This window comes from Drosophila miranda (assembly GCF_003369915.1).
Source record: "Drosophila miranda strain MSH22 chromosome Y unlocalized genomic scaffold, D.miranda_PacBio2.1 Contig_Y3_pilon, whole genome shotgun sequence".
In the NCBI taxonomy this organism is placed as follows: domain Eukaryota; kingdom Metazoa; phylum Arthropoda; class Insecta; order Diptera; family Drosophilidae; genus Drosophila; species Drosophila miranda.
The window spans coordinates 7,871,010-7,933,574 of record NW_022881625.1 but is presented as its reverse complement, the minus strand read 5'-3'; the positions used below and the strand labels follow the sequence as shown (position 1 = coordinate 7,933,574).

Sequence of the window (62,565 nt, the reverse complement as noted above, 5' to 3'; positions counted from 1 at the left end):
CTTCTTATGACAGAGACAGACGTGGCAGATAGTTCCGCCAAGACATTATCCAATAATCTTTATCAACAGCCACAGCCAGCGCTGTAGCATCCGCGCCGCGTGCCTACCTCCACCTCCAGATCCAGGTTAAGTTTGTTGGAAACTTTAGTCTGCATGACAGTCGATCCGATATCCCTGTGCATTTGGATTTGTTTGCAGGTAACGACAAGGCTCAAGACATTTTACTAATTAAATATCAATGTACTTTTCCTTCCATTTGCCTAATTTACCGCTGTCAACAGCAAGACAAACAATAATGTAGTCCAAAAGAGTGTACACACTGGCCGCCCAGGGCTGTCACGCTACGATAAAATAAAAACAGCTGTGTCGTAAATGTGCGATTAAAAATTCAACGAAATATTTGTATCCCCGCGAAGCTTGGTTTTTGGAGATCAAAAAGGTCTTCCATATCCCGATGTCTCCGAAGATAGGGCTTATCCGAAGTCCCTTCAAAATGGAAGAGCGTAATCCGCTTTTACATTAAATCGGATTTAAATATAAACTCTATAGCGGCAGATATTCAAATTTATTTTCTTGGAAATCCTCACAGAAATTTAAATGATTAAATTCCAAGTGCTCTTAAAGATGGGAAACCGAACCAAACTGTCGTCTAGGGCCTGAAATTGTCCAACTCCTGATGGCACTTCAGGTGACGGCGTAAACGCCAAGCTCCGCCTGAGTGGGGCCAGGAGGGCATATGGAGTGGGGCCATAAAACAATTTTGTTGTAAATTTACGATACCCCCGGCCATGTATGACAGAAGATACATAAATACTCGAACATATAAAGGCACGGGGCAGGAGGCAGTCGACATTTTCTTTCCACCAATAAATTAGCAAAGGATGGAGGGTAGGAAACGAAACGAGCTCCATTGCTCCACCATTCTTTTGGAGGAATAAATTATTTTATTGAATGAACAGATTGCATTTTAAATTTATTATACTTCCATAGTATTGATTTTGGGGCACATGAATTTCTCTTTACATGATAGAAAATTTAGGTGTTGGAGATTGACGTAAGGCTAATCCCGGTTTTTCACACTGGGCTTAACTTTGTATTATAATTGGACATGCCATCGTATTTATGTATATATTAAGCCTATGTTTTGTGTTTGTATGGGGGTTTCTTTCATTGTCCTCCTCACAGGACAAGTGTCTTTTAATCAAATTACAATTGGGGTTAATTTAATAAACTCTCACTTTCTACCTTTCACAGGATCTGTTCTATCTTTCATGTGTGTCCTGTGGCTGTTTTAAATGTGGCTGGCGCTGTGCCTCTTGCAAATAATTCACTTTCTTTTGCCTCTTGTAAAGAGTGTGCGGTGTGTGTGATTATGGGTTACGTGTTCGAGTGTCTGTATGCTACGGGTGTGGATGAACATTATTGGATTGCATTGAAAGAACTGGTAGCTTAGAAATAATGTATCGTCACTGGCGTTACGTTGCCTAAACGTAACGCCCAAGAGAACTAGTCCTCTGATCTACTATAATTGTTGAATACACGTTCCTTAATCAGACGCACCAACTGTGCATAATTTTGTAAATTTTTTTTTTGTGAGATATTTCTTTAAACTTTTTTTTCTTGAGTTTTGCCATTTTTAAAGTCTATCAAACAAAATTTAGAACTGAACTGCGTAAAAGAAACAATTTAGAAGAACTGAAAAAGCCGAAATGGAAACGAGTAGAAAAACGATGTTTCTTTTTTTGAACACCAAACGCTGGCACGGCCCTGTTCGATGCGATTCGGCTCTGATTGGTTCCGCTTCAGCTTGAGATCGGTCTGATTTGGCCAACTGATTTGGGGAAGCAGGAAAGCGCACCCGATTTGCAATAACAACTATTAATACACGCATATATACGTCATGATATATATGAAGGCAATGGTAAACGAAAGACAACTAGTATTCCCTGGGGGTTGGTGGTGTGGTTGTGTTGCGCCCATGTCGAGCAATCGGAACCCAGATAGGACTGGGCTGAGTTCCTTCGCTAAGGTGTGTGTGTGTGGTGTGGTGTGGTGCTGGTTTTTGTACGAACATATTTGCTTTCTAACTTATTTCCCAAATTGATTTTGATATTCCTAAATTCCGGGATCCTAACTGAATCCCTCTCTCCACGTCAAGGTCCCTCAAGTGTGCTGCTGTAGGTGTCTATGTATGTGTTCCAGGTGAAATGTGTTGACATGTGTGAGTGTGTGCGTGTGGGATGGGCTACCACTGCACCGTTTCTATCTCCGGACTTCGAACGCCGCTCAGTAGACAATGAGCAGGTTGTTCTCATTGAAGCCGGCGGAGTGTCCGGCGTTGCGTACAATGAAACAGGATCCATCGAAGTGCATGCGCTTCTCATTGCGACTGCAAAGGACAGAACAGAACGGAAGTTAGCAGAGCAGGATGACGGGCGAGGGGAGGGGAGGTTGAGAGCATCGGTTTGACACTCACCGAACAAACAGATGCGAGGTCTTGCCCAGAGAGGCAGTGCAATGGATGCCAGGTGTGGTCAAAGTGGCCGATCCATTGCCGGGACTGGTGCGAATCAAGCACTTGTTGTCCACACGAGTGACCTTCACCAGGCCATCGGCTGCCTGGGTGATGCGAAATCCGTTTATGTCATAGATCTCAGTGCCATCCTCGGTACAGGTGTAAGCTGAATTGGCAATCACGTCATGGGCTTCAGCCATATAAGAGGGACCATGGCGCGAGTCGCTGTGAGAAGTTCGGGAATTAAATCGAAATTAGCCAAATAAGAAGCGATGCAATTGGCCGGGGGGACTCACTCATAGAACACTGCCAGGGTGTAGTCCTTGGTCAGATCGGTGAAAGTGTCGGTTGTGGTGCGCGTCCCGGCTGTGTCCACCAGGTAGATGAGAGCGCACGCCCCGCTGGTGAAGCTCACACCCTTGTACCACATCTTGGCATAGCGACTGTAATGGGAAGATAATTCAAAGGATTCAAAAGATGCCACGTTGGGGTAAGGGCCATTCCCACTCACACACAGTTATTGCCCTTCATGCCGTCGTAGGTGACTATTTCGACTTTAGCGCCGCTCTGCAAGATGCGTCCATTGGGGTGGATCAAAGCCGAGTTGCTGCAGTTGCGTGATAGAGCAACTGCCACCATGCTGCATTGATTGAGCACGCGCACCGCCTTGTCCAGAGTCATGTCAATGCTGCCCCATGCAAAGAAAGGTATTAACATTAGGGGTCGGTCTTAAAGAAGAGCCAAGTGGCTGGGGGCGTCCACACTCACCGCACGCCATCGCGGAGGCGCAACTGGATGGTGCCGTTCGTCATGGCAATGGGTGTGTGGTTCTCGAGCTCGAAGTTGCGTGTGCTGCTCACGCGTGCCAAGGCGTATGGTGGAGGGGGCATTGGAGACGGCAACTGTTGGGAATTCTGAGATTGAGCATAGAATCGGCTAGATTTACAGATATGCAGGAGCCCCTTAAGAGGCAGTAGTTCTGCTCGTTGTCGAAGCCATAGGTGGGCGTGACATTGTAGCGCCCTGTGAGTGCCTTGCCGTTGTGCGCCATTTTGCCAGCGTCTATTTCCTGCATATTCCCTGGCCCGTACTGGGGAGGGTTGGAAATGTGTATGCCCGGCAGTTGGACGTATGTACGGGCCGACTGACTGCCGACGGGGTAATTGGCGCACTCCTTGGAAATGCCGCTGGTGATGGTGTTGGTGCCAACGGTGGCGCTGCTAGCGAGACTGGAGCTGCTGCCGCGATCCATGTGGCCCACGGAGTCCGTGCCGGAGGACAGCGAGATGTTGCTCATGCGTTGGGACAGCTGCCCCCAGTCATGCCGACACGCAAGCTTGCTTGCTAAGGGAGGGGGGATGAGAAGGCGAGAGGTAGTAGCGGAAGTTAGATCCGGAAGGAAATGAAGAGGTGAGGAAGTGAAAGTGCCAGAAAATAATTGAATACCGGCAGGAGAGAAAACGACAGATACGAGAGAAAGTGTCAGCAGCGCAGAAATCGAATGACTTTGCAACTGTTGCTAACATTCTGTCGACATTCTGTTAACGCATGCATATACATACATACATACATATATGTATTTACCTACGTGTGTGCGTTTTTCCCAATTTGCATTTGATTTTTATAGAAATTAACCAAACTATTTTGAATAGTATTAGAAGAGAAGAGAAGAGGGGGAATTGAGAAGGAAAATTCGAATATTAAAGTCGGAAAGTAAGAGAGCAATGGTGGAAAAGAGCGAGACGGAAAATAAGAAGGTCTGAAATAACAGGAGAGGGCAATGAGGTGATGTGGCAATTGTAGTGTACCAGAGTTTAAATATATATATATGTAAACAGATATATAGGCCCTCGGTATCAGCAGATGACCATGACTGACTTAAGGACGGCGTACAAATAGGGTTGGTCGTGTGCACTCTTGCTAGGCTCGGGTCTAGCTCGCCGGATGGTCGGGTTCTTCCTCGCCTAATTGTACTATCGTACTCCACTACATTTAATTAGTGCACTTTACGGGAACTATAAGTGATTATATAAAACAAAGGAAACTGAAATACTGATAGCGCCGACACGCCAAAAAAAAAAGCCCTACTGAACCATTTCTATTTAGAGAGAACCTAGGTGTTGATTGTCCCTCTCTTCTGTACCCTCCCTACCATGACATTGCGTTCGAGTTCTTGCATTGTCCCTTGATCAATCCTTTACTAAGGTTTACCACATTTTATAAGATCCTGGCACGGATACTCGACAGGCCATTTTTATGATTTTAAAGATTCATTTCAATCCAAAAAGATTCATATTTTAATATAATGTGAGACTTCAATTTCAATATTCATTACGTTGCAGTTGTAGACACACAACAATTGACTTAGCTTCTAATTTGTGGGTAATATTTCCTTAATCCTAATTATCATATAAGTTTAGTTATAAATTCATTATTTTAAAGCATGAAAAACATTAGGGTATAGATATATATATATATATAAACGAGAGAATAAGAATCGAAATCGTAAACAAAAGCTAGATCAGACTGGGGTGCATTATACACACTGAGCAGACGGGTTTGAATCATTATACACTGTATGCATATCTACACTTTCAAGTTAATAGGCTCTTTTGACCAAACTACTTTTTGCTGTACATAATTACTCACTCCGGCGTTATTGTCTTACGCTGATCGTTGGGCCCAATGATGTCGTAGATGTTGACCGCAGCTGTTTAAAATATGGAAATCATAAATATATAATGCCTACAATACAATTACGCTACAAACACCGTCGCATAGTCATCAGTCAGTTGTTTTGGTTTTCATAATACAGACAGAAATTTAATTGTTATGCTCTATCGCGAAAATTGAACCAAAAGGTAGCAACGAAGACAATTTAGTGTGCATATGCACATATGTATGTAGGTATGTACGCGCGTAACATCAAAGAGGGGTGTTAATAAAGTTTCAGTTACATTACGTTAAACTGCTGATGCTTATGCGTTGGAACTTGATAATGAATTAAATGTAAATTGGACTAAACTCGATCCTGTGCTGCTGCTTTGTAGACTGTTGACCGCCTGAAGTTGGTTAGAGGTCAACAGGTGCGATGTATATGGTTCCGGGCCGTACTGACGAATCTTCCGCCAAGCTTGTATTTAGTTATTTATGTCTGAGCAGCACTAAATATTCTTGGCGATTAAGGCTGATCTGTTCCACTTGGATCTTTGGAGATTCCGACTTGGTGGCAATATAAGGTCCAGAAAAGATGAATTATGGATGGAGTTGGAGAAACCTCGACAACTGTTCGCCTAAGCCAGCTCCCAGGGTAGTCTTCTCGAGACTATACCGCGATGGGGCAGCTTAGGTACACCTCCCTGCAACATAGGTTATGTCAGCACGTGCACGGCACTAATATGAAAACATACCTCTTTTCCCAAATATATCTGCACTAAATTCTTGTCATTCACTGACCACTGAACTGTACGGCACTTGTAACTATATGCTCCCAGCATATATTTGTGGAAATATATATATTTTCCGGATAGCACTATATATATGTGTGTGCAATATGTATGTTGCTCGCACTCGGAAATTATCACGTCTTTACAGATCGATCAACTTTCTTATATTGTTCAAAGCAGTAATAGACGATGGACTGAGTAGCCAGTGCAGCAGAGCTTTTGAGCTTTTTACTAACTGTGCAATCGTATGATCCAGAGCATTCGCAGCAGCATAAAACGATCGTCTAATGCACAGCATAGCTTAACTGTGCAATCGTACGATTGCCGTCTATGCTTCCCACTGTCCGTCGCTTGTATGTGTTCGTGGGCGTTCGGACTTAAGAGCGGCTAAGGCTTTGATCCAACCTTAAGAGCGGCTAAAGCTTGATCGTTCGAAATATCACTAGGGGGTCTCACGAGACGAAAGAAGATAACCAATTCCCTATATTTTGTGCTGGCTACTACACCACAGATAATTATACAAGACCTGCTCGACGAATAATTATCTGAAGAACTTGATTAGGAGAGATTATTTCCTGATTTGAATGTCTTTCAGATGATACACGCCGAGATATTTCTTGTTCCCATCGACCAATTCGTAATAGTACGGACTTCGCTTTTTAATTACCTGAGCGGGAATGAACACAGGGGCTAGTTTAGAACTAAACTTTTTTATAGCACTACTTTGTGTGAAATTTCTAGCATATACCAAATCTCCAATCTTTAATTGTGTATCACGGCAGCGCAAATTGTATCTATGCGAATTTTCTTCGTGTGCCTTATTGACATTCGCTTTAGCCTGTTGCCGGATTAGCTGCAAGGAATCGGGGTTCTCCATTCTAGTATCGTCGTTAAACTAGACCTTTACGCAAGAGTGCGTAATCCTTCCCATTCAACATCATGTTTTGACCAAATGCTAGAAAATATGGAGAATACCCTGTACTCCTATGTAAGGTAGATCTCAATGAACCACTAATGGCATTTAGGTTACAGTCCCAATTGGAATGTTCGTTACCGATATAAGCTCGTATCGCAGCTATCACGGATCTGTTCAGTCGCTCGCTGGCATTCGCTTGCGGTGAATAAATAGCTGTGCATTTTTGTGTTATACCGAAGCTATTTAAAAATGCCTGAAAGTAGCTAGATTTAAATTGGGATCCATTGTCTGACAAGATGACTTCTGGCACCCCAAATGTATAAAAGAGAGACCCTTCCAGATATTCACAGATCTTAGGGGCTGTAAATTTCTTCAAGGGACACAGAAAATGGAACTTAGTATTGTGATCAACAACTATGAGCAATCCTATGTTTCCCTTTTTTGTGCGGGGGTATGGTCCTAAGAGATCTATGTATAATTTCTGAACGGCCTATCCGAAGTGAATGGTTTACCCATAGGAGGTCTAAGAATCATATTCGGACTCTTGGTCGTGCGACAAACGGTGCATTCAGATATGTACTTGCGCGTCTGGCTAACCATGCGCGGCCAGAATAAATATCTTTTAAGCTTCTCTATGGTTTTACTCATCCCACAATGTGCGGAGCTAGGGGCGTCATGAGCTTGATATAATACGTTCGTAATTAACCCTGACGGAACCCAAAGTTTCCATGATGCGTTCTCTTGAGACTCATCTCCCGAAGCGAATACTGTCCTTTTGAAAACTTGACCGTCTATCACTTTCAAGTCTGGGAACTTACTCTGATTCTGTTGAATACTTTCTATTAAACTCAGATACTCAGCTGATTTGAATTGATCTGAGTCTAGATCAACCATGGGGTTTATTTGCGTGAGCTCCTCTATAGCCGGTTCATCCTGACGCGATAGAGTGTCAGCGACAACATTCAGTGTCCCCTTTCTATGTAGGATATTAAATGTGAAACTACGCAATTTCATAGACCATCTGGCTAATCTACCCGATAAATCCTTTTGTTGCATTAACCATTTAAGTGCTGCGTGATCGGTTATGACTACGAAGTCCTGTCCCTCAATATAAGAGCGGAATTTTTTTATTCCCTTTATGACTGCTAAGCACTCTAGTTCGGTAACCGAATAATTACGTTGTGCCTTGGATAATTTTTCTGACATGTAAGCAATTGGCAATTCAACGCCGTCGCGTTCTTGAGCTAAAACACAACCGATTCCGTAAGTGCTAGCATCACAGAGCAAAATAAAAGGTTTTGAGAAGTCAGGAGTTATCAAAATGGGTGATGCGGTTAAACAGGACTTTAAGGTCTCAAACGACTGTTGAGCATCATCATTCCACTGTAAATCTTTTTTCTTCTTAAGCAACTCGGTTAAGGGAAAACTAACGGTAGCATAATTTTCAACGAAACGTCGGTACCAACCGGATAACCCCAAAAATCGACGCAGTTGCTTCACGGTAACTGGCACAGGGAACTTCGAGATGGCCTTGATTTTGTCTGGATTTGTCTTTATCCGACCATTACCAATAATAAAACCCAAATACGTGATTTCTTTTATGCAAAAGTTTGATTTCCCTATGTTAATGGTTAGATTTGCTTTGCGTAGACACAACGCTATCTCCTGTAACAACAGTAAATGCGACTCGAAATCCTCTGATAAAACAAGTAGATCATCTAAATATACGAATACACGTGTCCGAAGATGAGCTGGAATAACTCGATCCATTAGTCTACAGAGAGTTTGAGCGGCATTGCAAAGACCAAATGGCATCATTTTATATTGATATAATGGTCGGTTAGGCACTGTAAATGCAGTATACTGTCGCGATTTCCACTTGAGAGGTTATTGGAAGGGTTGTGTTGTTGGTTTCAGTTTCTGTTAGTGAGCGATCTAACCTGGATCGTTGAGTTGCTCTCGTATTCATACCCCTTCTAATAAACTTTTGGCCCTTTTTAGGTCGATTAGACGTTCCGTCTATTGTGCTAAAAGATTCGTTAGCACTAGTTGGTCGTGTTCCTTCGGCGTTAAGCTCGGCTAACAACGGGTTGTTAGAGAATGTTAGTGCCAGAGCAGAACAATCTAATGAACAGGTGGGACATTTTGGGTTTGTCCTAATCTGTTCCAAAATACAAAGTTTATGGAATTTGTGTCTACACGGGGTGTTGGCTATAATCTCACTAGTTCCCAATACTTCGTTGCAAATTCCACAAAATGGTTCTGCTTCCTGCAACGCAGTTGTTATGTCATCTGTACTTCGCCTTACAGCCATTGTATATCAGACAATATTTAAGGAATTAAAGAAAAAAAAATATAATAAAAAAGAATTATATAAGAAGGTATTAATTGTAATAATAATGTCTGTCTTTCCCACATGCCAGAATACTTCGAAATATCTATTTGGTTTCAGTAGGCTTTTCTATTTTCGTTAATATGGACTAATTATCAGTTAATGACCTCGTGCACTGAATCATTGGACAATTATCGCGATTTGGCAATATAAAATTGTAAATCCGAATAACTCAAGATGCCTAAAGTGAAAAAGCAGGTTTGCTTTGGTCGATCAATCCAAAATAACTGAATTGGAACCGCTAAATCCTAAAACAATTCCTGTTTATTCTGATCACTGTATGATATTGCATAACTGTCTCTGATACTCACAATTCGATACTGTAGGTCTGTTTTGGTCAACCAATCCGAAATAAAATGAATTGCAGTTGCTAAATCCGAAAACCGAGTCAAAGTATAAATTTTGAAATCTTTAACCTTTGTGCAATATTTTGCAAAAGAAAATGTGTCGTTGAAATTTTGATGTATTACCGGTTGAGCTTGGAGAACCAGGCAAGATTTGCTTGTCTTATTAAAATAAACGGCCTATATAGTAAGACACTATAAATCCAAATTTTAATATCGGCTCTGAATTGGTTTTAGATTCTAAGGCAAGTTGCCTGGCCCCACGTTGGGCGCCATAAATGTGTAGTGTACCAGAGTTTAAATATATATATATGTAAACAGATATATAGGCCCTCGGTATCAGCAGATGACCATGACTGACTTAAGGACGGCGTACAAATAGGGTTGGTCGTGTGCACTCTTGCTAGGCTCGGGTCTAGCTCGCCGGATGGTCGGGGTTCTTCCTCGCCTAATTGTACTATCGTACTCCACTACATTTAATTAGTGCACTTTACGGAAACTATAAGTGATTATATAAAACAAAGGAAACTGAAATACTGATAGCGCCGACACGCCAAAAAAAAAGCCCTACTGAACCATTTCTATTTAGAGAGAACCTAGGTGTTGATTGTCCCTCTCTTCTGTACCCTCCCTACCATGACATTGCGTTCGAGTTCTTGCATTGTCCCTTGATCAATCCTTTACTAAGGTTTACCACATTTTATAAGATCCTGGCACGGATACTCGACAGGCCATTTTTATGATTTTAAAGATTCATTTCAATCCAAAAAGATTCATATCTTAATATAATGTGAGACTTCAATTTCAATATTCATTACGTTGCAGTTGTAGAAACACAACAATTGACTTAGCTTCTAATTTGTGGGTAATATTTCCTTAATCCTAATTATCATATAAGTTTAGTTATAAATTCATTATTTTAAAGCATGAAAAACATTAGGGTATAGATATATATATATATATAAACGAGAGAATAAGAATCGAAATCGTAAACAAAAGCTAGATCAGACTGGGGTGCATTATACACACTGAGCAGACGGGTTTGAATCATTATACACTGTATGCATATCTACACTTTCAAGTTAATAGGCTCTTTTGACCAAACTACTTTTTGCTGTACATAATTACTCACTCCGGCGTTATTGTCTTACGCTGATCGTTGGGCCCAATGATGTCGTAGATGTTGACCGCAGCTGTTTAAAATATGGAAATCATAAATATATAATGCATACAATACAATTACGCTACAAACACCGTCGCATAGTCATCAGTCAGTTGTTTTGGTTTTCATAATACAGACAGAAATTTAATTGTTATGCTCTATCGCGAAAATTGAACCAAAAGGTAGCAACGAAGACAATTTAGTGTGCATATGCACATATGTATGTAGGTATGTACGCGCGTAACATCAAAGAGGGGTGTTAATAAAGTTTCAGTTACATTACGTTAAACTGCTGATGTTTATGCGTTGGAACTTGATAATGAATTAAATGTAAATTGGACTAAACTCGATCCTGTGCTGCTGCTTTGTAGACTGTTGACCGCCTGAAGTTGGTTAGAGGTCAACAGGTGCGATGTATATGGTTCCGGGCCGTACTGACGAATCTTCCGCCAAGCTTGTATTTAGTTATTTATGTCTGAGCAGCACTAAATATTCTTGGCGATTAAGGCTGATCTGTTCCACTTGGATCTTTGGAGATTCCGACTTGGTGGCAATATAAGGTCCAGAAAAGATGAATTATGGATGGAGTTGGAGAAACCTCGACAACTGTTCGCCTAAGCCAGCTCCCAGGGTAGTCTTCTCGAGACTATACCGCGATGGGGCAGCTTAGGTACACCTCCCTGCAACATAGGATATGTCAGCACGTGCACGGCACTAATATGAAAACATACCTCTTTTCCCAAATATATCTGCACTAAATTCTTGTCATTCACTGACCACTGAACTGTACGGCACTTGTAACTATATGCTTCCAGCATATATTTGTGGAAATATATATATTTTCCGGATAGCACTATATATATGTGTGTGCAATATGTATGTTGCTCGCACTCGGGAATTATCACGTCTTTACAGATCGATCAACTTTCTTATATTGTTCAAAGCAGTAATAGACGATGGACTGAGTAGCCAGTGCAGCAGAGCTTTTGAGCTTTTTACTAACTGTGCAATCGTATGATCCAGAACATTCGCAGCAGCATAAAACGATCGTCTAATGCACAGCATAGCTTAACTGTGCAATCGTACGATTGCCGTCTATGCTTCCCACTGTCCGTCGCTTGTATGTGTTCGTGGGCGTTCGGACTTAAGAGCGGCTAAGGCTTTGATCCAACCTTAAGAGCGGCTAAAGCTTGATCGTTCGAAATATCACTAGGGGGTCTCACGAGACGAAAGAAGATAACCAATTCCCTATATTTTGTGCTGGCTACTACACAATGCTGCTGTTGCCGAGCTGTTAAGACTGCGGCGGCTGTTAACTCGCTGTTGATACCCAGCTAGCGCGATGATGCGGCAGTTTTGTAAAACAAAATGTCTGAAAATTGAAGAAACTTTCACGTTATTGCTTGGAATTTCACTTACCGGCGATGGGTTGTTGGTGTAGACGGAGCGCTGGCGCACCCCGTTGGGCGGCTTGGTGGGCGAGCGCAAGATGTTGATTTTGTCGTTCATCTGAGCACGCGACAAGAAGTCCTCGGCATTGAAGAGCCCTTCGGGCTGCTTACTTGCGAGACCGGCTCCTGCTGGGAAGTCTCGCAGTCCGATGATTGGCACTGCGCCTCCTTGGTGCTGACCTTGGGCTCAACGGACTTCGGCTCGGTGACCAATTTGATTTGGCAACTTTTTTACCCGATACTCAAAATGAGTATTGGGGTATATTAGATTTGTGGTAAAAGTGGATGTGTGTAAAGTCCAGAAGGAATCGTTTCCGACCCCATAAAGTATTAATATTCTTGATCAGCATCAATAGCCGAGTCGATTGAGCCCTGTCTGTCTGTCCGTCTGTCCGTCCGTCCGTCCGTCCATCCGTCCGTCCGTCCGTCCATCCGTCCGTCCGTCCGTCCGTCCCCTTCAGCGCCTAGTGCAACGATGTTTTGGATCCAGACTTCTGTAATATGTCACTGCTACAAAAATATTTCAAAACTTCGCCCCGCCCACTTCAGCCCCCACAAAGGACGAAAATCTGTGGCATCCACATTTTTAAAGAAACGATAAAACCAAAAACGCAGAATCGTAGAAGATGACTATATGATCTAGGGTGTAAAATCTCAATCAGATCGTATAACTATTATAGCCAGAATCAAGAAAACAATTTCATTCTTTCTCGCTCTGTCTCTCTCTAACACACAGGTTTCATGGTCGGTTTTGCCAATTGCAAAATATGAGTTCAAGGATCTCAGAACCTATAAGATCCAGAGCAACCAAATTTGGTATCCACACTCCTGTGATATTGGACCTTGACCGTTTCGTGTCCAAATTTCGCCACACCCCCTTCCGCCCCCGCAAAGGACGAAAATCTGGGGCATCCACAAATCTCAGAGACTATTAAGGCTAGAGTAACCAAATTTGGTATCCGCACTTCTGTTAGATCTCACTATAAAACGTATATCTTAGAATTTCTCCCCACGCCTTTCCGCCCCTCAAAGGACGAAAATCTGTTGCATCCACAATATTGCAGATTCGAGAAAACTAAAAACGCAGAATCATAGATAATGACCATATCTATCAGATTGCTGAATCTGGATCAGATCGGATCATTTTTGTAGCCAAAAGCAAGAAATCAATTTGCAGTGGCCACGCAGCGCCCGACGTCACGCTCAGACTGATTTTCTGTCTCTCTCGCACGCACTCTTTGTCGTGTCGTTTAATATTAGCGGCGTCTGCCACAGGAGAGCCATACTGACTTAGTATCGGGTATAACTGTAGAGTTGCGGTCTCCGCAGCAACTCACAACGTTCCCCCTCGTTCTTTCTTTATTCATTACCGAACATAGATGCAACTGTTAACTCGTTTTATAGTTCTATTTACTCCGCCCTTAATACGTTAGTTCCAGATATCACTGTACCTGTATCGTCCAAGCCTCCCTGGTTCTCCAAGTATTTGTCATACTTAAAAAATAATAAATCCCGGCTCTATAAAAAGTACCAGAAGTCGGGCTCCACGTTGACCTTAGCTCTATACTCCTCCGCTCGCTCTCTGTTCCTTGCCGTCAATAGTCAGTGTTATAATCATTACCTTTCACAATGTAGTAGTAACTTTCGTAGTGATCCTAAAAAATTCTATTCGTTCGTTAACTCTAAGCGCAAGTCAAACGTTTTTCCTCCGTCCCTTCATTACCAGAACAAAACAGAAGCTTCTGCTGCTGGTATTGCAAATTTATTCGCTAACTTTTTCCAAACAACGTACTCGTCTCATATTTACAACGCATCCACTCCGTATCCGTACCAGCTACCTCAAGCTAACAGAATTTTTCTGCCCTTTTTCGAGGAAAGCGTTGTTCTGGAAGGTTTGTCATCTATGGACATATCGTTTTCTGCGGGTCCAGATAAGGTACCAAGTTGCATCTTAAAACACTGTGCCCAGTCCCTTTGCAAGCCCTTGACCTTTCTCTTCAACCTCTCCTTGGAACAGTCTTGTCTCCCAGTAATTTGGAATGAGTCCTACATCATTCCGCTTCACAAAAAAGGTTCAAGATCAAACATTGAAAACTATCGTGGTATCGCAAAGCTTTCCGCCATCCCGAAGCTTCTTGAGTTCCTGGTCACCCGGCAACTGCAACATCTTTGTTGCAGCTTGATATCTCCGTCGCAACACGGTTTTTTCAGACATCGTTCAACATCGACTAACCTTCTTGAGTTTTCTAACCTAATCCACCGTGGTTTTCAAATTGGTTTGCAGACGGATGTAGTTTTTACGGACTTCAGCAAGGCATTCGATTCTGTGAACCATGCTCTGCTTATTCAAAAGCTCTCTTTATTAGGGTTCCCAACGAATCTTCTAGATTGGATTTTGTCCTATCTCTCTAACCGTACTCAACGTGTTTTGTTTTCTAACGTGTTGTCAAATACTGTTAATGTTACTTCAGGTGTGCCACAGGGAAGTCATCTGGGCCCGCTTCTGTTTATTTTATTTGTGAACGACCTTCCTCAAGTTATAACATACTCTATTACAATAATGTATGCTGATGATGTCAAAATCTGTCTTTCTTACTCTGATTGGTATTTGCACACACGCCTTCAACTTGATCTAAGTGAACTACTATTGTGGTGTTCAACTAATCTTCTTTTTCTGAACCTTTCCAAATGCAAACTTATGAAATTTTACCGTCGCGCTCCTCATTTTGTCTCATATGTTCTAGGAAATCATGTCCTTGAGCGAATTTCGAGTTCAAATGACCTCGGAGTCCTTTTTGATCATAAGATGTGTTTCAACACCCATATAACTGCAACTGTAAGTAAAGCTAAGGGTGTTTTAGCGTTCATCAAGATTGACTTGGCCGTTCCATCTAGACCTACCCGTACTTTAAGGCCTATCCGTCTACCCATATGTAGGTCTAATAATGCTGATCATGAACCTTTTAGGGTTTTATGCCATAATTATAACTCCCTCTGTCAAACCCTATCCCCTGAATTGTCTCTTAAACTAATTGCATGCAATATTTATAATCATTTAAATTTAAATAACTTTTAACTTATCTTTTTCCGCCTTTAGTAACTAAGTACCATTATTAACAGATAAGTTGTTAATTTGATAAATAAAAAAATATAAAATGCTTCGTGTATGTTAGAGAGAGACAGGGCGAGAAAAAATGAAATTGTTTTCTTGATGCTGGCTATAATAATAATACGATCCAATTCAGATTCTGCAGTCTAAAAGATATAGTCATTCTCTACGATTCTGCGTTTTTGGTTTTCTCATATCTTTAAAATTGTGGATGCCACAGATTTTCGTCCTTTGTGGGGGCGGAAGTGGGCGGGGCGAAGTTTTGAAATATTTTTGTAGCAGTGACATATCACAGAAGTCTGGATCCAAAACATCGTTGCTCTAGCTCTTATAGTCTTTGAGCACTAGGCGCTAATAGGGACGGACAGACGGACAGACGGACGGACGGACGGACGGACGGACGGACAGACGGACAGACAGAAAGGGCTCAGTCGACTCGGCTATTGATGCTGATCAAGAATATATATACTTTATGGGGTCGGAAACGATTCCTTCTGGACGTTACACACATCCATTTTCACCACAAATCTAATATACCCTAATACTCATTTTGAGTATCGGGTATAAAAAGCTATAGAGAGAGTTTTCTAAGAATCCGTCGCTAGGTGATAGGTTTCTTAAAGCATTCTTTAGGAGGTCTCGCGAAACATAACTACATTTTAGAAGCAATACATTTCCACTGCCGGGAACAGCGGATGTGGGTGATGAATTTTTCCTGACTTCTTGCTCAATGAATTTATATCTGACGTTGCAGGTCAGGAAATGAAAAAATCCCTGCTCAAACTGCGTCTAATAGAACCAGTAGAAGAAGCAAAATTAGCCAAAGTCCTTCGAGCTTCCAGGTGAGCCCGAAATGTCATCCAGTTTGGGAGCGTTCCCGAGGGCAGCGCTGCAAGCGCATCCGCTGACGATTGCCACCCACATCCAACACGCTCCTTGATAGGGCCTCCTGCAAAGCAGGGTACGAGCGCTGCTCCTCTTGTATTGGCGACAGCTGTTGCCGTCCGGGCATCTGAGCATATCCCGCAGGCACCGCTTGCGAAAGCCCTGCTGACCCCCAACGCGTCTATGGTGAAGCAATCTTCTTCCTCGATGTTCAAGGCCGCGTCGAAGCTAAGGTAGTCATCGTTATTCATGCGAGCGGCGAACTCCACAAAGCTATGCCGCACGGCCCTCTCCTGTTCTATTTTAAGAGCCTCCGCCGAGGTGCACGGCATTTCCACATCATTTCCATCATCCGGCACATCGTGCACAGCGCGATACTTCACGTTCAACTCGTAGGCGATCGGGTCGTCGTACGGCGAGCGGGCAAAGTTGATCAGCTCGTGGATAAACTGATTTGTCTTGGGCCCAAAGAAGGTAAGCAAAGTGTTCTCGAAATCGGCGCTCTGCATGCTGACATGCGACAGCATGCCGTACAACGCCTCGAAAGCTTTCACCGTCTCCGCCTTGCATACGACCACAGCTGTATCGCGGATCGCCCACTCCATGATGCGGTGAATCGCACACGGATTTTCTGTTGGCAAAAGTTGATCAAGAAGGGTGTCATTGGTCGCCATGGCGGACACTTACCTAAGCGCCTGAGGGCTCCACTTGCGGAAGCTGCGCGTCTGCCGTGGTAGCAGCGAGTACAAAGAATTGGCATACACGTAGATGCGCCACGAGATCACTTGACGCGTAGACATATTCCTGGGGAAATTCTGCTATTTGCTAAACCGAACTTTGCTGAGTCGATTCTCGATCCGAAGTGAAAAAAATAAGACTATTTTCTGCTGATAATGCCAACTGCAGCTGCGCTTCCAATGCGCTTCTCGGCTTAAGTTCCACAAGACTCTGAATCACAGAAGGGTAAGATTTATTTATTTATCTAGCGCAAAACAGCACACAAACAGTTTCAGTCTTCGCTCAGAAAAAATTTTGCAAGTACTTGATTTATTTTTTTGACAAGAAAATGGTGACGGCGTGTTCTTTATTAATTCATTAGATGTGTACACCCTGAAAATACCAGACTCTGAATCACAGAAGGGTAAGATTTATTTATTTATCTAGCGCAAGACAGCACACAAACAGTTTCAGTCTTCGCTCAGAAAAAATTTTGCAAGTACTTGATTTATTTTTTTGACAAGAAAATGGTGACGGCGTGTTCTTTATTAATTCATTAGATGTGTACACCCTGAAAATACCAGATGTGGTGCAGGGTTGTCAAATAATCCTCCAAGAAAATGAGTACACAAATAAAATGTAACTCCTTTAAAGTGAGTTTTTTTTTTTTTGAATATGTAGTACCTGATATGATAGTAGATCTGATCTTAGCGGTTTCAAGTATACAGCAGGAACAGTGAACCCTGTACACAGTGCACACAAAATACCACGTTCTGGTTTTACTGTTCTGCCAAAAAAGTCACTTAACACCACAGCCTCGAAAAAATTGATTTGTATTCATTGATATATTACATTATTAATCCGATACGGACAGAAATAAACTGTGGAAAATCGCTGACGGGCTGGAGACTAGTTTACATTAATGCAGGCACATCTGGAGAAACTATAGGCCCTTGGTCAAACAACCCATTGTTCAAGAAATGTGAGTAATTTAACCCTTTGTAACGACACTTAATTCGAAACGTCACCCGTCAAAATGGGAATAAATGGAAAATAAATTCTTTTTGTTCGTTTTTTATACCCGATACTCAAAATGAGTATTGGGGTATATTAGATTTGTGGTAAAAGTGGATGTGTGTAACGTCCAGAAGGAATCGTTTCCGACCCCATAAAGTATATATATTCTTGATCAGCATCAATAGCCGAGTCGATTGAGCCCTGTCCGTCTGTCCGTCCCTATTAGCGCCTAGTGCTCAAAGACTATAAGAGCTAGAGCAACGATGTTTTGAATACAGACTTCTGTGATATTTAACTGCTACAAGAATATTTCAAAAATTCGCCACACCCCCTTCCGCCCCCGCAAAGGACGAAAATCTGGGGGTATCCACAAATCTCAGAGACTATTAACGCTAGAGTAACCAAATTTAGTATCCGCACTCCTGTTAGATCTCACTATAAAAATTATATCTCATATAATTATATCTTATATATCACCCCCTTCCGTCCCCACAAAGGACGAAAATCTGTTGCATCCACAATATTTCAGATTCGAGAAAACTAAAAACGCAGAATCATAGATAATGACCATATCTATCAGATTGCTGAATCTGGATCAGATCGGATCATTTTTGTAGCCAAAAGCAAGAAATCAATTTGCAGTGGCCACGCAGCGCCCGACGTCACGCTCAGACTGATTTTCTGTCTCTCTCGCACGCACTCTTTGTCGTGTCGTTTAATATTAGCGGCGTCTGCCGCAGGATAGCATTACTGACTTAGTATCGGGTATAACTGTAGAGTTGCGGTCTCCGCAGCAACTCACAACGTTCCCCCTCGTTTCTTCTCGCTCTTTCTTTTCGTCAAGTGAGTTCACAAAACCGGCGTTTGTGTGTGCGTGCGTGTGTTCGTGTGTGCGGCAAATGCGAAATTTTTCACTTTAAATATGTGTGAACTTACTTGAGAACACGCGCGTGCTAAATACAGTTTTAGAATATTTTGTTCGACACTTCTCACTACGACTCTGAGAGGAATTTTAATTTTTATATTTAATTTTCCACTTTACATGAGCTCCGCTCGCTGGCACAATTTTCGAAAGGATGACTGTTCGGATTTTCACACTGAAAGTCGTCGCCTGCTCAAACCGGAATTCAAAGTGAAAAGCAGAGCTGTCTCCCGATTATAATCGGAGCGATATTCAGGGCTGCATTTCAATGTTGTATGGATGTAGATCAGATACTAATTACTGTACATTTTCGTATTATTAATGGTACTCCGTGGCTTGAGTCTTGAGCTTCACAAAAAAATGGTTTACCAAATTACCAAATGGTTAAATGGTAAAAAGTTTAATTCGTACACTGCTCATTTTCACCTTGTTCGATCCTTTCGGATTCCTGTAAAGAAAATTTACCAAATACAATTCGTTCACAGATTTGCATTAAGGCGCCGCACTGACGCTGATCTATCCACAAGCCTGGAAAAAAGTATTGACCCGTCATCGTTTGGCCCAAAGTAACTTCATTCTGGTCATGGCTATTTGTGGAATACTTCTGGCAGTCTTAATTTAATTTGGATCTCTTCCATAAACTGCGTGCACTGCAACTCTCTCTTCCCTAACTCCTCTCAAATCTGATTTCCTATAGATTATTAATTGGTACTTTGTATCGTTGCCCAACTAGAAATGGATTTAAGTCAGTGTTGAGTTTTTATCCCCAATCGGCCGACTAATTATTTCGAATTAAATAAAACTCGGCGCAGAAATAAAATTACGATATGTTCTTTAATGCGTGACATCCAAATTGCAAGTGTGGCTTGCCTGCCCTTTACATTGCCGCTCCGATCGCTAAGCGCAGCTTCGCTCGGCCGACGTCGGCAGGCAGACGCAAAGCGGAGATAGCGAAGAGCGAGCTGGCAGAGAGCGTTTAGCAGGGCAAGCAAGAGCAAAGCTTTAACAAACAAATGAGTGACATAGACATAAGTAACAAACAAAATAAGCGGCTGAGGCCAAGAATTAGGTGCTATTTGGCAAGCAGCTAATCGGCTGGGTTCTGCTCCGAACATTCACCCCCCGTTGGAAGGCAAAGGCTTTCAACAGATCCATCCTGAAGGGGCAGAACCGCTATTGTTCCAACGGCCCTCTTGAAGATGCTTGCTTGGGCGCAGCTGGCGGCTACGCTGGGATGATCGTCGAACGCAGCAATCGGCGCTTCTTTACGAAGGCGGCTTGTCGTGATTACGTCTTGATCATCGGGAACCTCTGTAATTGCATAGAATGGCAGGAAATTTGGCAATGTAGAAACTGTTGAAAGTTGAATTTCATTTGGCGTGGATATGTAGGTTTTTAATATACGGAAAAGTTCGCGCTGCAGTTCCTGATTCTCCGATGGCAGTTTTTCCACTTGCACCTGGCACTCGAGCAGCTGCTTCCTGCATTGCTGCTCTAAATTTTGGTACTCCAGCGTTGTGGGTCGAAAATCGTCAATAGAGATGCACGAGGAATTTTCAAAAGCGGTTAAAGCTGCACGCTTATTCTCCGAGCTATCAATGCTTCCTCATACTATCCAACCAAGTTTTGTCTCCTGCAATGTTGGCAATTGGGCTGATAGTCGAATCTGTCCGACGCACATTAAATCGAAGAACAAACCAGAACCTTTGGGGCTTGGAGAAATTAGGATCAGCTAGTTTTAGATTATTCGGCATTGGCCAATCCTTTGCGTCTACGCCGAAGTAAGGCTGCATGTCCGTAATTGAGTTGGTGACAATTGCAGCGAAGGAAGCGCGATAGCTTGCGTCCTGGGATTGTACAACTATATGTACAGACTTGCTCGAAGGTAGAATGGAATCTCCGATTCCAGAGATGTGAACATAAGACGAGCGATGATCCAACTGCAACTGATCAGCAAGTCTAGATGTTACAAAGTTTGCCTGTGATGCAGAATCCAAAATGGCACGACATGGGATAAGTGCTCCATAACGATCTGTTACATGGACGAGGGCAGTAGGTAGCAACACGTTCTGGTTAGGCTGAGATTTCTGTATCGAGGGGGGAGGGCTAGAACACCCGCTTGCTAGAAGCACAGTCGCGGCCTCTTGCTGGATCGATTCCTCGGCCGGTGAAGAGGAAGATGAAGCACCAGTTCCCGATGACCTGTCCTGACCTGTCATAAACATTCGAAAAGTCCAGCCGGGCATCATGGGCTAACTGCAGGAAATCCAGCCTTTCAAGGCTCGTTTGAGCGGCATCGAAATCCGCATTCATTCGCTCGATCTGCTCTAAGCGAGCTTGAAGTTCTGCCTCATCTAACTCGGCAAGCTCTTCCTTGGTGAGAAAGCGATCCATGGCCTTTAGTTGGCGCGCGATGGACTCGGCCTTGTGCTTGTAGAAATCTACATCACTCGGCATTGCTGCGTTCGCGACATTATTTCCTATAGATTATTAATTGGTACTTTGTATCGTTGCCCAACTAGAAATGGATTTAAGTCAGTGTTGAGTTTTTATCCCCAATCGGCCGACTAATTATTTCGAATTAAATAAAACTCGGCGCAGAAATAAAATTACGATATGTTCTTTAATGCGTGACATCCAAATTGCAAGTGTGGCTTGCCTGCCCTTTACATTGCCGCTCCGATCGCTAAGCGCAGCTTCGCTCGGCCGACGTCGGTAGGCAGACGCAAAGCGGAGATAGCGAAGAGCGAGCTGGCAGAGAGCGTTTAGCAGGGCAAGCAAGCGCAAAGCTTTAACAAACAAATGAGTGACATAGACATAAGTAACAAACAAAATAAGCGGCTGAGGGCCAAGAATTAGGTGCTATTTGGCAAGCAGCTAATCGGCTGGGTTCTGCTCCGAACAACGACTCTGAGAGAAATTTTAATTTTTATATTTAATTTGCCACTTTACATGAGCTCCGCTCGCTGGCACAATTTTCGAAAGGATGACTGTTCGGATTTTCACACTGAAAGTCGTCGCCTGCTCAAACCGGAATTCAAAGTTAAAAGCAGAGCTGTCTCCCGATTATAATTGGAGCGATATTCAGGGCTGCATTTCAATGTAGTATGGAAGTAGATCAGATACTAATTACTGTACATTTTCGTATTATTAATGGTACTCCGTGGCTTGAGTCTTGAGCTTCACAAAAAAATGGTTTACCAAATTACCAAATGGTTAAATGGTAAAATGTTTAATTCGTACACTGCTCATTTTCACCTTGTTCGATCCTTTCGGATTCCTGTAAAGAAAATTTACCAAATACAATTCGTTCACAGATTTGCATTAAGGCGCCGCACTGACGCTGATCTATCCACAAGCCTGGAAAAAAGTATTGACCCGTCATCGTTTGGCCCAAAGTAACTTCATTCTGGTCATGGCTATTTGTGGAATACTTCTGGCAGTCTTAATTTAATTTGGATCTCTTCCATAAACTGCGTGCACTGCAACTCTCTCTTCCCTAACTCCTCTCAAATCTGATTTCCTATAGATTATTAATTGGTACTTTGTATCGTTGCCCAACTAGAAATGGATTTAAGTCAGCTTGAATGCATTTCCGTCGGCCTAATCCTATTTCACGCTTTTAGAGTAGGACAAATGAAGTTTGCCAGCATCAAAGTCAAGCAAAATCGAATTAAGCAATAGGCGCCGCTCCCAACAGCATCATGCCACAGATACATATGTGGGGTCGGTCCTTTGCTCGCACGAGTCCCAGTTAGGCTCTCACACTTGAATAAAGCCATTCCAGACATCAATATTTTGATCCTTCCCTGGTTGGGCTATTTGTACTTACCGCTGCTTCTGTATCCACGCTGTGGCTTCCGCACCCGCTCTCACTGCTCCACGCTTTCACACACTTTCCGTATGCATCTCTCTTTCTCTCTCTTTGTGTATCTCTAACCATGGAACAACTTTCTTCTTATGACAGAGACAGACGTGGCAGATAGTTCCGCCAAGACATTATCCAATAATCTTTATCAACAGCCACAGCCAGCGCTGTAGCATCCGCGCCGCGTGCCTACCTCCACCTCCAGATCCAGGTTAAGTTTGTTGGAAACTTTAGTCTGCATGACAGTCGATCCGATATCCCTGTGCATTTGGATTTGTTTGCAGGTAACGACAAAGCTCAAGACATTTTACTAATTAAATATCAATGTACTTTTCCTTCCATTTGCCTAATTTACCGCTGTCAACAGCAAGACAAACAATATTGTAGTCCAAAAGAGTGTACACACTGGCCGCCCAGGGCTGTCACGCTACGATAAAATAAAAACAGCTGTGTCGTAAATGTGCGATTAAAAGTTCAACGAAATATATGTATCCCCGCGAAGCTTGGTTTTTGGAGATCAAAAAGGTCTTCCATATCCCGATGTCTCCGAAGATAGGGCTTATCCGAAGTCCCTTCAAAATGGAAGAGCGTAATCCGCTTTTACATTAAATCGGATTTAAATATAAACTCTATAGCGGCAGATATTCAAATTTATTTTCTTGGAAATCCTCACAGAAATTTAAATGATTAAATTCCAAGTTCTCTTAAAGATGGGAAACCGAACCAAACTGTCGTCTAGGGCCTGAAATTGTCCAACTCCTGATGGCACTTCAGGTGACGGCGTAAACGCCAAGCTCCGCCTGAGTGGGGCCAGGAGGGCATATGGAGTGGGGCCATAAAACAATTTTGTTGTAAATTTACGATACCCCCGGCCATGTATGACAGAAGGTACATAAATACTCGAACACATAAAGGCACGGGGCAGGAGGCAGTCGACATTTTCTTTCCACCAAGAAATTAGCAAAGGATGGAGGGTAGGAAACGAAACGAGCTCCATTGCTCCACCATTCTTTTGGAGGAATAAATTATTTAATTGAATGAACAGATTGCATTTTAAATTTATTATACTTCCATAGTATTGATTTTGGGGCACATGAATTTCTCTTTACATGATAGAAAATTTAGGTGTTGGAGATTGACGTAAGGCTAATCCCGGTTTTTCACACTGGGCTTAACTTTGTATTATAATTGGACATGCCATCGTATTTATGTATATATTAAGCCTATGTTTTGTGTTTGTATGGGGGTTTCTTTCATTGTCCTCCTCACAGGACAAGTGTCTTTTAATCAAATTACAATTGGGGTTAATTTAATAAACTCTCACTTTCTACCTTTCACAGGATCTGTTCTATCTTTCATGTGTGTCCTGTGGCTGTTTTAACTGTGGCTGGCGCTGTGCCACTTGCAAATAATTCACTTTCTTTTGCCTCTTGTAAAGAGTGTGCGGTGTGTGTGATTATGGGTTACGTGTTCGAGTGTCTGTATGCTACGGGTGTGGATGAACATTATTGGATTGCATTGAAAGAACTGGTAGCTTAGAAATAATGTATCGGCACTGGCGTTACGTTGGCTAAACGTAACGCCCAAGAGAACTAGTCCTCTGATCTACTATAATTGTTGAATACACGTTGCTTAATCAGACGCACCAACTGTGCATAATTTTGTAAATTTTTTTTTGGGAGATATTTCTTTAAACTTTTTTTTCTTGAGTTTTGCCATTTTTAAAGTCTATCAAACAAAATTTCGAACTGAACTGCGTAAAAGAAACAATTTAGATGAACTGAAAAAGCCGAAATGGAAACGAGTAGATAAACGATGTTTCTTTTTTTGAACACCAAACGCTGGCACGGCCCTGTTCGATGCGATTCGGCTCTGGGGAAGCAGGAAAGCGCTCCCGATTTGCAATAACAACTAGTAATACACTCATATATACGGCATGATATATATGTAGGCAATGGTAAACGAAAGACAACTAGTATTCCCTGGGGGTTGGTGGTGTGGTTGTGTTGCGCCCATGTCGAGCAATCGGAACCCAGATAGGACTGGGCTGAGTTCCTTCGCTGAGGTGTGTGTGTGTGGTGTGGTGTGGTGCTGGTTTTTGTACAAACATATTTGCTTTCTAACTTATTTCCCAAATTGATTTTGATATTCCTAAATTCCGGGATCCTAACTGAATCCCCCCCTCCACGTCAAGGTCCCTCAAGTGTGCTGCTGTAGGTGTCTATGTATGTGTTCCAGGTGAAATGCGTTGACATGTGTTTTTTTTTTTTTTTTTTTATATTCATATACTTATTTATTTGCTCTATAATATATACTATACAATTTATATTTAACTAAATTTAACGGACAAGAGTATGTTGGGACTAGGGGCCCCGCGGACTGCGGTACTGCCGCAAAGCATTGCTTCGCAGTGGCGTGGACACCTACTCCGTCTGCTCCTTCCGCCTTCTCTCCAAGGACCTAAGCGTTCGCATCACGCTAGAGGCGAACTCCGCGGCCGCTTCCCACACCTTCGGGTCTGCCAGCATCAGCGGCACCAGAGTCTCGGTGCTGACCCTAGACCCTGCTGCTGTCTCCAATGTCTGACGCTCGAGGTCAAACCTGTGGCAGTCGAAGAGGACGTGGCGAGCGTCCTCCTCTATGCCTGTGCCACACTCGGGGCACCAGTCCTCTGTCTCGTGGCCGAAGCGCTCGAGGTAGCCGCGGAAGCAGCCATGTCCGCTCAGTGCCTGGTTAAGGTAGAAATCCACCTGGCCGTGCTTCCTTTCAACCCAGCATGCTATGCTTGGGATGAGGGTGTGGGTCCATCGGCCTTTGGGTGAGTGGTCCCATCGAGTCTGCCATGTATGCTGGTCCTTCTGGTGGCGTCCTTAATTTTTGCTTTGGAGCGTACCTCGGCTGCACTGTCCGTCATGGCATCATGGATCTCCTACCTCTAGCTTATCAGCTCCGTGAGCGGAACTTGCCCGGCCATGACTAACGCGGCTTCGTCTGAGATGGTCCGGAACGAGCACGCGATCCTAATGGCGCACAGTCTGTACGTTGCCTCCACTCCATGTAGCTCCTCACCTTCGCGGCTTCTGCCCACACCGGTGCGGCGTAGAGCATCTGCGACGTCACGACGCTGGTCAGCAGTTTCCTCTTTGCCTGCTTTGGCCCTCTGGTGTTTAGCAGCATCCTGGATAGCGCTCCCGCGGTCCCACCGGCCTTCGTGTGGACGTATTCCAGATGCTCTTTGAAGGACAGGAGCGTGTCGATGAGGACTCCAAGGTACTTGATGGACCTCTGCGATTCAATCGCGGTCCCACCAACCTGCACTCTGGCGGTCTCGACCACTTTACTGGCTGGATATCAGGACCGCCTCCGTTTTTTGGGCCGCCAGTTCCAGCCCCGCGGCGGCTAGCTACGCCTCGACGGCAAGTTCCTTCGCTACCGCCACTATTGCGACGTCGTCAGCGAAACCCACCAGGTTAGTGTTGGCTGGCATCGGGAGGCGTAGGACCCCGTCGTACATGGCGTTCCAGAGCAGAGGTCCCAAAACGGAGCCCTGCGGGACTCCGGCTGAGACTTCGTATGCCCTAGAGCCCTGACATGTGTCCATTGTCAGCACCCTATTGCTGAAATTGCTCCAGCGTCCGGGTCCAGTCGGCCGAGTTGAAGGCGTTCCTTATGTCCAGTGTCACCACCAGACAATAGGACTTGGTTCCGCCTCTCCACCTAGTCCCAGCAATGGCTTCCTCCGCCGTTTGTACGACCCTCGAGATGGCGTCCAGAGTCGACCTCCCTTTCCTGAACCCGTATTGGTTCTGGGAGAGACCGCCTGCTGCTTCGATGGCTGCGCTCAGCCTCGCACCGATAACCCTTTCGAAGACTTTTCCCATGGAGTCCAGAAGGCAGATGGGCCTGTAGGAAGAGGCCACCCCTGGCGGCTTGCCCGGCTTGGTTAATAGTAGCAGCCGTTGCCTTTTCCACCTCTCGGGGAACGTCCCCTCCTGGAGGCATTTGTTGAAAAGGCCCGCAACTTCCCTCGGGAGTAGAAGAAGTGCCAGCTTCAACGCGCTGTTGGGGATCGCATCCGGACCCGGAGCCTTCCTAGGTATCAGGTTTCTGCCTGCCTGCAACACCTCTGCTTCCGTAACCACGCAGATGTCGCTCGGGCTATGCTCGAACCGCAGGGAGCTAGGGATCTGCCGTCCTCGAGGAAACAGTGCCCTGACTATACCCTCCAGTGACTCTGGATCTGTTGGAGCTTTACTGCCCGCGTTCAGCCTCTTCACCACCATCCTGTACGCGCCTCCCCAGGGGTCCTCTTCGGCGGCATCACACAGCTTAAGGAGGCATTCCCTCTTGCTGTTCCTTATGGCGGTCTTCAGATCCTTCCTCGCCGCTCTGTAGGTCTCGCTGCATCGGGCCAAGCGCGGAGTGCCTCTGGCTCGCTGGAGCAGCCTTCTGGCCCGGTGGCAGGTTCTACGGAGAACCGCAATCGCTTCGCTCCACCAGAAAACTGGATCCTTGTTCTTTCGGAACGTCCCTCTCGGTAGCATGCTCTGGTCGCAGGCGCCTTCAAGTGCGTCCGCCAATTTGGTCGCCATATCGTTGGCTCCGTCTGCATCGTTTGCAGAGTAGCTCTCAAGGGCGATTGCGAAGGCTTGGGCCCTCAGCGTGTCCTGGCGGTACGCCTTCCTATGCCGGAACGGGGTACCTCTCGATCGGGCAAGGGGGGCAAGGGTGCCCAGGGTGCATAGTATGGCCTCGTGGTCGCTGGCAGTATATACGTCGCTGATCCTCCATCGGGCGTGCCGGGCCAGCGTGCTGCTGGCATAGGTGAGATCGATGATCGACCCTACACCTGCCCTGCTGAAAGTTTGTTGGGACCCTTCGTTCAGAAGGACGACGTCCAGAGAGGCAAAAGCCTCCAACACCGTGCGGCCTCTGGCGTTTGTACGGGAGGACCCCCATTCCAGGGCCCAGGCGTTGAATTCGCCTCCGACTACGACGTTGTTCCGTCCTCGCAGATCGCAGCTCAGCTCGTCCATAATGCGGCTGAAAGTCTCCAGTGAGAGGCTGGGTGCCAGGTAGCAGCTGTAGAACCATATGCCGCCTACATACCCTCGGACGAAGGGCCATTCCCACTCACACAAAGTTATTGCCCTTCATTTCGTCGTAGGTGACTATTTCGACTTTAGCGCCGCTCTGCAAGATGCGTCCATTGGGGTGGATCAAAGCCGAGTTGCTGCAGTTGCGTGATAGAGCAACTGCCACCATGCTGCGCTGATTGAGCACGCGCACCGCCTTGTCCAGAGTCATGTCAATGCTGCCCCATGCAAAGAAAGGTATTAACATTAGTGGTCGGTCTTAAAGAAGAGCCAAGGGGCTGGGGGCGTCCACACTCACCGCACGCCATCGCGGAGGCGCAACTGGATGGTGCCGTTCGTCATGGCAATGGGTCCAGAGCCGGGACATGCCGGCGGTGTGTGGTTCTCGAGCTCGAAGTTGCGTGTGCTGCTCACGCGTGCCAAGGCGTATGGTGGAGGGGGCATTGGAGACGGCAACTGTTGGGAATTCTGAGATTGAGCATAGAATCGGCTAGATTAGCAGATATGCAGGAGCCCCTTACCAGGCAGTAGTTCTGCTCGTTGTCGAAGCCATAGGTGGGCGTGGCATTGTAGCGCCCTGTGAGTGCCTTGCCGTTGTGCGCCATTTTGCCAGCGTCTATTTCCTGCATATTCCCTGGCCCGTACTGGGGAGGGTTGGAAATGTGTATGCCCGGCAGTTGGACGTATGGACGGGCCGACTGACTGCCGACGGGGTAATTGGCGCACTCCTTGGAAATGCCGCTGGTGATGGTGTTTGTGCCAACGGTGGCGCTGCTAGCGAGACTGGAGCTGCTGCCGATTGTTGGAGATTGACGTAAGGCTAATCCCGGTTTTTCACACTGGGCTTAACTTTGTATTATAATTGGACATGCCATCGTATTTATGTATATATTAAGCCTATGTTTTGTGTTTGTATGGGGGTTTCTTTCATTGTCCTCCTCACAGGACAAGTGTCTTTTAATCAAATTACAATTGGGGTTAATTTAATAAACTCTCACTTTCTACCTTTCACAGGATCTGTTCTATCTTTCATGTGTGTCCTGTGGCTGTTTTAACTGTGGCTGGCGCTGTGCCACTTGCAAATAATTCACTTTCTTTTGCCTCTTGTAAAGAGTGTGCGGTGTGTGTGATTATGGGTTACGTGTTCGAGTGTCTGTATGCTACGGGTGTGGATGAACATTATTGGATTGCATTGAAAGAACTGGTAGCTTAGAAATAATGTATCGGCACTGGCGTTACGTTGGCTAAACGTAACGCCCAAGAGAACTAGTCCTCTGATCTACTATAATTGTTGAATACACGTTGCTTAATCAGACGCACCAACTGTGCATAATTTTGTAAATTTTTTTTTGGGAGATATTTCTTTAAACTTTTTTTTCTTGAGTTTTGCCATTTTTAAAGTCTATCAAACAAAATTTCGAACTGAACTGCGTAAAAGAAACAATTTAGATGAACTGAAAAAGCCGAAATGGAAACGAGTAGATAAACGATGTTTCTTTTTTTGAACACCAAACGCTGGCACGGCCCTGTTCGATGCGATTCGGCTCTGGGGAAGCAGGAAAGCGCTCCCGATTTGCAATAACAACTAGTAATACACTCATATATACGGCATGATATATATGTAGGCAATGGTAAACGAAAGACAACTAGTATTCCCTGGGGGTTGGTGGTGTGGTTGTGTTGCGCCCATGTCGAGCAATCGGAACCCAGATAGGACTGGGCTGAGTTCCTTCGCTGAGGTGTGTGTGTGTGGTGTGGTGTGGTGCTGGTTTTTGTACAAACATATTTGCTTTCTAACTTATTTCCCAAATTGATTTTGATATTCCTAAATTCCGGGATCCTAACTGAATCCCCCCCTCCACGTCAAGGTCCCTCAAGTGTGCTGCTGTAGGTGTCTATGTATGTGTTCCAGGTGAAATGCGTTGACATGTGTTTTTTTTTTTTTTTTTTTTATATTCATATACTTATTTATTTGCTCTATAATATATACTATACAATTTATATTTAACTAAATTTAACGGACAAGAGTATGTTGGGACTAGGGGCCCCGCGGACTGCGGTACTGCCGCAAAGCATTGCTTCGCAGTGGCGTGGACACCTACTCCGTCTGCTCCTTCCGCCTTCTCTCCAAGGACCTAAGCGTTCGCATCACGCTAGAGGCGAACTCCGCGGCCGCTTCCCACACCTTCGGGTCTGCCAGCATCAGCGGCACCAGAGTCTCGGTGCTGACCCTAGACCCTGCTGCTGTCTCCAATGTCTGACGCTCGAGGTCAAACCTGTGGCAGTCGAAGAGGACGTGGCGAGCGTCCTCCTCTATGCCTGTGCCACACTCGGGGCACCAGTCCTCTGTCTCGTGGCCGAAGCGCTCGAGGTAGCCGCGGAAGCAGCCATGTCCGCTCAGTGCCTGGTTAAGGTAGAAATCCACCTGGCCGTGCTTCCTTTCAACCCAGCATGCTATGCTTGGGATGAGGGTGTGGGTCCATCGGCCTTTGGGTGAGTGGTCCCATCGAGTCTGCCATGTATGCTGGTCCTTCTGGCGGCGTCCTTAATTTTTGCTTTGGAGCGTACCTCGGCTGCACTGTCCGTCATGGCATCATGGATCTCCTTCCTCTCCCTTATCAGCTCCCTGAGCGGAACTTGCCCGGCAATGACTAACGCGGCTTCGTCTGAGATGGTCCGGAACGAGCACGCGATCCTAATGGCGCACAGTCTGTACGTTGCCTCCACTCCATGTAGCTCCTCACCTTCGCGGCTTCTGCCCACACCGGTGCGGCGTAGAGCATCTGCGACGTCACGACGCTGGTCAGCAGTTTCCTCTTTGCCTGCTTTGGCCCTCTGGTGTTTAGCAGCATCCTGGATAGCGCTCCCGCGGTCCCACCGGCCTTCGTGTGGACGTATTCCAGATGCTCTTTGAAGGACAGGAGCGTGTCGATGAGGACTCCAAGGTACTTGATGGACCTCTGCGATTCAATCGCGGTCCCACCAACCTGCACTCTGGCGGTCTCGACCACTTTACTGGCTGGATATCAGGACCGCCTCCGTTTTTTGGGCCGCCAGTTCCAGCCCCGCGGCGGCTAGCTACGCCTCGACGGCAAGTTCCTTCGCTACCGCCACTATTGCGACGTCGTCAGCGAAACCCACCAGGTTAGTGTTGGCTGGCATCGGGAGGCGTAGGACCCCGTCGTACATGGCGTTCCAGAGCAGAGGTCCCAAAACGGAACCCTGCGGGACTCCGGCTGAGACTTCGTATGCCCTAGAGCCCTGACATGTGTCCATTGTCAGCACCCTATTGCTGAAATTGCTCCAGCGTCCGGGTCCAGTCGGCCGAGTTGAAGGCGTTCCTTATGTCCAGTGTCACCACCAGACAATAGGACTTGGTTCCGCCTCTCCACCTAGTCCCAGCAATGGCTTCCTCCGCCGTTTGTACGACCCTCGAGATGGCGTCCAGAGTCGACCTCCCTTTCCTGAACCCGTATTGGTTCTGGGAGAGACCGCCTGCTGCTTCGATGGCTGCGCTCAGCCTCGCACCGATAACCCTTTCGAAGACTTTTCCCATGGAGTCCAGAAGGCAGATGGGCCTGTAGGAAGAGGCCACCCCTGGCGGCTTGCCCGGCTTGGTTAATAGTAGCAGCCGTTGCCTTTTCCACCTCTCGGGGAACGTCCCCTCCTGGAGGCATTTGTTGAAAAGGCCCGCAACTTCCCTCGGGAGTAGAAGAAGTGCCAGCTTCAACGCGCTGTTGGGGATCGCATCCGGACCCGGAGCCTTCCTAGGTATCAGGTTTCTGCCTGCCTGCAACACCTCTGCTTCCGTAACCACGCAGATGTCGCTCGGGCTATGCTCGAACCGCAGGGAGCTAGGGATCTGCCGTCCTCGAGGAAACAGTGCCCTGACTATACCCTCCAGTGACTCTGGATCTGTTGGAGCTTTACTGCCCGCGTTCAGCCTCTTCACCACCATCCTGTACGCGCCTCCCCAGGGGTCCTCTTCGGCGGCATCACACAGCTTAAGGAGGCATTCCCTCTTGCTGTTCCTTATGGCGGTCTTCAGATCCTTCCTCGCCGCTCTGTAGGTCTCGCTGCATCGGGCCAAGCGCGGAGTGCCTCTGGCTCGCTGGAGCAGCCTTCTGGCCCGGTGGCAGGTTCTACGGAGAACCGCAATCGCTTCGCTCCACCAGAAAACTGGATCCTTGTTCTTTCGGAACGTCCCTCTCGGTAGCATGCTCTGGTCGCAGGCGCCTTCAAGTGCGTCCGCCAATTTGGTCGCCATATCGTTGGCTCCGTCTGCATCGTTTGCAGAGTAGCTCTCAAGGGCGATTGCGAAGGCTTGGGCCCTCAGCGTGTCCTGGCGGTACGCCTTCCTATGCCGGAACGGGGTACCTCTCGATCGGGCAAGGGGGGCAAGGGTGCCCAGGGTGCATAGTATGGCCTCGTGGTCGCTGGCAGTATATACGTCGCTGATCCTCCATCGGGCGTGCCGGGCCAGCGTGCTGCTGGCATAGGTGAGATCGATGATCGACCCTACACCTGCCCTGCTGAAAGTTTGTTGGGACCCTTCGTTCAGAAGGACGACGTCCAGAGAGGCAAAAGCCTCCAACACCGTGCGGCCTCTGGCGTTTGTACGGGAGGACCCCCATTCCAGGGCCCAGGCGTTGAATTCGCCTCCGACTACGACGTTGTTCCGTCCTCGCAGATCGCAGCTCAGCTCGTCCATAATGCGGCTGAAAGTCTCCAGTGAGAGGCTGGGTGCCAGGTAGCAGCTGTAGAACCATATGCCGCCTACATACCCTCGGACGAAGGGCCATTCCCACTCACACAAAGTTATTGCCCTTCATTTCGTCGTAGGTGACTATTTCGACTTTAGCGCCGCTCTGCAAGATGCGTCCATTGGGGTGGATCAAAGCCGAGTTGCTGCAGTTGCGTGATAGAGCAACTGCCACCATGCTGCGCTGATTGAGCACGCGCACCGCCTTGTCCAGAGTCATGTCAATGCTGCCCCATGCAAAGAAAGGTATTAACATTAGTGGTCGGTCTTAAAGAAGAGCCAAGGGGCTGGGGGCGTCCACACTCACCGCACGCCATCGCGGAGGCGCAACTGGATGGTGCCGTTCGTCATGGCAATGGGTCCAGAGCCGGGACATGCCGGCGGTGTGTGGTTCTCGAGCTCGAAGTTGCGTGTGCTGCTCACGCGTGCCAAGGCGTATGGTGGAGGGGGCATTGGAGACGGCAACTGTTGGGAATTCTGAGATTGAGCATAGAATCGGCTAGATTAGCAGATATGCAGGAGCCCCTTACCAGGCAGTAGTTCTGCTCGTTGTCGAAGCCATAGGTGGGCGTGGCATTGTAGCGCCCTGTGAGTGCCTTGCCGTTGTGCGCCATTTTGCCAGCGTCTATTTCCTGCATATTCCCTGGCCCGTACTGGGGAGGGTTGGAAATGTGTATGCCCGGCAGTTGGACGTATGGACGGGCCGACTGACTGCCGACGGGGTAATTGGCGCACTCCTTGGAAATGCCGCTGGTGATGGTGTTTGTGCCAACGGTGGCGCTGCTAGCGAGACTGGAGCTGCTGCCGCGATCCATGTGGCCCACGGAGTCCGTGCCGGAGGACAGCGAGATGTTGCTCATGCGTTGGGACAGCTGCCCCCCAGTCATGCCGACACGCAAGCTTGCTTGCTAAGGGAGGGGGGATGAGAAGGCGAGAGGTAGTAGCGGAAGTTAGATCCGGAAGCAAATGAAGAGGTGAGGAAGTGAAAGTGCCAGAAAATAATTGAATACCGGGAGGAGAGAAAACGACAGATACGAGAGAAAGTGTAAGCAGCGCAGAAATCGAATGACTTTGCAACTGTTGCTAACATTCTGTCGACATTCTGTTAACGCATGCATATACATACATACATACATATATGTGTTTACATACGTGTGTGCGTTTTTCCCAATTTGCATTTGATTTTTATATAAATTAACCAAACTATTATGAATAGTATTAGAAGCGAAGAGAAGAGGGGGGGAATAGAGAAGGAAAATTCGATTATTAAAGTCGGAAAGTAAGAGAGCAATGGTGGAAAAGAGCGAGACGGAAAATAAGAAGGTCTGAAATAACAGGAGAGGGCAATGAGGTGATGTGGCAATGCTGCTGTTGCCGAGTTGTTAAGACTGCGACGGCTGTTAACTCGCTGTTGATACCCTGCTAGCGCGATGATGCGGCAGTTTTGTAAAACAAAATGTCTGAAAATTGAAGAAACTTTCACGTTATTGCTTGGAATTTCACTTACCGGCGATGGGTTGTTGGTGTAGACGGAGCGCTGGCGCACCCCGTTGGGCGGCTTGGTGGGCGAGCGCAAGATGTTGTTGATTTTGTCGTTCATCTGAGCACGCGACAATAAGTCCTCGGCATTGAAGATCCCCACACGGGCGCCCTTCGGGCTGCTTACTTGCGAGACCGGCTCCTGCTGGGAAGTCTCGCAGTCCGATGACTGGCACTGCGCATCCTTGGTGCTGACCTTGGGCTCAACGGACTTCGGCTCGGTGACCATTTTGATTTGGCAACTTTTTTCTTCTCGCTCTTTCTTTTCGTCAAGTGAGTTCACAAAACCGGCGTTTGTGTGTGCGTGCGTGTGTTCGTGTGCGGCAAATGCGAAATTTTTCACTTTAAATATGTGTGAACTTACTTGAGAACACGCGCGTGCTAAATACAGTTTTAGAATATTTTGTTCGACACTTCTCACTACGACTCACTACGCTGGCACATTTTCGAAATGATGACTGTTCGGATTTTCACACTGAAAGTCGTCGCCTGCTCAAATTCAAAGTGAAAAGCAGAGCTGTCTCCCGATTATAATCGAAGCGATATTCAGGGCTGCATTTCAATGTAGTATGGATGTAGATCAGATACTAATTACTGTACATTTTCGTATTATTAATGGTACTCCGTGGCTTGAGTCTTGAGCTTCACAAAAAAATGGTTTACCAAATTACCAAATGGTTAAATGGTAAAATGTTTAATTCGTACACTGCTCATTTTCACCTTGTTCGATCCTTTCGGATTCCTGTAAAGAAAACTTCCTAAATTCAATTCGTTCACAGACTTGCATTAAGGCGCCGCACTGACGCTGATCTATCCACAAGCCTGGAAAAAAGTATTGACCCGTCATCGTTTTGGCCCAAAGTAACTTCATTCTGGTCATGGCTATTTGTGGAATACTTCTGGCATTCTTAATTTAGTTTGGATCTCTTCCAAAAACTCTCCTTCCATAAAACTCCTCCCTAACTCCTCTCAAATCTGATTTCCTATAGATTATTAATTGGTACTTTGTATCGTTGCCCAACTAGAAATGGATTTAAGTCAGCTTGAATGCATTTCCGTCGGCCTAATCCTATTTCACGCTTTTAGAGTCGGACAAATGAAGTCTGCCAGCATCAAAGTCAAGCAAAATCGAATTAAGCAATAGGCGCCGCTCCCAACAGCATCAAGCAGAAGCTTTAAAGCATATTAGAAAATTAAAAGGTCAGCCAAAAGAGTTGCACTTGGCCATGTAAAAGTACTGTGCTGTGTGCTCGATGGTGGCATAAAACTGAAAGTTTCAATTTTCTGAAGTGCTCGCCTTGGCTCGAGAAGGTTGCGAAATGCCAAGTGTCAGTGCCAAAGGAGGCGGCTAAGCACGGAGGAGCCTCATCTTGGTGGGTTACTGCTGATGCAGTGTATCGCATATCTGCTTCGTCAGTTGGAATTTCTGGCATCATCTTTACGTGAGGGTACACACTTGTGTCCTGGAATTTGCATGCCAAATATAATAGTGCTAGGTGCCCATTTATGTATGTACAAGCTAAGCTCTCTATAGCGGACACATGGTTCCAGTAATTCAATCCGTACTATCCATATAGTGTAAGTAGCGAATGTGTACAGTTTTTGTTAGATGTTTGGTTCTACCCAAATTGTCGGATATGTGCGGATAATGCTGGGGGGCTGTTGAAAAGTTAGCCAAAATTTAGAATTTGGCAGGCCCTGAAGGACGCCCGTCCGCGCTTGTAGCAATGAAAATTAGCTGAGACATCGCACGTCTGGTGTGTGGGGGAGTGTTATTGTTTTGCCACCTTGTAGTCTGGATCGTAGAGAACTATTGTCGAACGGTTCAGTTCAGTAGGCAACCCTGAACTTCTTGCGAATCGATTGACAACTATATCCCCTCGCCTGCTCACATGATTGATGCTGGCTTTCACTTTTTCGGCTAGAGCGCATTGACTTCCCCTGCATTTGGCCATCGCTGCCCACGCAGCATGGCACAGCGAATATTCGCCTAAAAATTCTATCTCATTTTGCTTGTGACATATTTGAAATTTATTTTCGGTGCTGATGCTGCCACCCCGATGCTGTTGCTGTTGCTGTTGCAGCTGCATCTGCACCTCCGCCCACGCACTGCATTGACTCAGTTTGAGAGTGAAAATATATTCTGAAATATTCTATCTATGCTCCAAGGGGATTTAATTTCCACTCGGTCGAATGCGAAATGTGGAAAAACTATTTTCGTCGACCCAAGAAAACTCATGAAAGTGTCAGTGAACTTTGGCGCAGACAAATCCGGCCGAGACTGCCCCAGACGGCCAAGACCCAGACCACACAGGGTGTGGGTGTAGCTGTGGGTGTGAGGAGCATGTGACATTTTCAGAGCTGGGCCAACAAATGGGTTCAGCCTGGGCCTGGGCCTACAGCAAAACATTTTGGCCTTCGCCATCCATAAATTTCCAGATCGCAACTTTGCTCTTCGGATTGCTTCGAGTTTATTGTACGTACTTTGGCCCCAGCAAATACGAATATTTGAAGCCTTTGGCACGTACCTCTTTTATCCGAAAGTTGGCCCATTGAAGAGGCCTGGACTGGCACCAGCTGTTCATTTCTGTTAGGCCGTTGCCAAGTGGATTAGCGCAAATATTTTAAATTTCTGTTGGTCGGTCCACAGACAAGAGTGCTGAGTGCGGCTTATTTAAACTCAATTATAATCGTGTTGACACTTTTGTTATTCTGTATTCTGTAGTTGTTTTTGTTGGGGCGAAAGCAAATTAAAACTTCAAACTTGATAAATGCCGAGTGCGAACAAAACTTCTGCTCCATTATGGAATGTTTTACCTGAAGATTAGTTGGGAATCTCGATTGCAATTACTCTAACGAATCTCATTGCCGTAGAGTGGTCCAACCACAGGAAATTTAATTGCTTTCGAGTGGGTTTCAATTACGCAAATTGCATTAGACATCACCACGCACGGATTCCCAATGAATCCAAACATATAGTACTCTTAGCTGTATATTATCTATGAATCGGATCAAGCTATCGTCCTTGCCAGCTGTACCTATCCCAAGTTTTGCCCCAATCGGTGTAGGAATTCCCTCTTGCTGCATCGCAAAACATCACCAAATGTCAGAAAAGGGGTCCATTCTTTATCCTCCAAGGCTGCCGCACTTTGACCTGCCTGCTCTACTCAGGTGGATGCTGGTTTTCGTACAACTTACCCCTGGGAACGTTTTCATAATTTTCTACCTCCAACATTGCCATTCATTTCCCATTAAATGTGCCGTGCCCCAGGACGGCTCCCAGGACCCCCAGGGCGGCGGAAGATGTGCATTTATCCATTACCGTTGACGTTGCTGTCGACTCTCCTCTCCGCTCGAATCACCCGGTTAAAATGTAATTATCCTGCCTGGCCTCGGCACTCCATGGCGTTGCATTCCACGTCTGAAATTCAGCCATGTCTTAATAGCCGGAAATCGAGTTGACTTGCCCTATGCCCTGGCCAAATGCATGTGGAATGAACTCGTTCGGAGAGTTATGGCTGGGAATTCAAGTTAATTGAATATCTATAGACGTGCATGGTGCCGAAGCAGAGGGGCCTCGCATAATTGTCGGCTCATTAAACGATAATGCAGGAAAATTGCCGGCCTTTTTCCATTCCATTCCCCATTTTTGGGGGAAATTGATTTTCATAAACTTTCCGATGAAAAACAGGGTTGCGGGGGAGCCTCCCCAGGGAAGTTCCCAGCAGCAACTAGTGCGCTCTGTCTCGGGAGTGCCCGGCTTCGGAAGTGGCAGCAGCCCCGAGAAGGAACGTGGCCGAAGTCACCGACGTGCCGTGCCTTGCCGTGCCGTGCGTCAGCTGGGAAAAATTGAAACCAAAAAGTTTGTTTATGCTTAGAATGACAGCGGAATTGCTGGCAGGAGGTGGAGTGGGAGCTGGGAGGCTTGGGGGCTTGGATGCTGGCAGGATGCGGCTCTCTCTGATGCCATTGACATCAGCAACACGGCCACGGCTGTTGTCATTCAAGTGTTCTAATCAATTCTGATTTAATTTTACGCCCAATTAAGTGTGAAAAGCTTTTGATGTTGGACACACGGGTGCGAGCGGCAAATGGATGCAGACAAGGACTCGCAGGGGCGCAGTCACACAAGCGTGAGCATTGAATATGCCACAGATACATATGTGGGGTCGGTCCTTTGCTCGCACGAGTCCCAGTTAGGCTCTCACACTTGAATAAAGCCATTCCAGACATCAATATTTTGATCCTTCCCTGGTTGGGCTATTTGTACTTACCGCTGCTTCTGTATCCACGCTGTGGCTTCCGCACCCGCTCTCACTGCTCCACGCTTTCACACACTTTCCGTATGCATCTCTCTTTCTCTCTCTTTGTGTATCTCTAACCATGGAACAACTTTCTTCTTATGACAGAGACAGACGTGGCAGATAGTTCCGCCAAGACATTATCCAATAATCTTTATCAACAGCCACAGCCAGCGCTGTAGCATCCGCGCCGCGTGCCTACCTCCACCTCCAGATCCAGGTTAAGTTTGTTGGAAACTTTAGTCTGCATGACAGTCGATCCGATATCCCTGTGCATTTGGATTAGTTTGCAGGTAACGACAAGGCTCAAGACATTTTACTAATTAAATATCAATGTACTTTTCCTTCCATTTGCCTAATTTACCGATGTCAACAGCAAGACAAACAATATTGTAGTCCAAAAGAGTGTACACACTGGCCGCCCAGGGCTGTCACGCTACGATAAAATAAAAACAGCTATGTCGTAAATGTGCGATTAAAAATTCAACGAAATATTTGTATCCCCGCGAAGCTTGGTTTTTGGAGATCAAAAAGGTCTTCCATATCCCGATGTCTCCGAAGATAGGGCTTATCCGAAGTCCCTTCAAAATGGAAGAGCGTAATCCGCTTTTACATTAAATCGGATTTAAATATAAACTCTATAGCGGCAGATATTCAAATTTATTTTCTTGGAAATCCTCACAGAAATTTAAATGATTAAATTCCAAGTTCTCTTAAAGATGGGAAACCGAACCAAACTGTCGTCTAGGGCCTGAAATTGTCCAACTCCTGATGGCACTTCAGGTGACGGCGTAAACGCCAAGCTCCGCCTGAGGGGGGCCAGGAGGGCCTATGGAGTGGGGCCATAAGACAATTTTGTTGTAAATTTACGATACCCCCGGCCATGTATGACAGAAGGTACATAAATACTCGAACACATAAAGGCACGGGGCAGGAGGCAGTCGACATTTTCTTTCCACCAAGAAATTAGCAAAGGATGGAGGGTAGGAAACGAAACGAGCTCCATTGCTCCACCATTCTTTTGGAGGAATAAATTATTTTATTGAATGAACAGATTGCATTTTAAATTTATTATACTTCCATAGTATTGATTTTGGGGCACATGAATTTCTCTTTACATGATAGAAAATTTAGGTGTTGGAGATTGACGTAAGGCTAATCCCGGTTTTTCACACTGGGCTTAACTTTGTATTATAATTGGACATGCCATCGTATTTATGTATATATTAAGCCTATGTTTTGTGTTTGTATGGGGGTTTCTTTCATTGTCCTCCTCACAGGACAAGTGTCTTTTAATCAAATTACAATTGGGGTTAATTTAATAAACTCTCACTTTCTACCTTTCACAGGATCTGTTCTATCTTTCATGTGTGTCCTGCGGCTGTTTTAAATGTGGCTGGCGCTGTGCCTCTTGCAAATAATTCACTTTCTTTTGCCTCTTGTAAAGAGTGTGCGGTGTGTGTGATTATGGGTTACGTGTTCGAGTGTCTGTATGCTACGGGGGTGGATGAACATTATTGGATTGCATTGAAAGAACTGGTAGCTTAGAAATAATGTATCGGCACTGGCGTTACGTTGCCTAAACGTAACGCCCAAGAGAACTAGTCCTCTGATTTACTATAATTGTTGAATACACGTTGCTTAATCAGACGCACCAACTGTGCATAATTTTGTAAATTTTTTTTTGGGAGATATTTCTTTAAACTTTTTTTCCTTGAGTTTTGCCATTTTTAAAGTCTATCAAACAAAATTTAGAACTGAACTGCGTAAAAGAAACAATTTAGAAGAACTGAAAAAGCCGAAATAGAAACGAGTAGAAAAACGATGTTTCTTTTTTTGAACACCAAACGCTGGCACGGCCCTGTTCGATGCGATTCGGCTCTGATTGGTTCCGCTTCAGCTTGAGATCGGTCTGATTTGGCCAACTGATTTGGGGAAGCAGGAAAGCGCACCCGATTTGCAATAACAACTATTAATACACGCATATATACGTCATGATATATATGTAGGCAATGGTAAACGAAAGACAACTAGTATTCCCTGGGGGTTGGTGGTGTGGTTATGTTGCGCCCATGTCGAGCAATCGGAACCCAGATAGGACTGGGCTGAGTTCCTTCGCTGAGGTGTGTGTGTGTGTGGTGTGGTGTGGTGCTGGTGTTTGTACGAACATATTTGCTTTCTAACTTATTTCCCAAATTGATTTTGATATTCCTAAATTCCGGGATCCTAACTGAATCCCTCTCTCCACGTCAAGGTCCCTCAAGTGTGCTGCTGTAGGTGTCTATGTATGTGTTCCAGGTGAAATGTGTTGACATGTGTGAGTGTGTGCGTGTGGGATGGGCTACCACTGCGCCGTTTCTATCTCCGGACTACGAACGCCGCTCAGTAGACAATGAGCAGGTTGTTCTCATTGAAGCCGGCGGAGTGTCCGGCGTTGCGTACAATGAAACAGGATCCATCGAAGTGCATGCGCTTCTCATTGCGACTACAAAGGACAGAACAGAACGGAAGTTAGCAGAGCAGGATGATGGGCGAGGGGCAGGGGGAGGGGGAGGTTGAGAGCATCGGTTTGACACTCACCGAACAAACAGATGCGAGGTCTTGCCCAGAGAGGCAGTGCAATGGATGCCAGGTGTGGTCAAAGTGGCCGATCCATTGCCGGGACTGGTGCGAATCAAGCACTTGTTGTCCACACGAGTGACCTTCACCAGGCCATCGGCTGCCTGGGTGATGCGAAATCCGTTTATGTCATAGATCTCAGTGCCATCCTCGGTACAGGTGTAAGCTGAATTGGCAATCACGTCATGGGCTTCAGCCATATAAGAGGGATCATGCAGCGAGTCGCTGCGAGAAGTTCGGGAATTAAATCGAAATTAGCCAAATAAGAAGCGATGCAATTGGCCGGGGGGACTCACTCATAGAACACTGCCAGGGTGTAGTCCTTGGTCAGATCAGTGAAAGTGTCGGTTGTGGTGCGCGTCCCGGCTGTGTCCACCAGGTAGATGAGAGCGCACGCCTCGCTGGTGAAGCTCACACCCTTGTACCACATCTTGGCATAGCGACTGTAATGGGAAGATAATTCAAAGGATTCAAAAGATTCCACGTTGGGGTAAGGGCCATTCCCACTCACACAAAGTTATTGCCCTTCATGCCGTCGTAGGTGACTATTTCGACTTTAGCGCCGCTCTGCAAGATGCGTACATTGGGGTGTATCAAAGCCGAGTTGCTGCAGTTGCGTGATAGAGCAACTGCCACCATGCTGCGCTGATTGAGCACGCGCACCGCTTTGTCCAGAGTCATGTCAATGCTGCCCCATGCAAAGAAAGGTATTAACATTAGGGGTCGGTCTTAAAGAAGAGCCAAGGGGCTGGGGGCGTCCACACTCACCGCACGCCATCGCGGAGGCGCCGTTCATGGCGTTCGTCATGGCAATGGGTCCAGAGCCGGGACATGCCGGCGGTGTGTGGTTCTCGAGCTCGAAGTTGCGTGTGCTGCTCACGCGTGCCAAGGCGTATGGTGGAGGGGGCATTGGAGACGGCAACTGTTGGGAATTCTGAGATTGAGCATAGAATCGGCTAGATTTACAGATATGCAGGAGCCTCTTACCAGGCAGTAGTTCTGCTCGTTGTCGAAGCCATAGGTGGGCGTGCCATTGTAGCGCCCTGTGAGTGCCTTGCCGTTGTGCGCCATTTTGCCAGCGTCTATTTCCTGCATATTCCCTGGCTCGTACTGGGGAGGGTTGGAAATGTGTATGCCCGGCAGTTGGACGTATGGACGGGCCGACTGACTGCCGACGGGGTAATTGGCGCACTCCTTGGAAATGCCGCTGGTGATGGTGTTGGTGCCAACGGTGGCGCTGCTAGCGAGACTGGAGCTGCTGCCGCGATCCATGTGGCCCACGGAGTCCGTGCCGGAGGACAGCGAGATGTTGCTCATGCGTTGGGACAGCTGCCCCCAGTCATGCCGACACGCAAGCTTGCTTGCTAAGGGAGGGGGGATGAGAAGGCGAGAGGTAGTAGCGGAAGTTAGATCCGGAAGGAAATGAAGAGGTGAGGAAGTGAAAGTGCCAGAAAATAATTGAATACCGGCAGGAGAGAAAACGACAGATACGAGAGAAAGTGTCAGCAGCGCAGAAATCGAATGACTTTGCAACTGTTGCTAACATTCTGTCGACATTCTGTTAACGCATGCATATACATACATACATACATATATGTGTTTACATACGTGTGTGCGTTTTTCCCAATTTGCATTTGATTTTTATAGAAATTAACCAAACTATTATGAATAGTATTAGAAGAGAAGAGAAGAGGGGGGAATAGAGAAGGAAAATTCGAATATTAAAGTCGGAAAGTAAGAGAGCAATGGTGGAAAAGAGCGAGACGGAAAATAAGGTCTGAAATAACAGGAGAGGGCAATGAGGTGATGTGGCAATGCTGCTGTTGCCGAGTTGTTAAGACTGCGGCGGCTGTTACCTCGCTGTTGATACCCTGCTAGCGCGATGATGCGGCAGTTTTGTAAAACAAAATGTCTGAAAATTGAAGAAACTTTCACGTTATTGCTTGGAATTTCACTTACCGGCGATGGGTTGTTGGTGTAGACGGAGCGCTGGCGCACCCCGTTGGGCGGCTTGGTGGGCGAGCGCAAGATGTTGTTGATTTTGTCGTTCATCTGAGCACGCGACAATAAGTCCTCGGCATTGAAGATCCCCACACGGGCGCCCTTCGGGCTGCTTACTTGCGAGACCGGCTCCTGCTGGGAAGTCTCGCAGTCCGATGACTGGCACTGCGCCTCCTTGGTGCTGACCTTGGGCTCAACGGACTTCGGCTCGGTGACCATTTTGATTTGGCAACTTTTTTCTTCTCGCTCTTTCTTTTCGTCAAGTGAGTTCACAAAACCGGCGTTTGTGTGTGCGTGCGTGTGTTCGTGTGTGCGGCAAATGCGAAATTTTTCACTTTGGTTGATTGGCAGCTCTGTCTGGTGATTGGCAGGTCAGTGTGGATTTTGTGTGTTTTGGCCGTTTTTCGCGTTGTCGTGTATTGACTGTTTTTATTGTGTTTTAGTGGCTGGCCCATTATGCCTCAAGAGAGTTGCAGGAGTGGCGAGGCAGCTGCTGGAGGGGCAGCTCTGTCGGTTTAATAGCAGGTGAGTATGTTTGTTGGTCATTTGCAGATTTTTGTTAATTGTGTTTAATTTTTGTCTATTTTCAGGTTTTATTGGCATTAAACTTCTGCAATTTGGCGCAATCAGTAGACGCCGTATAATCCGTCGCTTTTGAAGTCGCCACTGGATTGTCCATTTAGGAACCTACGTAGGTCATCGTAAGGCTCTTCATCGGTCCATTGGCTGTCGTCGTCCATGTCCATATCCGGCTCACTGTCCGATATGGCTACTGCTGCTGCTGTATTGGCTGCTGGTTGTGGTGGCGGCGGGTGTGTAGGTGGTGTTGTCTGTAGTGGCGGCATGGCTGCCAAGCCCCCGCCTCTAGCCTCTGTCAGGTTTGCGATCAGCGTGGCCATTGCTGCCAACCTTTCCTCCAGCATTTTGAGTTTAATGGCGCTCTCTTTTAGAAGTTTGGCACAGCTGCCATCGCACTGAGCTGCTGGCCGCTGCTGCTGCTGGTGTTGGCGTGGCGTCGGGGCATCATTCGCGATCGGTTGCATCGGCTGGACCCTCTGGTGTTGGCGCCCCCTGGTCAATGGCTGGGGATGTTGGTCTCCATACCGATGCTGCTGCCGATCCGGTTGGTGTTGGCGTTGCTGCTGCGGATTTAGGAGTGGCTGTGGATGTGGCTGCTGCTGGCTACGTTGTATTGGCTGTTGTCGCTGTTGGATTGGCTGTGGCTGCTGATTGCGACGCTCCTCCTCCCTGGCGACCCTGTGGGCCACGAGCCGCTGCCTGGCTGCCTTGTAGGCGCTGCAGCCCGTGTAGGCGCTGATGTGCTGGCCCTGGCAGTTGGCGCATTTGGGAGCGACGTTCCTCGGCTTGCTGCACTCCGTCGTCAGGTGCCCACCCGCGCATTTCATGCAAACTGCAGCGCGTCTACAATATGCGCGGGTGTGGCCAAACATCTGACATCGATGGCACTGGGCGGGGTCACGGGAGAGTCCAAGTCTCTCAACCGTGACGGGCCTCCCACCCAGGCGTCGCAGCTTCAATACCTCGTATTGGCCACGGTCCGGTTTGGGGGCGATCTCAGCCTCGAAGAGGTTGAATTGGCGGCTGCGATCAAATCGATCGGTGATCACCCTCACAAACCGAACCGTGAACCCCTCGTTCAGCATACTGCTGCGAATCCAATCCGGCGGCGTGGAGTGGGAGAGTCCTCGGATGAGGATCCGCAACCCACGATCCTGGCTGGGCTGATGCCCGAATTCGCCGTGCCGGATGTCATCGACGGTGGTAGTGGCAGGGGTGTTTGTGATGGTGATGGCGGTGGTGGTGTTGGTGTTTGTATTGCCAGGTGTATTTGTATTTGTATTGGCGTCATTATTATCTCTGTTTTTAATTGTGGTATTGTCTGTGTGAATGGCTGGTGATTGTCTATGTATTGGCTGTTGCCGATGTTGGTGATGGCTGTGGGTCTGCCTGTTGGCATTTATAGTTGTGGCAGGGGCAGGGGCATTTGTTGGCTGTGTTAATTGCGGCATAGTGTCAGGATCGGCAACTGTGTTGGTGTTGGCTGCATGTGCCGTCCGTTTCTGCTGCTTCTGCTGTTGCTCCCTCAGCTCGTGCTGCCTCAACTGCTCCTGGACAATAGCCTCTAGCTCCTCCATTGTCTGCCTTTTTTTCTTCGGCTTCCTAATTGGCGGCCGCTGCTGCCGCTGCTGGTGATGGCGGCCCCGTCGTCTAGCCTGCTTCCTCTCACCCTCACTCTCATCGTCACTCCCACTGTCGATGAGGGCGCGGCGTCGTTTTGGTGTTGGTGGGATTGGTGGCATTTGTGCAGGAAAAGTGGCAGTGAGAGCGGCGTCTTTTCGGACTTTCCCTTTGTGGTTGGCGCGGTTTTTGTGATGGTGCTCGAGGGGGGAGTGGGTGTGGCCGTGGATATATCGGCCATGGCAATGGCTGGGTACTCACTCGCTGGGTCGCTGTGGCGTCGGCGCTCTGCATTGGCTGGGGCGTTGGTTTTGGCGCCTGCGCCGAGGGCTCTGCTGCTGCTGCTGCTGCTATTGGCGGTGTTTGTGTTGGTGTTGTTGGCTGCTGCTAGGGCGCCTCTGCGGGCCGCTCTGCCGCCGTCGCTGTGGCGTCTGTTCGACCCTCGTCTGGCCATTCCTCTGGTCATGGCTGGCTGTTGGCTTGTGTGTTGGCGATCTGCTGCCTGGTTGTTGTTTTTAATTGAAAAGTCTCTTGTGTGTGTGTGTTTGCGTTTAATGTATTTATTGGCACTTTTATTCTCTGTTTTCTCGTCTATCACAGTTATCTCTTTTAGTTTGTGATGTATGTGATGTTTGTAATGGCTTGTTAGTGGTGTTGATTTTTAATTGGCGATAAGAGCTCTTTTCTCTTTTAGTTTGAGATGTTTGTGATGTTTGTAATGGCTTGTTAGTGGTATTGTTGGTTTTTGTTTAATTGGCGAGAAGAGCACAGGAAAAGCTTGTCGGAGATAGTAGTGGGTGGGGTGAAGGAAGGGCTGGGGCGTGGTGGATTGGCGAGGAGCACTTTTCCGCGTTTGGAATGGTCATGTACAGCGGCGAATGGTGTGGGGGGGGGGGGGTGCGACACAAAATGGCTGCTGCCTGGCTTGGCTTGGCGTCGTCTGGCCTTCACTGTCTTTATTTTTTGGCACCAGAGCACAAATGACACGGCAAACGATATACGACAAACAGTCAAAACGACAAACGACACGGGCAACGATGATGGCAACGAACAAACAAACTTGCAATCTCACTTTATTTTAATGGCGGCGGCGATGGTTCAATTAATATGCGTCCGACGATCGCAACCTCTCGAGCGGGTGGACGAGATGAGAGTGGCGGACGAGGTTCATGCAGGAACTCTCACATGTCCGCCAACTCTCACACTCTCCTCCACACTCGAGAGACCCGATCGCCGATCGTCATTTACCGGTGCTCTCACCCCCGGTCCCACTTTCACTCACCCCAATTTTGAGTGAGATGAAAGTAGTCCGAGGGCAGCAGCACCGATAAGTAAGCAATGGAGAATTGGAATGGCCGTTTGTTTTAGTGGCTGTCCGTTTCGTGTTGTTGCTGGTAAGTGGCTAGTGTCTAATGTTTGTGCTGTGTGTAGTGGCTGCTCTGTTGTTGGGGGATGGGATGGGAAGGGGGAAATTGGCCTGCTCTCGTATAACCGCCCGGATACTTTCAACTTCCGGATCTTTCGATCCGGGCGCGAGACGCTCCGAAGAGTCGACCGCATAGCATCATGTGGGCGGTTGAAATGGCTTTGTTGGGGCGTTTGGCAGAGTGGCGATGGTTGGCAGTGTATATTTTGTTCCTGCTCAGCCTCATTTGGTCTTTGGTGGCATTTGAAGTGGGTAGGGGGTGGGGAGGAATTGGCTGGGCATAAATTGCCGAATTTGCGCCCGATAACACACTAGCATTGAGAAATGCAATTTGAATTGGCTTTTTGGTGTGTTATCGGCGCGGTATTTTCCTAATTGGCGTGGTATTTTTTGGGTCATAAATGGCCTTGCCACTTGTCAGGTATTTGGGAATGGTAGATAGTTGGGAAAGAAGAAGAAGAGGGAAAGGTAAATATGCTAAAATAAATAACTAAAATTAATTAAATTACATTACAGCTAAGGACAATCTATCTACAATTACTACAAATAAGGACTACAAAACTACAGAGATATATACAAGGTAAAACAAACAATAATTACAATACATTTACACAACAATAAACATACTTAAACATCATTTATTTTTAACAGGAGAACAACTACAACGAAGCACCGGCCGGCATGGCAAACGCAATGCAGAACATTGCGCCGCATACCGGCCGGCTCCGTTGTCCCCCTGTGCAGGATTAGTGGTACCACCTGGGGTCTTTAGTGGCGATGGCTGGACTTGGAGATGGCGTGCATCGTGGGCATTGATGGTGTTGTTGGCGAGCGGCTCTGGTCCGGTCGCCCACGTTGCATCTGTCGTTTGTTGGTGTTGGCTGCTGAACTCGAGTGGCACTGGTCCGGCCACCCAACTGCATTGTCGTTGTGTGTTGGAGTTGGCGTCGATGCGTGATGGCAATGGTCCGAGTTATTGGCCGCATCCAAGTGGCGAACTGGTCCGGCCACCAGGATACGTTGTCGATTGTGTTTTTGTTGGCCGCATCCGAGTGGCTGCTGGTCCGGCCACCCAGATTAGGAGGTGTTCGTTTTGGCGTGTGATTAAATTTGTGTTTATTTGCAGGTGCTGTCGGCGTTTGGATGTTGTTGCTGGCGACCCTTGTCTGATTTGTGTTGGCGTGAGAGGCGTTTGCAGGTGAGTATTTGTGTTTGTTGGCAGCCTCTCTCCTGTTTCTCCTTCTATTGCAGGATTTGCTGGCGTCCGGCGGCTCAACACCAGGCCATCCCGCCTCACATAATTGGCATGAGAGACGGGTGTGACCCAGTGGAGCGGCAACAGACGCCAGCACCTGCGTCGTCGTTGGAAATGGCAGCTGTTGGTTCGGAGTGGCGTGACGTCATTGTGATGGTCGGTGGCAGCGTCATCAGAAAGGGGCCTCATATTCCTCCCATTTGGCAGGAAATTGTCAATGTTGGTGGCGAGGCAGCTTCTTGATTGGCAGCTCTGTCTGGTGATTGGCAGGTCAGTGTGGATTTTGTGTGTTTTGGCCGTTTTTCGCGTTGTCGTGTATTGACTGTTTTTATTGTGTTTTAGTGGCTGGCCCATTATGCCTCAAGAGAGTTGCAGGAGTGGCGAGGCAGCTGCTGGAGGGGCAGCTCTGTCGGTTTAATAGCAGGTGAGTATGTTTGTTGGTCATTTGCAGATTTTTGTTAATTGTGTTTAATTTTTGTCTATTTTCAGGTTTTATTGGCATTAAACTTCTGCAATTTGGCGCAATCAGTAGACGCCGTATAATCCGTCGCTTTTGAAGTCGCCACTGGATTGTCCATTTAGGAACCTACGTAGGTCATCGTAAGGCTCTTCATCGGTCCATTGGCTGTCGTCGTCCATGTCCATATCCGGCTCACTGTCCGATATGGCTACTGCTGCTGCTGTATTGGCTGCTGGTTGTGGTGGCGGCGGGTGTGTAGGTGGTGTTGTCTGTAGTGGCGGCATGGCTGCCAAGCCCCGCCTCTAGCCTCTGTCAGGTTTGCGATCAGCGTGGCCATTGCTGCCAACCTTTCCTCCAGCATTTTGAGTTTAATGGCGCTCTCTTTTAGAAGTTTGGCACAGCTGCCATTATACTGAGCTGCTGGCCGCTGCTGCTGCTGGTGTTGGCGTGGCGTCGGGGCATCATTCGCGATCGGTTGCATCGGCTGGACCCTCTGGTGTTGGCGCCCCCTGGTCAATGGCTGGGGATGTTGGTCTCCATACCGATGCTGCTGCCGATCCGGTTGGTGTTGGCGTTGCTGCTGCGGATTTAGGAGTGGCTGTGGATGTGGCTGCTGCTGGCTACGTTGTATTGGCTGTTGTCGCTGTTGGATTGGCTGTGGCTGCTGATTGCGACGCTCCTCCTCCCTGGCGACCCTGTGGGCCACGAGCCGCTGCCTGGCTGCCTTGTAGGCGCTGCAGCCCGTGTAGGCGCTGATGTGCTGGCCCTGGCAGTTGGCGCATTTGGGAGCGACGTTCCTCGGCTTGCTGCACTCCGTCGTCAGGTGCCCACCCGCGCATTTCATGCAAACTGCAGCGCGTCTACAATATGCGCGGGTGTGGCCAAACATCTGACATCGATGGCACTGGGCGGGGTCACGGGAGAGTCCAAGTCTCTCAACCGTGACGGGCCTCCCACCCAGGCGTCGCAGCTTCAATACCTCGTATTGGCCACGGTCCGGTTTGGGGGCGATCTCAGCCTCGAAGAGGTTGAATTGGCGGCTGCGATCAAATCGATCGGTGATCACCCTCACAAACCGAACCGTGAACCCCTCGTTCAGCATACTGCTGCGAATCCAATCCGGCGGCGTGGAGTGGGAGAGTCCTCGGATGAGGATCCGCAACCCACGATCCTGGCTGGGCTGATGCCCGAATTCGCCGTGCCGGATGTCATCGACGGTGGTAGTGGCAGGGGTGTTTGTGATGGTGATGGCGGTGGTGGTGTTGGTGTTTGTATTGCCAGGTGTATTTGTATTTGTATTGGCGTCATTATTATCTCTATTGTTAATTGTGGTATTGTCTGTGTGAATGGCTGGTGATTGTCTATGTATTGGCTGTTGCCGATGTTGGTGATGGCTGTGGGTCTGCCTGTTGGCATTTATAGTTGTGGCAGGGGCAGGGGCAGGGGCATTTGTTGGCTGTGTTAATTGCGGCATAGTGTCAGGATCGGCAACTGTGTTGGTGTTGGCTGCATGTGCCGTCCGTTTCTGCTGCTTCTGCTGTTGCTCCCTCAGCTCGTGCTGCCTCAACTGCTCCTGGACAATAGCCTCTAGCTCCTCCATTGTCTGCCTTTTTTTCTTCGGCTTCCTAATTGGCGGCCGCTGCTGCCGCTGCTGGTGATGGCGGCCCCGTCGTCTAGCCTACTTCCTCTCACCCTCACCCTCATCGTCACTCCCACTGTCGATGAGGGCGCGGCGTTGTTTTGGTGTTGGTGGGATTGGTGGCATTTGTGCAGGCTCAGCATTGGCCCGGATCGACCCGCTGCTCGAGCTCGAACCAGGTTCGACTCGCAACAGGTTCGATCCGGTCGTGTGTTTGTGTGGCGGCCCGTTGGCCGTTTTGGCGCTCCACTCTTGCGCTTCGGCTTGCCGGCTGTCCTCCGACTTCTCCCTCTCCCGTTACTCCTGAACAGTTTTGTGCGTCCAAGAGCGTGAGAGGCGGGAAAAGTGGCAGTGAGAGCGGCGTCTTTTCGGACTTTCCCTTTGTGGTTGGCGCGGTTTTTGTGATGGTGCTCGAGGGGGAGTGGGTGTGGCCGTGGATATATCGGCCATGGCAATGGCTGGGTACTCACTCGCTGGGTCGCTGTGGCGTCGGCGCTCTGCATTGGCTGGGGCGTTGGTTTTGGCGCCTGCGCCGAGGGCTCTGCTGCTGCTGCTGCTATTGGCGGTGTTTGTGTTGGTGTTGTTGGCTGCTGCTAGGGCGCCTCTGCGGGCCGCTCTGCCGCCGTCGCTGTGGCGTCTGTTCGACCCTCGTCTGGCCATTCCTCTGGTCATGGCTGGCTGTTGGCTTGTGTGTTGGCGATCTGCTGCCTGGTTGTTGTTTTTAATTGAAAAGTCTCTTGTGTGTGTGTGTTTGTGTTTAATGTATTTATTGGCACTTTTATTCTCTGTTTTCTCGTCTATCACAGTTATCTCTTTTAGTTTGTGATGTATGTGATGTTTGTAATGGCTTGTTAGTGGTGTTGATTTTTAATTGGCGATAAGAGCTCTTTTCTCTTTTAGTTTGAGATGTTTGTGATGTTTGTAATGGCTTGTTAGTGGTATTGTTGGTTTTTGTTTAATTGGCGAGAAGAGCACAGGAAAAGCTTGTCGGAGATAGTAGTGGGTGGGGTGAAGGAAGGGCTGGGGCGTGGTGGATTGGCGAGGAGCACTTTTCCGCGTTTGGAATGGTCATGTACAGCGGCGAATGGTGTGGGGGGGGGGGGGTGCGACACAAAATGGCTGCTGCCTGGCTTGGCTTGGCGTCGTCTGGCCTTCACTGTCTTTATTTTTTGGCACCAGAGCACAAATGACACGGCAAACGATATACGACAAACAGTCAAAACGACAAACGACACGGGCAACGATGATGGCAACGAACAAACAAACTTGCAATCTCACTTTATTTTAATGGCGGCGGCGATGGTTCAATTAATATGCGTCCGACGATCGCAACCTCTCGAGCGGGTGGACGAGATGAGAGTGGCGGACGAGGTTCATGCAGGAACTCTCACATGTCCGCCAACTCTCACACTCTCCTCCACACTCGAGAGACCCGATCGCCGATCGTCATTTACCGGTGCTCTCACCCCCGGTCCCACTTTCACTCACCCCAATTTTGGGTGAGATGAAAGTAGTCCGAGGGCAGCAGCACCGATAAGTAAGCAATGGAGAATTGGAATGGCCGTTTGTTTTAGTGGCTGTCCGTTTCGTGTTGTTGCTGGTAAGTGGCTAGTGTCTAATGTTTGTGCTGTGTGTAGTGGCTGCTCTGTTGTTGGGGGATGGGATGGGAAGGGGGAAATTGGCCTGCTCTCGTATAACCGCCCGGATACTTTCAACTTCCGGATCTTTCGATCCGGGCGCGAGACGCTCCGAAGAGTCGACCGCATAGCATCATGTGGGCGGTTGAAATGGCTTTGTTGGGGCGTTTGGCAGAGTAGCGATGGTTGGCAGTGTATATTTTGTTCCTGCTCAGCCTCATTTGGTCTTTGGTGGCATTTGAAGTGGGTAGGGGGTGGGGAGGAATTGGCTGGGCATAAATTGCCGAATTTGCGACCGATAACACACTAGCATTGAGAAATGCAATTTGAATTGGCTTTTTGGTGTGTTATCGGCGCGGTATTTTCCTAATTGGCGTGGTATTTTTTGGGTCATAAATGGCCTTGCCACTTGTCAGGTATTTGGGAATGGTAGATAGTTGGGAAAGAAGAAGAAGAGGGAAAGGTAAATATGCTAAAATAAATAACTAAAATTAATTAAATTACATTACAGCTAAGGACAATCTATCTACAATTACTACAAATAAGGACTACAAAACTACAGAGATATATACAAGGTAAAACAAACAATAATTACAATACATTTACACAACAATAAACATACTTAAACATCATTTATTTTTAACAGGAGAACAACTACAACGAAGCACCGGCCGGCATGGCAAACGCAATGCAGAACATTGCGCCGCATACCGGCCGGCTCCGTTGTCCCCCTGTGCAGGATTAGTGGTACCACCTGGGGTCTTTAGTGGCGATGGCTGGACTTGGAGATGGCGTGCATCGTGGGCATTGATGGTGTTGTTGGCGAGCGGCTCTGGTCCGGTCGCCCACGTTGCATCTGTCGTTTGTTGGTGTTGGCTGCTGCACTCGAGTGGCACTGGTCCGGCCACCCAACTGCATTGTCGTTGTGTGTTGGAGTTGGCGTCGATGCGTGATGGCAATGGTCCGAGTTATTGGCCATCCAAGTGGCGAACTGGTCCGGCCACCAGGATACGTTGTCGATTGTGTTTTTGTTGGCCGCATCCGAGTGGCTGCTGGTCCGGCCACCAGGATGCGTTGTCAGGTGTATTGGCCTGGCCTCCTCGGCCACGTTCGTCGTCGGTTTTAATTGCGATTTCTGAGTGGCTGCTGGTCCGGCCACCCAGATTAGGAGGTGTTCGTTTTGGCGTGTGATTAAATTTGTGTTTATTTGCAGGTGCTGTCGGCGTTTGGATGTTGTTGCTGGCGACCCTTGTCTGATTTGTGTTGGCGTGAGAGGCGTTTGCAGGTGAGTATTTGTGTTTGTTGGCAGCCTCTCTCCTGTTTCTCCTTCTATTGCAGGATTTGCTGGCGTCCGGCGGCTCAACACCAGGCCATCCCGCCCTCACATAATTGGCATGAGAGACGGGTGTGACCCAGTGGAGCGGCAACAGACGCCAGCACCTGCGTCGTCGTTGGAAATGGCAGCTGTTGGTTCGGAGTGGCGTGACGTCATTGTGATGGTCGGTGGCAGCGTCATCAGAAAGGGGCCTCATATTCCTCCCATTTGGCAGGAAATTGTCAATGTTGGTGGCGAGGCAGCTTCTTGATTGGCAGCTCTGTCTGGTGATTGGCAGGTCAGTGTGGATTTTGTGTGTTTTGGCCGTTTTTCGCGTTGTCGTGTATTGACTGTTTTTATTGTGTTTTAGTGGCTGGCCCATTATGCCTCAAGAGAGTTGCAGGAGTGGCGAGGCAGCTGCTGGAGGGGCAGCTCTGTCGGTTTAATAGCAGGTGAGTATGTTTGTTGGTCATTTGCAGATTTTTGTTAATTGTGTTTAATTTTTGTCTATTTTCAGGTTTTATTGGCATTAAACTCCTGCAATTTGGCGCAATCAGTAGACGCCGTATAATCCGGCGTATAATCCGCCGGCTCACTGTCCGATATGGCTACTGCTGCTGCTGTATTGGCTGCTGGTTGTGGTGGCGGCGGGTGTGTAGGTGGTGTTGTCTGTAGTGGCGGCATGGCTGCCAAGCCCCCGCCTCTAGCCTCTGTCAGGTTTGCGATCAGCGTGGCCATTGCTGCCAACCTTTCCTCCAGCATTTTGAGTTTAATGGCGCTCTCTTTTAGAAGTTTGGCACAGCTGCCATCGCACTGAGCTGCTGGCCGCTGCTGCTGCTGGTGTTGGCGTGGCGTCCGGGCATCATTCGCGATCGGTTGCATCGGCTGGACCCTCTGGTGTTGGCGCCCCCTGGTCAATGGCTGGGGATGTTGGTCTCCATACCGATGCTGCTGCCGATCCGGTTGGTGTTGGCGTTGCTGCTGCGGATTTAGGAGTGGCTGTGGATGTGTCTGCTGCTTGCTACGTTGTATTGGCTGTTGTCGCTGTTGGATTGGCTGTGGCTGCTGATTGCGACGCTCCTCCTCCCTGGCGACCCTGTGGGCCACGAGCCGCTGCCTGGCTGCCTTGTAGGCGCTGCAGCCCGTGTAGGCGCTGATGTGCTGGCCCTGGCAGTTGGCGCATTTGGGAGCGACGTTCCTCGGCTTGCTGCACTCCGTCGTCAGGTGCCCACCCGCGCATTTCATGCAAACTGCAGCGCGTCTACAATATGCGCGGGTGTGGCCAAACATCTGACATCGATGGCACTGGGCGGGGTCACGGGAGAGTCCAAGTCTCTCAACCGTGACGGGCCTCCCACCCAGGCGTCGCAGCTTCAATACCTCGTATTGGCCACGGTCCGGTTTGGGGGCGATCTCAGCCTCGAAGAGGTTGAATTGGCGGCTGCGATCAAATCGATCGGTGATCACCCTCACAAACCGAACCGTGAACCCCTCGTTCAGCATACTGCTGCGAATCCAATCCGGCGGCGTGGAGTGGGAGAGTCCTCGGATGAGGATCCGCAACCCACGATCCTGGCTGGGCTGATGCCCGAATTCGCCGTGCCGGATGTCATCGACGGTGGTAGTGGCAGGGGTGTTTGTGATGGTGATGGCGGTGGTGGTGTTGGTGTTTGTATTGCCAGGTGTATTTGTATTTGTATTGGCGTCATTATTATCTCTATTGTTAATTGTGGTATTGTCTGTGTGAATGGCTGGTGATTGTCTATGTATTGGCTGTTGCCGATGTTGGTGATGGCTGTGGGTCTGCCTGTTGGCATTTATAGTTGTGGCAGGGGCAGGGGCAGGGGCATTTGTTGGCTGTGTTAATTGCGGCATAGTGTCAGGATCGGCAACTGTGTTGGTGTTGGCTGCATGTGCCGTCCGTTTCTGCTGCTTCTGCTGTTGCTCCCTCAGCTCGTGCTGCCTCAACTGCTCCTGGACAATAGCCTCTAGCTCCTCCATTGTCTGCCTTTTTTTCTTCGGCTTCCTAATTGGCGGCCGCTGCTGCCGCTGCTGGTGATGGCGGCCCCGTCGTCTAGCCTACTTCCTCTCACCCTCACCCTCATCGTCACTCCCACTGTCGATGAGGGCGCGGCGTTGTTTTGGTGTTGGTGGGATTGGTGGCATTTGTGCAGGCTCAGCATTGGCCCGGATCGACCCGCTGCTCGAGCTCGAACCAGGTTCGACTCGCAACAGGTTCGATCCGGTCGTGTGTTTGTGTGGCGGCCCGTTGGCCGTTTTGGCGCTCCACTCTTGCGCTTCGGATTGCCGGCTGTCCTCCGACTTCTCCCTCTCCCGTTACTCCTGAACAGTTTTGTGCGTCCAAGAGCGTAAGAGGCGGGAAAAGTGGCAGTGAGAGCGGCGTCTTTTCGGACTTTCCCTTTGTGGTTGGCGCGGTTTTTGTGATGGTGCTCGAGGGGGGAGTGGGTGTGGCCGTGGATATATCGGCCATGGCAATGGCTGGGTACTCACTCGCTGGGTCGCTGTGGCGTCGGCGCTCTGCATTGGCTGGGGCGTTGGTTTTGGCGCCTGCGCCGAGGGCTCTGCTGCTGCTGCTGCTATTGGCGGTGTTTGTGTTGGTGTTGTTGGCTGCTGCTAGGGCGCCTCTGCGGGCCGCTCTGCCGCCGTCGCTGTGGCGTCTGTTCGACCCTCGTCTGGCCATTCCTCTGGTCATGGCTGGCTGTTGGCTTGTGTGTTGGCGATCTGCTGCCTGGTTGTTGTTTTTAATTGAAAAGTCTCTTGTGTGTGTGTGTTTGCGTTTAATGTATTTATTGGCACTTTTATTCTCTGTTTTCTCGTCTATCACAGTTATCTCTTTTAGTTTGTGATGTATGTGATGTTTGTAATGGCTTGTTAGTGGTGTTGATTTTTAATTGGCGATAAGAGCTCTTTTCTCTTTTAGTTTGAGATGTTTGTGATGTTTGTAATGGCTTGTTAGTGGTATTGTTGGTTTTTGTTTAATTGGCGAGAAGAGCACAGGAAAAGCTTGTCGGAGATAGTAGTGGGTGGGGTGAAGGAAGGGCTGGGGCGTGGTGGATTGGCGAGGAGCACTTTTCCGCGTTTGGAATGGTCATGTACATGGCGAATGGTGTGGGGGGGGGGGGGGGGGTGCGACACAAAATGGCTGCTGCCTGGCTTGGCTTGGCGTCGTCTGGCCTTCACTGTCTTTATTTTTTGGCACCAGAGCACAAATGACACGGCAAACGATATACGACAAACAGTCAAAACGACAAACGACACGGGCAACGATGATGGCAACGAACAAACAAACTTGCAATCTCACTTTATTTTAATGGCGGCGGCGATGGTTCAATTAATATGCGTCCGACGATCGCAACCTCTCGAGCGGGTGGACGAGATGAGAGTGGCGGACGAGGTTCATGCAGGAACTCTCACATGTCCGCCAACTCTCACACTCTCCTCCACACTCGAGAGACCCGACACGATCGCCGATCGTCATTTACCGGTGCTCTCACCCCCGGTCCCACTTTCACTCACCCCAATTTTGGGTGAGATGAAAGTAGTCCGAGGGCAGCAGCACCGATAAGTAAGCAATGGAGAATTGGAATGGCCGTTTGTTTTAGTGGCTGTCCGTTTCGTGTTGTTGCTGGTAAGTGGCTAGTGTCTAATGTTTGTGCTGTGTGTAGTGGCTGCTCTGTTGTTGGGGGATGGGATGGGAAGGGGGAAATTGGCCTGCTCTCGTATAACCGCCCGGATACTTTCAACTTCCGGATCTTTCGATCCGGGCGCGAGACGCTCCGAAGAGTCGACCGCATAGCATCATGTGGGCGGTTGAAATGGCTTTGTTGGGGCGTTTGGCAGAGTGGCGATGGTTGGCAGTGTATATTTTGTTCCTGCTCAGCCTCATTTGGTCTTTGGTGGCATTTGAAGTGGGTAGGGGGTGGGGAGGAATTGGCTGGGCATAAATTGCCGAATTTGCGACCGATAACACACTAGCATTGAGAAATGCAATTTGAATTGGCTTTTTGGTGTGTTATCGGCGCGGTATTTTCCTAATTGGCGTGGTATTTTTTGGGTCATAAATGGCCTTGCCACTTGTCAGGTATTTGGGAATGGTAGATAGTTGGGAAAGAAGAAGAAGAGGGAAAGGTAAATATGCTAAAATAAATAACTAAAATTAATTAAATTACATTACAGCTAAGGACAATCTATCTACAATTACTACAAATAAGGACTACAAAACTACAGAGATATATACAAGGTAAAACAAACAATAATTACAATACATTTACACAACAATAAACATACTTAAACATCATTTATTTTTAACAGGAGAACAACTACAACGAAGCACCGGCCGGCATGGCAAACGCAATGCAGAACATTGCGCCGCATACCGGCCGGCTCCGTTGTCCCCCTGTGCAGGATTAGTGGTACCACCTGGGGTCTTTAGTGGCGATGGCTGGACTTGGAGATGGCGTGCATCGTGGGCATTGATGGTGTTGTTGGCGAGCGGCTCTGGTCCGGTCGCCCACGTTGCATCTGTCGTTTGTTGGTGTTGGCTGCTGCACTCGAGTGGCACTGGTCCGGCCACCCAACTGCATTGTCGTTGTGTGTTGGAGTTGGCGTCGATGCGTGATGGCAATGGTCCGAGTTATTGGCCGCATCCAAGTGGCGAACTGGTCCGGCCACCAGGATACGTTGTCGATTGTGTTTTTGTTGGCCGCATCCGAGTGGCTGCTGGTCCGGCCACCAGGATGCGTTGTCAGGTGTATTGGCCTGGCCTCCTCGGCCACGTTCGTCGTCGGTTTTAATTGCGATTTCTGAGTGGCTGCTGGTCCGGCCACCCAGATTAGGAGGTGTTCGTTTTGGCGTGTGATTAAATTTGTGTTTATTTGCAGGTGCTGTCGGCGTTTGGATGTTGTTGCTGGCGACCCTTGTCTGATTTGTGTTGGCGTGAGAGGCGTTTGCAGGTGAGTATTTGTGTTTGTTGGCAGCCTCTCTCCTGTTTCTCCTTCTATTGCAGGATTTGCTGGCGTCCGGCGGCTCAACACCAGGCCATCCCGCCCTCACATAATTGGCATGAGAGACGGGTGTGACCCAGTGGAGCGGCAACAGACGCCAGCACCTGCGTCGTCGTTGGAAATGGCAGCTGTTGGTTCGGAGTGGCGTGACGTCATTGTGATGGTCGGTGGCAGCGTCATCAGAAAGGGGCCTCATATTCCTCCCATTTGGCAGGAAATTGTCAATGTTGGTGGCGAGGCAGCTTCTTGATTGGCAGCTCTGTCTGGTGATTGGCAGGTCAGTGTGGATTTTGTGTGTTTTGGCCGTTTTTCGCGTTGTCGTGTATTGACTGTTTTTATTGTGTTTTAGTGGCTGGCCCATTATGCCTCAAGAGAGTTGCAGGAGTGGCGAGGCAGCTGCTGGAGGGGCAGCTCTGTCGGTTTAATAGCAGGTGAGTATGTTTGTTGGTCATTTGCAGATTTTTGTTAATTGTGTTTAATTTTTGTCTATTTTCAGGTTTTATTGGCATTAAACTCCTGCAATTTGGCGCAATCAGTAGACGCCGTATAATCCGGCGTATAATCCGCCGGCTCACTGTCCGATATGGCTACTGCTGCTGCTGTATTGGCTGCTGGTTGTGGTGGCGGCGGGTGTGTAGGTGGTGTTGTCTGTAGTGGCGGCATGGCTGCCAAGCCCCCGCCTCTAGCCTCTGTCAGGTTTGCGATCAGCGTGGCCATTGCTGCCAACCTTTCCTCCAGCATTTTGAGTTTAATGGCGCTCTCTTTTAGAAGTTTGGCACAGCTGCCATCGCACTGAGCTGCTGGCCGCTGCTGCTGCTGGTGTTGGCGTGGCGTCCGGGCATCATTCGCGATCGGTTGCATCGGCTGGACCCTCTGGTGTTGGCGCCCCCTGGTCAATGGCTGTGGATGTTGGTCTCCATACCGATGCTGCTGCCGATCCGGTTGGTGTTGGCGTTGCTGCTGCGGATTTAGGAGTGGCTGTGGATGTGGCTGCTGCTGGCTACGTTGTATTGGCTGTTGTCGCTGTTGGATTGGCTGTGGCTGCTGATTGCGACGCTCCTCCTCCCTGGCGACCCTGTGGGCCACGAGCCGCTGCCTGGCTGCCTTGTAGGCGCTGCAGCCCGTGTAGGCGCTGATATGCTGGCCCTGGCAGTTGGCGCATTTGGGAGCGACGTTCCTCGGCTTGCTGCACTCCGTCGTCAGGTGCCCACCCGCGCATTTCATGCAAACTGCAGCGCGTCTACAATATGCGCGGGTGTGGCCAAACATCTGACATCGATGGCACTGGGCGGGGTCACGGGAGAGTCCAAGTCTCTCAACCGTGACGGGCCTCCCACCCAGGCGTCGCAGCTTCAATACCTCGTATTGGCCACGGTCCGGTTTGGGGGCGATCTCAGCCTCGAAGAGGTTGAATTGGCGGCTGCGATCAAATCGATCGGTGATCACCCTCACAAACCGAACCGTGAACCCCTCGTTCAGCATACTGCTGCGAATCCAATCCGGCGGCGTGGAGTGGGAGAGTCCTCGGATGAGGATCCGCAACCCACGATCCTGGCTGGGCTGATGCCCGAATTCGCCGTGCCGGATGTCATCGACGGTGGTAGTGGCAGGGGTGTTTGTGATGGTGATGGCGGTGGTGGTGTTGGTGTTTGTATTGCCAGGTGTATTTGTATTTGTATTGGCGTCATTATTATCTCTATTGTTAATTGTGGTATTGTCTGTGTGAATGGCTGGTGATTGTCTATGTATTGGCTGTTGCCGATGTTGGTGATGGCTGTGGGTCTGCCTGTTGGCATTTATAGTTGTGGCAGGGGCAGGGGCAGGGGCATTTGTTGGCTGTGTTAATTGCGGCATAGTGTCAGGATCGGCAACTGTGTTGGTGTTGGCTGCATGTGCCGTCCGTTTCTGCTGCTTCTGCTGTTGCTCCCTCAGCTCGTGCTGCCTCAACTGCTCCTGGACAATAGCCTCTAGCTCCTCCATTGTCTGCCTTTTTTTCTTCGGCTTCCTAATTGGCGGCCGCTGCTGGTGATGGCGGCCCCGTCGTCTAGCCTACTTCCTCTCACCCTCACCCTCATCGTCACTCCCACTGTCGATGAGGGCGCGGCGTTGTTTTGGTGTTGGTGGGATTGGTGGCATTTGTGCAGGCTCAGCATTGGCCCGGATCGACCCGCTGCTCGAGCTCGAACCAGGTTCGACTCGCAACAGGTTCGATCCGGTCGTGTGTTTGTGTGGCGGCCCGTTGGCCGTTTTGGCGCTCCACTCTTGCGCTTCGGCTTGCCGGCTGTCCTCCGACTTCTCCCTCTCCCGTTACTCCTGAACAGTTTTGTGCGTCCAAGAGCGTGAGAGGCGGGAAAAGTGGCAGTGAGAGCGGCGTCTTTTCGGACTTTCCCTTTGTGGTTGGCGCGGTTTTTGTGATGGTGCTCGAGGGGGGAGTGGGTGTGGCCGTGGATATATCGGCCATGGCAATGGCTGGGTACTCACTCGCTGGGTCGCTGTGGCGTCGGCGCTCTGCATTGGCTGGGGCGTTGGTTTTGGCGCCTGCGCCGAGGGCTCTGCTGCTGCTGCTGCTATTGGCGGTGTTTGTGTTGGTGTTGTTGGCTGCTGCTAGGGCGCCTCTGCGGGCCGCTCTGCCGCCGTCGCTGTGGCGTCTGTTCGACCCTCGTCTGGCCATTCCTCTGGTCATGGCTGGCTGTTGGCTTGTGTGTTGGCGATCTGCTGCCTGGTTGTTGTTTTTAATTGAAAAGTCTCTTGTGTGTGTGTGTTTGCGTTTAATGTATTTATTGGCACTTTTATTCTCTGTTTTCTCGTCTATCACAGTTATCTCTTTTAGTTTGTGATGTATGTGATGTTTGTAATGGCTTGTTAGTGGTGTTGATTTTTAATTGGCGATAAGAGCTCTTTTCTCTTTTAGTTTGAGATGTTTGTGATGTTTGTAATGGCTTGTTAGTGGTATTGTTGGTTTTTGTTTAATTGGCGAGAAGAGCACAGGAAAAGCTTGTCGGAGATAGTAGTGGGTGGGGTGAAGGAAGGGCTGGGGCGTGGTGGATTGGCGAGGAGCACTTTTCCGCGTTTGGAATGGTCATGTACAGCGGCGAATGGTGTGGGGGGGGGGGGGGGTGCGACACAAAATGGCTGCTGCCTGGCTTGGCTTGGCGTCGTCTGGCCTTCACTGTCTTTATTTTTTGGCACCAGAGCACAAATGACACGGCAAACGATATACGACAAACAGTCAAAACGACAAACGACACGGGCAACGATGATGGCAACGAACAAACAAACTTGCAATCTCACTTTATTTTAATGGCGGCGGCGATGGTTCAATTAATATGCGTCCGACGATCGCAACCTCTCGAGCGGGTGGACGAGATGAGAGTGGCGGACGAGGTTCATGCAGGAACTCTCACATGTCCGCCAACTCTCACACTCTCCTCCACACTCGAGAGACCCGATCGCCGATCGTCATTTACCGGTGCTCTCACCCCCGGTCCCACTTTCACTCACCCCAATTTTGAGTGAGATGAAAGTAGTCCGAGGGCAGCAGCACCGATAAGTAAGCAATGGAGAATTGGAATGGCCGTTTGTTTTAGTGGCTGTCCGTTTCGTGTTGTTGCTGGTAAGTGGCTAGTGTCTAATGTTTGTGCTGTGTGTAGTGGCTGCTCTGTTGTTGGGGGATGGGATGGGAAGGGGGAAATTGGCCTGCTCTCGTATAACCGCCCGGATACTTTCAACTTCCGGATCTTTCGATCCGGGCGCGAGACGCTCCGAAGAGTCGACCGCATAGCATCATGTGGGCGGTTGAAATGGCTTTGTTGGGGCGTTTGGCAGAGTGGCGATGGTTGGCAGTGTATATTTTGTTCCTGCTCAGCCTCATTTGGTCTTTGGTGGCATTTGAAGTGGGTAGGGGGTGGGGAGGAATTGGCTGGGCATAAATTGCCGAATTTGCGACCGATAACACACTAGCATTGAGAAATGCAATTTGAATTGGCTTTTTGGTGTGTTATCGGCGCGATATTTTCCTAATTGGCGTGGTATTTTTTGGGTCATAAATGGCCTTGCCACTTGTCAGGTATTTGGGAATGGTAGATAGTTGGGAAAGAAGAAGAAGAGGGAAAGGTAAATATGCTAAAATAAATAACTAAAATTAATTAAATTACATTACAGCTAAGGACAATCTATCTACAATTACTACAAATAAGGACTACAAAACTACAGAGATATATACAAGGTAAAACAAACAATAATTACAATACATTTACACAACAATAAACATACTTAAACATCATTTATTTTTAACAGGAGAACAACTACAACGAAGCACCGGCCGGCATGGCAAACGCAATGCAGAACATTGCGCCGCATACCGGCCGGCTCCGTTGTCCCCCTGTGCAGGATTAGTGGTACCACCTGGGGTCTTTAGTGGCGATGGCTGGACTTGGAGATGGCGTGCATCGTGGGCATTGATGGTGTTGTTGGCGAGCGGCTCTGGTCCGGTCGCCCACGTTGCATCTGTCGTTTGTTGGTGTTGGCTGCTGCACTCGAGTGGCACTG

The 62,565-nt window shown here is 48.2% G+C and overlaps 3 protein-coding genes across 3 annotated transcripts; all 3 read right to left on the bottom strand.

Annotated features, from left to right (window-relative positions):
- Nucleotides 1–2,164: 2,164 nt before the first annotated feature.
- LOC117194342 lies at nt 2,165–18,926 on the bottom strand. The gene is made up of 6 exons (XM_033398911.1): nt 18,891–18,926; nt 3,284–3,417; nt 3,027–3,203; nt 2,812–2,958; nt 2,477–2,740; nt 2,165–2,389 (listed from the first exon to the last, which is right to left on the bottom strand). The coding sequence occupies exons 2-6, from the start codon at nt 3,403–3,405 to the stop codon at nt 2,287–2,289; spliced, it is 813 nt and encodes a 270-aa protein (XP_033254802.1). The 5' UTR covers nt 3,406–3,417; nt 18,891–18,926; the 3' UTR covers nt 2,165–2,286.
- On the bottom strand, nt 16,045–17,990 carry LOC117194340. The gene is made up of 3 exons (XM_033398908.1): nt 17,622–17,990; nt 16,908–17,168; nt 16,045–16,851 (listed from the first exon to the last, which is right to left on the bottom strand). Exons 2-3 carry the CDS (start codon nt 16,978–16,980, stop codon nt 16,091–16,093), a joined length of 834 nt encoding a protein of 277 aa, XP_033254799.1. The 5' UTR covers nt 16,981–17,168; nt 17,622–17,990; the 3' UTR covers nt 16,045–16,090.
- Nucleotides 18,927–41,018: 22,092 nt separating the features above from the next.
- Nucleotides 41,019–42,333, bottom strand: LOC117194808. Its single transcript, XM_033399291.1, has 5 exons — nt 42,049–42,333; nt 41,835–41,983; nt 41,573–41,749; nt 41,358–41,504; nt 41,019–41,286 (listed from the first exon to the last, which is right to left on the bottom strand). The coding sequence occupies exons 1-5, from the start codon at nt 42,331–42,333 to the stop codon at nt 41,019–41,021; spliced, it is 1,026 nt and encodes a 341-aa protein (XP_033255182.1).
- Between the last annotated feature and the right edge of the window lie 20,232 nt (nt 42,334–62,565).

Bases quoted from the DNA above. Each gene is read 5' to 3' on its own strand.
- LOC117194342 (XM_033398911.1), bottom strand. From the start codon at position 3,405: ATGCCCCCTCCACCATACGCCTTGGCACGCGTGAGCAGCACACGCAAC. The intron at 3,204-3,283 runs GTGAGTGTGGAC...TGCATGGGGCAG, and splicing joins CGCCTCCGCGATGGCGTGCG to CATTGACATGACTCTGGACA. The intron at 2,741-2,811 runs GTGAGTCCCCCC...AACTTCTCACAG, and splicing joins ACCCTGGCAGTGTTCTATGA to CGACTCGCGCCATGGTCCCT.
- LOC117194808 (XM_033399291.1), bottom strand. From the start codon at position 42,333: ATGGATCGCGGCAGCAGCTCCAGTCTCGCTAGCAGCGCCACCGTTGGC. The intron at 41,505-41,572 runs GTGAGTGGGAAT...TTCCCATTACAG, and splicing joins ATGAAGGGCAATAACTTTGT to TCGCTATGCCAAGATGTGGT. The intron at 41,287-41,357 runs GTGAGTCCCCCC...AACTTCTCGCAG, and splicing joins ACCCTGGCAGTGTTCTATGA to CGACTCGCTGCATGATCCCT.
- LOC117194340 (XM_033398908.1), bottom strand. From the start codon at position 16,980: ATGCCAATTCTTTGTACTCGCTGCTACCACGGCAGACGCGCAGCTTCC. The intron at 16,852-16,907 runs GTAAGTGTCCGC...TTTTGCCAACAG, and splicing joins TGGAGCCCTCAGGCGCTTAG to AAAATCCGTGTGCGATTCAC.